Consider the following 72,089-nt stretch of genomic DNA (forward strand, 5'->3'; position numbering starts at 1 on the left):
TAAGAGTACTAGCTCTAGGCAACCATCAAACATAGAGCATTTAGTAAACACCTCTTTTATTAATTTCAAGTTTTTTTAATATCATGTAACGTAGTTGTGCTACTGGCCCAATTTGCCATATTGGTTCAAGGTAATAAGAATAACTTAAAATAAATAAAATAATTTTGATATTTTGAAATGCCTTGAAACATTGAATTTTGATAAAACCCTTTTATTCGTACTAAACACACAAAAAAAAAAAAACTTCAATTGAAAAATGTTTCATAACACCAAAACCATAAAACAGTGAAATTGAAAAGTGTTTTACACTTCAAAAAAAATAAACTTCAATTGAAAAATGTTTCATGACACCAAAACCATAAAACAGTGAAATTGAAAAGTGTTTTACACTTAAAAAATATCTTGAGGACATAGCATTCAAAAGCAATGTTAAAAGAAATTGAACAGCGTTCTCAAGGTCGTTAAATGCCATGCGTAAGACACAAGAAAGGCCCCTCATCCTCATTAGAAATTTAGAGACCAGAATCATCACGTATTCAAATTGATTAGTACAACTCCGAGCAGTAAATCGTGCTCTCTTAAGATAAAAAGAGTAAAAAGAGAATTTAAGGAAAAGAAAATCGATAAGTTTTCAAAAACGAGTGAAAAGATTTTCCTGCACTATAAATTTAAAGTAAAATGGGGCGGAGAAATGGATCAGAAATGTGTGGAACTAAAGTCTTAAACCAAAAGAATCTTGATATGCATATCACAGTAAATGGAGATCAATCCCTACATTCAGTTCAAACATCAACTTTAAGTGAAGAAGAGGACCGTCGCTGTTGAATCCTATGCTATGGTGTTGGTTTAGATTTAAAAATGGACGCATATATAAATTCAAAAGGAGGTCATTTCGGACAAAAAGGTTGAGGGGTTAAGAAAACAGTAGAATTTTCTAAGCTTCAGGATCAGATCCTTACTTCTGGAATCTTGAATGAAAGATCTGGATAGAGAGAGGATGACTCGAGACCATGATTTCTGAATCAACGATAGCACAACAGGGAACAACTTCTACTTCGCATCTAGATGAATTGGCTAGATTAATTCAATTGAAGTTTCAGCTCAGATTTTTGACAGTGACTAAAACAAGGACTTGGCTTGGATACGGAGATGAGAGGAATTGTCCATGGGCATGCAATGTCATAATATTAGTTACTTGATGTACATGTTTACATTGGAAAGCAGACTCAGCATGTTGATGAAATTCAAGTTTCCTGGGCCAAGGAACTTTTCATAAAATGCTGACCCATCAGGGGATTTGGGCAGACAGGCCTGGAAGGAAATACCGGAAATGATGAGTCAACTCTAAAATAAGTGACATAACTATCGTTAGCTCGGTTTGCGCTTGTCCCAAGGGGTGTTCAGGCTTGAACAAGCCTCACACAATCCTGATGATAGCATCTCACTATGAGTTGATCATTCTTTTTCAATCCAGTAAACAGGCTGGCCCCGGCCTAGGCTCAGCCTAGTAAAAAAAATATCAGTTTTTGCTTTTGTGATTACTGTAATCAATCGCTAGGATTTGATGTTGATGTTAGCCATGGAATTCTACTGTTGCAATTGTAATCTCTGGTAGATGTTCAGACTCCAATATTTTAGTTTTAAATAGATCCCATCTTTTTATATATAAATAACTCTCCTTGGGTTCTCCAAAGAACTGTTGAATCTTTAGTTTCTTTAAATGCAATAAGACTGGAATTTCATCAAAGCCAATAAAAACAGAGAGCGGATGTAGTTATAATAAAATTTGAGCCTGATTGGAGACTCGAACCGTATTGAAATAGATTGCAATACATTGGCTTGTATGTTGCCATTCTTTTAATACTCCCCTAGTCATTAATCTTATTGATTACCTTGAAGCTTGCGAGTCCAAACAGCGTGATTGTTCTTTAATAATTCACTATATTATAAAGCAAATCAAGATTAGTTTGAAGAGAGGAGCCAAGCATCAAATCTCAGAATATCTTCAAAATATCTGTTAACCATCCTGAGAAGAGAGAGTCATGGCTAGAAATATATAAGATGTACAAAAGTGCACCAACATCAAATTTAAATTATTAATTATTTGATAATATATTTATACATGCCTAACAAGCCATTCCGACAACACTGCCGATATTATTTTATTAATGGATAATTAGCAGTTGCAAGGCAGAAAGACTTGTACAATTTGACACAGTGGTGCAGGTAACCGTATATTCCTCCACCCATCTTGGTCAAGTGCAACTCTTGACAGTCACTGCCAGTACATAGCTGTGTCCCCAATGTTTTATGGTTCCTACAGGTTCGCATTTTCCTTTTGATAGGCCAAACGTTTTTGCACTCCCTTCCTGGGGAACATATTTTTTATATGCCATCTAAACTTGATACTCGCTTGCTCGCCTTCACGATGACATGGACTCCTCTATATCACAGTGCCATCTTTAATTCTGGAGTTCTTCAATATTACAGTAACACCTGAACGGATATAAAATCCTTCTGATGGTCTCTCTGCTTCTTCCACATTCTGCATGACAACAGAAGCAAATTTATCAGTTGAATGGATAAAAGAATATCATGAAATTGATATCAGTGGCTGCTTTAACGCTGAGCTACATACCCTTTTCATAACAGTCACCCTTACCAGTTATCTAAAGGTGTGAATTATTACCTCCAACACAAATAATTATAAGGTGCTGCATAAGGTAAAAGGGTATTTTATTATATATCTTATCTTGTTATGTTTGGAGAACTCACATTATTCCCATGTATTTTATTTTAATCCAGATATTTTATTTCATAGTAACTCAACGTGGCATATCATCCCTGGCCCTAAGTGACCTTCCCATAGCATGGAGGGGCAAATGCACCACCAAAACCAGACAACCTTTCAATGCATCATTGGGATGAGGCAGAAACACATGCATAAGCGAAATTGTGTGCACTAAAAAATATGCCTTTGAGAATACATGTCCGAGAGAGAGGAAAAGTGGAATGGTCAACATACATCTGAGTTCACAATCATGACATTCTTTCCAATCCTTGCATTTTTGTCAATAATACAATTCCTGCCAAAGAAATAAAAAACATCAGAAATGTCCAGTTCTTTGATCAGATATTAAATGATTAAAAACATTTTTGACAGTGGGCAGAGTGAAGTATGTAACCTTATTTTTGTATTCTCCCCCACACCTATAGGCACTTTTCCTTCAGCTAATAGGGATGCAATTTCAGCTTCAGTTTCATAATAGTCAGCCCCCATCATCATTGTTTCCTGAATGAAAATAATAAACACCATGATATTTGAAATTTTTTTCTTCCCTCCCGAGGAGATGCATCTTTGACAGTATATCCAAAACCCATTAGCACTTTGTGTATGGTAAAATATAAATTACCTTCAACTCAGCACCATACTCCAACCGCGAACGAATGCCTATGACAGAATGCTCTACACTGCATTCTCGGAGAAAGCATCCATGTGAAATTATGGAATCCAATACCTGGACCAATTTGTTTCAAAAACTCCAGATCAGGTTGGGTATATTAGCATTAATACTATACTGGTAAGTATGGGAAAGAGTACAAACTAAATCATCATAAGAAAAAACGATAATGTGAATGATGGCCTTGCTTACCTGACATTTTTCTATTTTTGTTGGTGGCAGAAATTGAGGTGAAGTAAAGATAGGTTTCTTGGGATCATAAAAGTGGAACTTTGGAGGCTGCACATAGAAAAGGAGATTGAAAAGCTTCAGTCATATATAGATGCATCATAGGGTAAAATAAACTTAAACTTTCTCATCTCACAAGAATGATCAAGATAAGATGAATATATAATTTCATACATATATCTTCAGTTGTTCAACTAGCTATTAAATCTTATCTATATGATTGTCACTGCTAGAAGGAGGCCCATGACTTTATTCTTCATTTGCAAACAACATAATGGCATAAGCATTTGTAAAAGAGAGGTAGACCTGAGTTGCAAGAGCTAAATTTGCATCAAAGAAGGATTTGATTGTTCCTATATCCTCCCAGTAATCATTAAAAAGATATGCCTGCCAAAGTAAGAACATTACTAATCAGAATCCACTCAAAATTGATTCAAGTTAAGGACAAGAACGAAACTTGAACCATTTTGAAATTTTATTGATGTTGGAGGTAGTTTCCAGATTCAGTCCAGCCAACTGATAGCACTGGAAACTGGAATATAGAAAATAGTATCTTGGGCTGAAATGGTGTATGAAGCAACAATGCTTTAAAACCCACATGTTTTCATAACTTGTGAAATGTGTGCACATATTTTCAAGCCTATTTCAACATTAAATATCTGCAACCCAAATGATCTCCTTACTCCTGAAATGCATGCACTTATTTCCAAGCCTACTTTTACATACCTGCACATTGTATTCCTTTGTACACGCAGGAATAATCTCTGAGCCAAAATCATTTGCAGTTGGATATCTCCACCTAAAAATAGGTCAGACAGGGGATGAGTGAATCTAACCTTCCATCATGCAACCAACATCTAGCTAACAACCCAAACGAATTAAGCATAGTCATCCTTTTCAAGGGAGCTGCATAATGCCTGGCTGTATAGTATAGCAAAGTGAAAAATTTAAGACAAAATAAGAAATCGATACTTGAGAAGCTTGAGAAGAACGTCTGTCCTGAAGACATAAATGCCCATTGAAGCAATGTAAGGCATCTTTTCAGCCTCTTGGGGTGACAGGCCAAGGATGGTTGTGTCCACTTCCTATATCACAACGTTGTATTAATGAAGGAAGAATGTCCATGAAGAGTAAATCATTTATAACATTACAAGTGAACAGTGCAAATTTCTATCTTCCTTGCTTAAAAATTAAATCTGAAAAGTACATTAGATCATAATGCAATCCATCTCTCTCTCACACACCTATATTACAGTAATAAGAGAAGACTGCTACATTACCATTGCTTTCAAGTCTGCTCCCTTGGGTTTTTCACTAAAATATTGCACTCGACCTCGGTCATTGATTTTCATCAATCCATAATCAGATGCACGGCTGCAAAAACATCATAATTCATCTAAATGTAAGTTGTAATACAATGCAATCAGGTAGAGCACCTCTGCTACAGCCCCAATTGTTACCCACATCATTTCTGCTATATCAGTAAGAGGTAAATAATAGAATATTTTCATTATAATACTTGGAATAACATTCAATTAAATTTTCCCACAGGGGAAGCTCAATTGGCAATCTCCGTATTATGAAGTATTATGTAAACCATGTGATTCAAGGTTCAATTCCCCCATGGGTCAAGCCAACAACAAAAAAACATTCAATTAAATTTCAATTCAAGAGCTAGGTGCAGAGTGAAAGCAAAGATAATTCATAAAGCTGTGAAAGAAATTTCAGAGAAGTGCTCTTAGCAGTCGATTTATCATATTGCTCGCTTCATAAACAAACATGATTCTAAGCAGAGATTCCAAGTTAGAGCTGTCTATTATAAAAATTCTTAACAACCCTTGTAAATGAATGGCATCAGATTAGTGTAGGTACCAATAATGGAAAAAATGATGAGAGCGAAATGGATGAATATATTGTTGGGCCTAAGATGTCCTCTTCATAATTGCAAAGTTAATTCTTCTCAAGAACTTATACAAGTTCTGACATTGCTTGCCAAAAGAAAATAGAGGATAAGGTTAAACACCATGGTATCTTTGTATTTATGAGAAACTATGAATGGATTATTTAAACACGTTTCCAAGCAGCGGTATAATTAAAGCAATCTGGTCTAAAATGTGTGATTATTTCCCTGATTAACCATTATATTGAAGAACATGAAGTCACACGCATTGTTACCTTCTTTTTCATTCTTATGTTGCTTAATGATTCCTTCTTACTTCCCAAGCCAGCAGGATTTAGGAAGAGATATGTTATGCCCTATCCTCAGAGGGCAGAAAAAGGAAATTATGGTGGCACACCATAGCATGTCAATACCTGTTAAAAATGGTAGCGAGAGAAGGTCTTCTCTAGCTTGTGCCTTAGCCAGAGAGAGACCACAATCAGTTTTCTTTTTATCATGGACGAGTTCGTGGACTGAGTAAATTCATGCGCAAAGTTGGAGGGTTAGTTAAGTAGATCTCCAAGTGCCAGTTCGAGTTTGGAAGAGAATGAAATTGGGATTTTCAGTCTTGATTGAACCAAGGACAAGTTTAACTAGCAGTTTGACTTAGCTAACAAATCAATCTCAACTCGTGTTCTAAATTTGTATTAGCCAGATATACCATTGATCGAATTGATAAAAGGAGGATGAAGGCACCATTGTAAATTATTGTTGTTGCACAAGCATGTGTGGGAGAGCTTCTTGTTGAGAGTGCGTACTTTAGAGGAGCCAATACGCTGTGATAGCAAGACTTTCTTGCTTCCAGACTGCACTAGGATTTAGGAAGTTTTTCCTAAATAATAGGGGCCAAGATTGCACTAGGAAATAGGAGATCTCCTGCGCAAAGAAATAGGGCTAGGCAAGTTGCAAGCAAGGAGGAGCGGGGTCAAGGTTTTTGCAGCGTGTTTCTAGCTTGTGTAGCAGTGAGACCGAGTGAGTTTTCAAGTGAAACAGTTTGCCTTGTAAGAGATCTAATTACTCAAACTCTATCAATAAAATTCTACAGCAAGGAGTGGGTTTTCCCATTTGGGTTTCCCAAGAAAAATTATTGTGTTATTGTTAAGAAAATTCTGTGTCTTGGTGAAAGAATGTTTAGTTTCAGATTATTCATCTAAGCAGTTGCTGGATTTTCATGGAAAATTGACATGGTATCAGAGCAGAGATCAACTTAAATACCAGCACACACAGATCAATTTGTGAAGAACAGAGATTAGTCTGTGAGTTTTTGAAGAGAAGTTTTTTGGACAAAGAGGATGGAATTGCAAGGACTAAGAGCAGACCACTATTTAGAGGGAGCCCCTAACTTTAGCTTGTGGAAGGAAAGGATCACAATAGTGTTGGAAGATAATGGGGTGGGAAAGTTTATCAAAAACACTATACAACCACCTTAAGATCCCCAACAGTTGGCCCAACATACTAAGAATGACATCATGGCAAAGAGGATTATTCTAGAGGGAGTCAAAGATTCTCTATGAAAAGAAGACAACATATTAGATGTTCAAAGCCATCATAGATCTGTTTCAGGGTACTAGTGATGCTAGGAAGCTAGCTCCCAAGGAGAAGCTAAGGAGCATCAGGATGAGCAAAGGAGAGCCCATTATCGCATATCTTTCAAGGTTCACTTAGGTTCGAGATGAGCTAGGTGGTGTGGGCGAGATGGTAGCAGAAAAAGACCTTGTGAGTCTTGCTATTCTAGGACTCCATAAGTCTTGGTATGGCTTCCAGGCTAAGTCACCGGATTCGCCGTTTTTTATGCATAAAATTCGAAATTCGGCGAATTTGAAGGTCAAACGAATATGTTCGTTCGAGTTCGCCATTAAATTCGGCGAACTCGAATTTCATGCCGAATTCGAATTTTAGTCGAATAAAATCGCCATTAAATTCGTTTCGATGCGTTGAAATTCGCCGGCAGCAGATTAAATTCGTTTTTTTTCGCGCCCGCGGGTATGAGTGTTCCTGTTTTAGGTTTCATTGGTTTCAACTTTCATTGACTCGGGTTTCGTTGTTTCAAGTTTTCATTGCCGCCGCTGGTCATTGCAGACGCCATAGACTACACCTTGACGGGCTCGGGTTTTTCCAGAAACAAAGACTCGTATCTCCTGAACAGGCATTGATATCTCCCAAATCAGTGTAAGAGAAGTTTGTTGGAAGACAAGGCGTGAAAGAAATGGCGTAAAATCTCAATTTTGTTACACATTGAATAACTAGATAAATGACTTTATTACGCATATGAAATAATTACATAAATAAATTTATTGAAGAAAAATTAAATTATACATAACAAAAAATAATCGTATAATTTGAATCGGTTTATATATATATATGATGGAAGAATAAAACCATCCTTCACCCCTAGAGAAATATCTTACATCAATTTGATTTTTAATTCGCTCACACAACAAGATATCTTACATCAATTTCATTTTTAATTGGCTCATACAATTAATAGACTTGCGAGGATATTATTGTGCTCTGCACTATTAGGGATTAGACTTATATTACATATACTAGAAGTTAGAACAACTTGCTCACACTTGCGAGATATTAGGCATTAGACTTATAGTGTAATATATTTTAGATCCTCAAAATCGACCATCTTTATTCCTTTTGATAATGTGTCGAGTAATGTTATATTTCTTCACTCTCAAAGTTGAAAGCAATATTTTGCGTTTATGTCGCTTACGAGATACCGCTAAGTATATTAATTAAATTAAGAATGTATATTAAATATAGATATGCATATGGTATATTAATTAAGTATATTAATTAAATTATATAATTTAATTAAATTAATTTCTCATATGCATATCTATCTTTAATATACATTTTCTTTTTCGAATTTCTATATGTCGAATTTTATGTCGAATTTTATCGACAAAATTTTAGTTGCCGAATTTTATTCGAATTTCATGGGCGCCGAACTCGAACTCGAACTCGAACCTGGTGACTTAGCTTCCAGGATATAGTGACTGGAAGAGAAAATTGTCCCAGTTGGGAAAGGTTTTGGAATGATTGCATTCAGGAAGAAATCTAGAGAGGGACTAAGTATGGTAGATCAACAAAGACAAAGGACAAGAAGAAATTTTCCTTGGTACGCAAAGCCAAGGGCAAGAAAGGAAAAGGGAAGGTCGAGTCCAGTTAGAAGGGCAAGAAGAAGAAGAAGGATCCAAGGAAGATCAAGTGCTTCCATTGCCATGAGTTTGGGCACTATGCCACTAAGTGTCCTAACAAGAAGAAGAGATCCAACAAGGATCATGTGGTTGCATCAACTGAGGTAGATGGGTTTGCTTCTTAGTTTGAGAGATATTTCTCATTGATAGCTTTCATGGCAAGCTTAGTAGGAAGAAGCACATGGTATATTGATTCTGGAGCATCTTTTCATTTGACGGGGAACAAGGAGTATTTCAGCTGACTGAAGGAGAAGGACATGCAGTTTCAGATCGACCTAGGAGATGATGGCAAGTACACATCTAAGGGAGTTGGTACTGTCAGCTTTGGGAGGGAGTCTGGGATCCCTCTTCATCTCAACAATGTCCTCTATGTTCCAGGCTTGAAGAAGAACCTTGTTTCAGTGGCTACCCTGAAGGACAAGGGCTATGATGTCATCTTCAGCAGAGGTAAGGCATACCTCAAGCACTTAGCTTCTGGATTAGCGAAGAAGATAGGTGTGAGGATGAAGAACCTTTATAGGTTGCAGGTTGAGACATGTGCAGCCTTGAGTAGCAAGGCAGGTGGTGAGCAAAGTAGAGATGTTAAAGAACTTTGGCATAGGTGCATGGAGAACTTTGGCACAGGTGCATGGGGAACTTGCATCATGAGGCGCTGAAAATTTTTCAGTAGATAGCCACAGGATTACCAGCATGTAGTTTTGATTAGCATGATGTGTGCAAGGGGTGCACACTTGGCAAGTATGCCAAGACTTCTTTTCAAGTTCAAAAGAGCAAAGCCAAATGGATTTTGGAGTTGGTGCACTCAGGTGTATGTGGGCCCCTCTCTTCTCTGCCTCTTATGAGACACGGGTATTATGTTACTTTCATTGATGATTATTCTCAGAAAACTTGGATATTTTTTATGAAGAAGAAAGATGATGTCTTAACCAAGTTCATGGAGTTTAAGGCCTTGGTAGAAAACCAGACCGAGAAAAAGATCAAGGCAGTGAAGAGTGACAATGGCAGGGAATATGTCTCTAATGCCTTCAAGGACTTATGTGCCAAGGAGGACATTAGGAGAGAGTTAATAGCACCCCATAACCCTCAGCAGAATGGGGTGGCCGAAATAAAGAACCGCAATATAGTTGGAGCGACCAAGGCCATGTTGCATGATCAGGGATTGCCTATGTTCTTGTGGGCAGAGGCATGCAAAACTACAGTATATTTGCAGAACAAGAGTCCACATAGGGTGCTTGGACGAGTTACACTAGAGGAGGGCTTTCACAAGCAAGAATCTTGATGTTTCACACTTCCGTATCTTTGGCACAAAAGTTTATTGCCATGTATCCAAAGATAGCAAGAAGAAGTCGGAGCCCACAAAAAAGGGAATTTTTGTGGGATACTGTGAGACAAATCAGGCATATAAAGTGTATCTACTAGGACGCAAGAAGATGGTTATCAAGCAGGATGCGAGGTTCCAAGAGGACAAGGCTCTGAGAGATTCCTTAAAGTGAGTAGAAGTTGGAGTACCTGAGATGGAGGAGTTACTCACTCCCAAGGAGGAGCCTTAGCGAATATTATAGATTGAGTCTTAGCTAGGTGGCAAGAGGGCCGCATAGTAGGATGTCGAGCAAGATGATAAGGAGGAGAGACTAGGACAAGAGTAGACAACTACTCAATTAGAGAATCCTAGCACAGGGTGGAAGAGAACCAAGTAGGTTGGTAGGTTGATTCAGAAGGCCCAGGAGCATGTTGAGGCTCCTAGCACCATGTTCAGGTAGAGCAAGCAGTTATAGAGGTACACAGGATATATGGCACTGATGACAGGGTTGGTGAACATTGAGCCTTCTTGTTATAAGGAGGCAACTTCTCAACAGGTTTGGAAGGATACCATGGTGGAGGAATATTCCTCCATCATGAAGAATGATGCTTGGGAGATTGTGCCACGACCATAGGGAAAATCAGCAGTAGGCTCACGATGGGTGTACAAGGTGAAGCACGGAGCAGATGGAGCATGGAGAAGTACAAGGCCAGGTTTGTTGGCAAGGGCTTATCACAGATTAAGGGCATAGACTATGATGAGACCTTTGCCCCAGTAGCACGATAATCATCCATCAAGACAATTCTAGCACTGGAAACACAAATGGGGTGGAAGATCCACCAGATGGACGTGAAGACCGCACTCCTAATTGAGGGGTTTGTTGGAAATACTGAGAGGAGGATGAATCGGTATTTCTTACTTCAATTAGTAATTTTAACTTTTCAAAGCATTAAACATTATTAGCATTAGTTAAACATAAACAATCATTAACACCATTCAATAATAAAATCAAAGAAATTAGGTAGAAACCCTTCCGAGAGAAAGACTACCGAATGCTTCTTAATATTTATCTTCAATAAGTATATCAATAGGAAGCTCCAATTTCCATCATTTTTAGCTACAACTGAGGGAGGATCCAACCCCCTGGTTTATAGGCTACAACATGATGGATGCTCCAACAACCTGTTTACTAGCTGCTACTAGAAGGACGCTCCAACGCCCAGGTTTACAGGCCCCGACCTAAAGGATGCTCCAACACTGTGTTTTCCAGCTACCACTGGATGGACGCTCCAATGCTCAGGTTTACAGGCTTCAACCTGAAGGATGCTCCAACACCCTGTTTACCAGTTGCCACTAAATGGACGCTCCAATGCCCTACACAGGCTCCAACCTGCCCTAGCACCACCCTGCCACCCTGAAGTGTTATCAGGCTCCAACCTGAAGGAAACTCCACTCTCCTGCCTTGCACCAACCTGCTCAACAAACTGCCATTTTCCCTTAAGGATCCAGCCTTCAACTTACCACGACGAAGCACATTTCACAATTTTTAGACTGGATCCACTTGTGTTCAAATATTAATACACACAATAAACTAGGATACAAGAAATTGCTATACAATCACTTTCAATTAATTCTTCCTCTACTCTATCTGCATATCAAACCCTCGCTATACAAAACCAAGTCAAACTTCTGCTCACCAAAACTTTGATCATCATCACTAAACTAAAACATATACTCATCGAAACATGCCAAACTCTATGCAGAGACATTCATATCTTTGCCACATAATCATCAATAACTCAATGCATCTCAAAGGTATATGTAACCAACATTGTCCCTATAATATAATCCCTACAACATTTTACTCATTTGTCATGCACCTAGTCAACAAGGTTTCAATAGACCAATCACTATCAATCAGATAAATATAAACCATAGGCATCATCCATAATCTCAATAGTTCAACAGTATGTCAATCAATGCTCAAAGTCAGGTATACAAGTCTTCTACCGTATGCAACCTCCTCGAGCTCAGCTAGACAAAATTTGTTCATCAATACAAGAGAGTCACACACGTCTTAAACTTGACATATTTAGATCTCAAGATAGCTCAACAATGTTACTGTCTCATGATGTCACAATTATGAGATCAAAGCATACTCAAAAAAATTACTACAGCCGAGAGCCTAAGCATCATTCAAGTGTTTCCAACTATTTGATTATCAGTACTGCAAACCCTACTTGTTCAGGTACAATAATTTACTGCAACATCCCTCTCTGCAAACAATGTAAGTCACATTGCAATCCATTTATCAACAACGTGTGTATGTTCTTCATAGACAAATGATCCTCAACATCTTCGACAATACAAGGCTGGGAATTTGGATTATCAATACAATCTTCAGATATCAATATTGAAGTATGTTGAAGTAGATATTTTCTTACCAGTGTCTCTGAATATGTCCTGCCATATCAATATTGAAGTATGTTGAATTAGATATTTTCTTACCAGTGTATCTGAATATGTCCTGCCATTGGTTTGAGCTTGATGATATGTTTCTTAAAGTCTCAACAAAGATTGTAGCTGGTCACTAATCATGGGACCACCGTAACCCAAAGCAGAATTTAGAAGACTACCTCCACGCTGATCCAATACAGAAAATGGCGCAAAGAAACTCTTGCTCAATTCATATTCAATAGTAATCAAGGTGAGTAGCCTTAGCACAATGATTTATCAATACTTGCATTGTGGTCTCTCAACCCTTCTATTCAGTTAGATAATTATCACTATTGTAGGATGCTTTAGACCTTATTCTTATTCTTTCTTTAACCCTAGCCAGTGACTATAGACTTTTAAATGGAATTCTTGTCATGTGTTAGTCTTATAGAATAGGTGGTAGGGTTAACATTCACACATTTGTTTTGCTCACAGAAGTCAGCTCTAAGAGTTGCACATACAATATACATATGCTCCAAAGGACTGCTCAAATTAGGTCACTTCTTTGCTTCAGAATTTAGGTCTTTTCGAGGAATCACAAGCCTTTTCTTCTTTATGATGCATAACCAGTCACCAAAACATTCCACTGAATTGGACCGAGTGCTTCAGAGATGATACAACAGTTGAAGGAATGTGCCTTCTCAGGACTGCCTTACTTCGTTGCACAAAAAACTTGCTACTGTGCCTTATGATTAGATTAACATGAGGTCTCAAAAGCTACAAATATATATTTTTAGAAGTAGAAAATCAGAACTCTTGATAACCCTCAAATGCAATCAATTTTTGTTAAAAAAAAAACACTTCTTAAGATGGTTCAAACTTGCAGAGGTAAGGTGTCTCCTTCGCTGGATCAAGTGATTAGATCATTTTGTATAGAATGACTGCTACAGGCCTTCGTTCTCCACATAAAAAAGACAACCTCTTATGCTCAGAATTCAGACTTCCAGGAGCCGCAGTCATTCAATAATATACACTCATAAATGATCAATAGAGGTTTCGACTGCAACAACTCCAGGTAGCCACATGCAAAGGTGATATGCAGTTTATAGATCCTTTCTGCTCAGAGCACAATCCTAAAATGAGATTTCAAGTGTCTACAAACATTGCCGCAAAAATGATGATTTCCAACACTTATTAGAGTCGCAGACCAGTCTTCAAAACAGTATCGAAACTTCTCAACAGAGAGTTGCAAGAGAAAGTGCCAATGAATACCATAGAGAAAAATATCCCAACAAATCCCACAAGAAACTTGAATTGGCTGGCCATAAATCTCGCATTCCTCGGAGAGAATATTCACAAGAAAAAAACTCGCATTAACTCATACAAATGTCTCCATGAAACTCACATACTGCCTCAGGGAAACTCACATAAGCCTCAGAAAATCATCATAGAAAGATCAACAAACTTCTTGTTTGAATGGAGAGTATAGGTGCCAATTTATAATCGTTTCATCAAGCAAATGGTCATGACCCTTGGGGTGAGCAGACTTGAATTTTTTTGGAGAGAACCGACTTGGAGGGAAAATATTTAAAATTGAAATTTTAAATATAGTTCAAAACCCTAGTTGACTTAGGGTTGGAAATTAGATTCTTCTTGAAATAATTTGAATAATAATCTGTTGTAAGTAATAATTGTTTTGATCACCTTTCAATGCTTCTTAGGTCATTATTTTAACCATGGGGCTTTGATCATTTACAAATATTTAGTGAACTAATGAGACCATGCCACATCATCAACCCATGGGGTTTTTGCCCACCTAATGGGGTTTCCAACTTTAAACAAACATGTCTCAAACCGGGAGGACCCACATGACAATCCACATACTATTGGAAATGGTATAACAAGGAGAATCCAGTAAGGATGGTTGTGCGAGCAAATAAACTGACCTCATCCTCAAAAACATTAATAAGTGCAAGGCTACAAGGGTTTTCTTAGTTCTAGAGGCCTTGACCATTGGGGCTTCCAACCAATGACGAATATTAAGAGCGTTCAATACCATATGTTGCCATTGTTGCCCACCATTTTGTGTGTGATATCCCTAGGAGAATTTTTTTCTTCGAGATGGTCCTCAGCCGGCAGCCAGCAGCTAGCTCATTGTGTCATTTCTTTGCCACTTGAGCCAGCCAGGTGGTCCCTCGCCCATCTGCAATGATCGTATATTTGAAAATGGGCCTCCTAAACCTAAAGGCATGCCTTGTCATTTGGTAATTGAGTATTGTAGTTTGTTTATCATGGACACTTCTGGGCATGGATTAATGGGGGGATTCGATGGAAAGAATGGGTTAGGTATGTGCTTTTGTCCCCTAGATCCCTTTTGGATATTAACCTTGCATTCTAGTCTCGTGGGATCTCTTTTACTGACCATTTGGCTTTAGGGATGGTATTTCATGAGAAACCCCAATTTTGGTTGCATGGTCCTGCTCCCTTATCCGTTTATATTACCCTCTTTCCACTCATTATTACCCCATTCATCATCTATCCCACCTGGGTCCACATAGGGTAGGGTTAGCTCACCCTTCCCCTTGCCCACACCTTGGGTCATGGCTTGGAATGATGCTCAGAGGTTGATGCAGCTAAAATGAAAGATAAAAGCATATTCGGCCACATTCAATAGGAAAATGTATCACAAAATGCAAAATATGGTCGGGACAAACACATTTAGCACGTGGGCAAAAGCCAATACATGAGCTCTACCCCATCATCATGGCCATCACCTTGGTTCCTACAAGTTCTATGAACCTCCTTCATCATAAAGGAACCCATGATTGTCCCAACCCCTAGTGGGCAATGAACTGCCCTACCTTAAAAGGGGATATTCACTACTATATCTTATACATCATGCTCTTAACCCTTGAGCCCTGAGCAGTTAATCAAAGAAAGTCATAAAAAGGCAAAAGGCATATAAAGAAGGGCGAACAAATCCCGGTCAGGGAACCTTATGTACCACGATTGCTCCCTCCTATACATTATAAACCCAAGTGTGGGCTTTTCTCTTATTAGCTACACTTGTACCCCGGAATGTGGCCCAAGGCATTCCCTTCTCATCCCCTACTTCATTCACCTATATGTCACATGCCACCACCTTTTGAAGGATGTACCTTGAATATATTATCCCCTTTAGAAGTAGAACCCACCTAATAGGATTCTTGGTTAACCCCATTTAGAGATTAGCAGACATTAGCACATCCTGAAGCCCATTATGGAAGGGCAAAACATTATGAAGTCCCCACCTGTGGTCCATTACTAGTACGCTCATTTACTCAATTTCTCTAATGACTTGTTGTACTGGAAGGCTAGGGGACGCATTGGATCTTATGCAGGATTGCAGATGGTCTCCATATTGGGTTTGGTCTCCCTATACGAGGTGCTAATCCTCCAGAGGGTTACATTAGAGCATGTAAGGTGCACGTTGAGAGCCATGGGCCTCCACAGCGACAGAAAACACTCCATGGATCCCCACAACCACTCATAAATAACTCGTGGTTCACTTATTGGACGAGGAAGATGCACCTAATCCATCACGCCCAGCTGGCCCCAGATTTGCACCATACACTTGGCAGATGATCCAAGACTTACACGATGATGTGGCATCACCTACACCATCATCTTAGCCCTTGCAGGCGATCCACAGGCATCTTCGATCTACTGGAAGGCTAGGGGACACATTGGATCTTATGTAGGATTGCAAATGGTCTTCATCTTGGGTTAGGTCTCCCTATGTAGGGTCCTAATCCTCCAGAGGGTTACATTAGCGCATGTTCGGTGTGCGTTGAGAGCCATGGGCCTCCACAGTAGCAGACTGTTGCAAAATGTAACTAGGTTCGGTCTTCATAATGACATGTAATTATGATATTTGTAAGTGATGAAAATAAGCGAATAAAAAATATTTTTGTAATGCCTTGCTTCATGGGTTTCATGAGCAAGAGTTTTTATCTGATTGGCTCCCATTGAGAGCATTAGGATTAATCATTAGATTCAAAGAGTCAATGTCATGTATGAAGATCCCTTCTTGGGCATGTATTAATTGTATATAAGTCTATATAGCCCTCCAATGACAAGCACATAGTCCTCTCTTCATGTCGGCTTCAAGATAAGGTGACAAACTCATGTCAGCTTCTTATTATGGAGACACACCTATTCATAAGTTTATGTCGGCTTAATATGACGAACATACCACTATAAATAGGCACCTCAGCCTATTCCCCAAACACAGAATTTCAATCATCTCTCTCTGAAGTTTTCGGATGGGCAAAACAGAAGATGGGTTCAGATCTCCAATACAGAAACAAGCTCGGATGATGTAGACAACAAGGATATGTTTAAAGGATGATCACAATAAAAGATGAAGCTCGGATCTCTCCTAGAATTTGGATCACAGAACAAAAGACACGTTAGATGTATCTCTGAAGTTCGTGTGTATGATTACAGTGACATGAAGTTTGGATCTCTGTCTCGGTGCTAGGAAGAAGTCTTATATCAGTAATATAATGAAGCTACAGAGATTCAGTGCTATATTTGATGACATGACAGTGAGATTCAATGTTGCTACAATGATCACAGTTTGGTGACATGACAGTGATGAGTTTCTGTGGTGACAATGACATGATAGTTCGTTGCTATGATAGGAGATGATCTCAATTTGTGTTAGTGCTATGTATCAAAGAAGGTCGAGGTGGAAGAGGATTCAAGAAGGAGGCTAGTTGTCAAGAGAGCTTGTGTCTTGGTCTTGGAGTGGCTAATAGGTCAAGGGTTTTGGTCTTGGTATTCGTCAATTGGAATCTCTATAAGAAGAATTTGTGCAGGTTTTCCTCTCAAAGAGTGAGAGGTTTTGGCCTTGGATCATAGCCTACATTCTGTGTCTCTTGTCTATTTATGTTCATGCATTGGTAGTTGTTTGATGAAGAAGAACACTACAAAGATAAGATCCTAAGTTAATGAAGTAAAAACTCTCACAAGCAGTTACTAATAAAGAGAAATCACCTAATTCATGATGCCCTAGATTTCTCAACATGGTATCAGAGCTAAGGTGTCAAAGTCAAGAAAAGGGCATGCAATCAAAGAGACACTCATGGATCAAGTTTCAAGAATGGAATCAAAACAAGTTGAAGGATATCAAAGAGAAAGTTCAAAGATCTACATTGAATAATCAAACCCTAGACCAAATAGGAAGGTCTACTTCAGAAGAAGTCTTGGGATCATCAATCAAAATAATCAAGGCCAAAGCCTTATTTCTACCCAAGACAAATAGATCTACAAATCAAAGCAACTAGAAGTCTACACCAACAAAAGTATTGGATCCCATAGTCATCATCAAAAGACCACAAAGACCCTCATCAAGTTATCTACAAAGCAAGGTAGCTTGAAGTACTTTAAAAACGAAGATCACATCATCTTGGAGAAAGTCGAAACCCTAGAAGCATTTCTGATCTGCACTCATTCACTACCAAAGAAGTCGAAGTATCTTAAAGGCGAGAAGGCATTATTATCATCTTCAAAAGCTATAAGGCAAGCTCCCTATCATTGCAGCAAGGATCCCCTCCTTATCCTTGAAAAAGATCATCCGAGGAAGCATCAAAACATCCTCATCAATCACCATCAACAAAAGAAGCTAGATATAAAGGCGTTGACATCATAAAAGGAGCAATCTCCTTTATTGAAGAAGGTATTTTCATTTGGAAGAAGATCATCCAAAAGGAGCACTAATACATCTTCTTCAACCACCATCAAAGTGATCAAGTTGAAGATTTCATCTTCACTTGTCAAGTAAGTATCTTTCATTCTATAATCAAATTTGGTAAAATGACTTCGTTTTGTAAGGAGATCTATAAACTGGTTGGGTCATCGAAATTCCTTGCATGGAAAAAGGAGAATAGACATAGTCCTCAAAGAAAGTGAAGTCATTGAACATATCAATGAAAAGGTCTCCTTTGAATACATGGAAAGAGATTCTTATGAAAGGTATTGGAGATATCGAAGAGATAGTATATGATAAGGTGGTAGAACTATTCTCTGAAGTTGCCATAAAGACGATCACATCAATTAGATCTTATTTGCACAAATTGAAGGTATCAAAGGATAAAGGGTTATCTTCATAAGATCTCAATTGCAAGATCTAGGAGAGATAATCCTCATTGTTCTAAATGCACTAACTGATGAACAAGGTAACAAATGTCTATGAGGATAAGAAAGCTATTCAACAACGTGTAATCTCTATGCAAGATAGAAGAAGACAGGTTGAGGGAAAAAAGTATTCAGACATTTGCTGAAAGAAAAGAAGAACATAGCTAAGATTCAATGCTGTGAACATTACAGGAAAGATTGTCCTAAGCTTAAGAAGGTCAATAACAAGAACGATAGAGAAGAAGTCCATTTCACCAAAGAAGTGGAGAAAGCTGAAAGAAGGAAGTCCAATAAAGAGGAAATTAATTAAAAGTAAGAGCTCGTGACATCACCATAGGAAACATGAAGGATGTAGCCCTTAAGAACCTCATTGGAAACTAAAGGAAAGGGAAGAAGTCATCCAGGATAAGTCTCATCATACATCAAGTCAAAAGGAAATATCTGTTGGATAGGGATATGCAAGATCCCTAAGATTCTCTAATGGAATCCTCATCAGAGGAATCACCGATCTAGAGTGGAAGCAAGTGTTTCATCGAGAACTCCAACTTGTGGAATTCATGGGATGATGGTATAATGACATAAGAGATGAAGCAAATCAAGGGGTTGAAGATCTTTTCAATCAAGGAAGTCGCTGAAAGAAGCCTAGATGACCTAAAGGTAAATGAGGTATGTATGCCTGTATTAAATATTATAAAGCCATGTTGTATGGTTGCAGGTAACATGGATCATTGCTCTATCTTGAGAAGCATGATCAAAGGAAAAGGATCTCCTCCTCTGAAAGGATGCAGGAAGGCATAGGTCACACTAGATGAAATCAACATAATATGTCCTCATATGAAAATGAGGTGGTTGACAGCAACTAGAGGAACTCTGATTGGAAGTTCCTAGGAATATCATGTGTGAGGAAAGGAAGGAAGAGATCATGGACTATGCAACCATGGAAAAGGCAATCAACATCTGAGGACTAGAAGATTTGACTAGGAAAGATATGAAGACTCTGATAAAAGTCTGAAAAAGATGGAGACCCTTGACAATGGATATCTTTGGGAGATATGTCAACATGTATGCAGGATGTTTATGCAAACTAGAAGATGTCATGATGAAAGACTATCACAAAGGTAATTTTAATTTAAGTGTTCATTTCTTATTTTTGATTCTTGAACAAATATCTGGATGGGCTTATGCAGGACTGCGAAAGGGAAGAACTGTGGATGACTTCCAAGAGGACCATATAGAAGGATGTAAGATCCTTCCGAAAATATGGCATGAAGAAGGCAATTGAGTCATTGACATGAAGCAAAGTCAGATGAAGACTGACGGATCACTTTCTGGTGAAAGGAATAATGACATGGTTGACCCATGGATGAAAGTGATGGATGGTCTGTGCCCTATGAAGAAGCCAGAAAATATGAACACTCCTTGACAAAGAAAATTCTCGACATCGAAGGAAGGAGCTCTTCAAGCAGCTGGTTGAGGCGCTGTTGTAGGTCCCTAACTAAGAGGGAGACTGAAAACAAGTCTCTTACTTCGAAGAAATTTGGAAATTCCTAAGCCAAGAGGGAGCTTAGGTACATTCCTTCCGTAGGAATGAGTACATTCCATTATTGGAATTGATATGTCCTCCCTAATTGAGAGGGAGAGATAGACACATCATTCTGGTCTTCACCTGGGAAGACAGAATGGAGGATTGGGTAATCATCTAGCATTTGATACTCTTTGAGGATGAGATAGGGCGTCCAAGATAAGAGTAGTCATGGACCGATATTATTTGAGGATTGGTTATCCAAGATAAGAATAGTCCAAAGTAGGTCATACTTTGTGAACACTGGGTGGAGTACCAAAGATTATAGTGACTATGAATCATTGGTCTCACCAGCATTGTGCTCTAATCATGTGGAAAGAGTTGTTAGTCAAGGTCTTGCTATGTGACAATGCTGGTTGATATGATGCTATACAGATGGGTTACTGTTAAATTTGGACAACTAGGTCCAAACTCCATGTTCTGATGCTCAGATTAAGAGGCTAATATTTTTGTTGGATTCCTCTTTCTGAGAGGTGTAAAATCCATATAAAAATAGTCTTAATCCGATGAGCAGAACTTATATTTTGAATTTATTATTCTTAATAAATTATATGTGCAAAGGTCAACCAGTTTTGTAATGTAGGCTCACATGCCCAACAGATGTGTCACACACCCTCATTGATGGATATATATATACAGGAAAAGTTGGAGAGAATTTGATCACAACACAACTCACATCTTCCTCTCTCATCCTAAAAAGTACGAGCTACCTGGAGGACGAATTTCAGCCACACGTGGGAAGGACGAAGAGGATTTTTCTGCTGCTAGGGTTTCGCAGAAGTTTGACCAGCGTTGACTTTGGTCAACGCTTGGTCCAAACAAGCTGAAAACTTGTGGGAGGTTCGATTTTTGAAGGCCATACTACCTGGCACAAAAATCGAGGTCAAAGGGTTGACCGTTTTGCTGCTGCGTTGACTTTTAGCTTGCTGCCCCTGCGTTGACTTTTCAGGACAACGTTGACTTTTGTAGAACTGACTTGGGTTGACTCATCTACTGGTTGGAGGGTTGTTGTGACACATGCTAGGCTGGCTGACCAAAGGAGACTTTGCTGGTTGAAGCATCCTGTTGACCGCCGAAACAAACACATACATTTTTCTTGTTTCTGATTTGTCTTCTGTAAGATCTGCTTATATGTTCTATCTGCATTTTGCTTATCTACTTGTATGATTGCTGTGAGAAAAGTGAAATTGCTCTTAGCATAGAACATCTACAAAACTTTACATGGTATCAGAGCTGAGGTGAAGACAAACTCTATCTATAGCAATCATCATCGAAGGAAATGGATTCCTCTAAGCTTGAATTCAGGGAGAATGACAAGCTGACTGGAAGTGTGATGACTTCCATGCCTAGAAGATGTTATTAGATCTCAAATTAGAAGATCATGATCTCCTAGATCATGTGACAGGGAAGATTCAAGAACCTCCATCAAATGCCTCTGCTGCTGTTAAACACAAGTATAAGAAGGGAGAAATCAGAGCAAAACTGCTGATCAGGGAATCCATAAATAAGAGTCTGGTTGCCTACATATCTGAACTAGGCACATCCAAGGAGATGTATGACAAACTGATACTTATGTTCCGAGTAAACAATGTGAACCAAGTGCTATTCCTCAAGAATAAGTTGAAGAATATGAAGAAGGGCCGAGACGAGTCTATTCAAACTTTCTTTATGAAGTTGACCGAAACCAGGAACAATCTGCTAGCTATTGGGGAGACAATAGCTGATCGTGAGATGGTTCTCACCGCACTTGGAGGACTTCCATATGAATGGCAAGTATTCACAACTACCATTCTCAACAATAATACCATCCCTAACTTTGATGAGCTTCTGTCTAGATGTATGCAAGAAGAAACAAAGATGAAGGAATTTGATAATGAAAGAAATACTGCCTATGTTGCTCATTCCCGAAAGAAGAACTCTGGTAGTTCCAAGGACAAAGGAAGGACTAAGACTCAAAAGAAGAAGGGTAAATGTTTCACCTGCCATAGGACTGGACACTATGCTAGAGAATGCCCCTTCCAGAAGAATTCTCCCGATAGTGACGACAACAACAACAACCGAAGGAATGGGAATCAAAGAAATGACAAATCCAAAGGAAAGAGGAAGGCTCACTTTGAAGGAAACCATCCACCTTCTAAAAGGACCAGAAATACCAGGTATGAGGAGTCTAATGTTGTTGATAAAAGAAATGAGTATATTCTAATATCTGCTCTCTCAGCTGCATCTCCGCCCGACACTATGGATGTCTGGCTAATCGATAGTGGTGCCTCAAGACACATCACCGGATTCAAGGAAGCACTTTCTGACATGGTTGAAAGGGATACTAATCTAGAAATTACCCTTGGGGATAATGCCACTTATCCTGTGAAAGGGACCGGGACTGTGACCCTCCACTTGTCTCAAGGACAAGTCCTCCATCTACAAGATGTACTCTATGTACCCAAATTGAAGAAGAACCTTGTGTCTGTATCTGCCATGGAAGACAAAGGATTCAATGTAACTTTCTTTGATGGAAAGGTACTCATGTGGAAGAAGAGCTTCAAGGAAGCTATCTCAATTGGTTTTAGAGTTGGTACACTATACCAGGTTGGAGGGAGTCCGTTGGGAGCTATGATTTGTGATACTATCCGTCAAACCGAACTATGGCACCGAAGATTTGGACACCTTCATTACAAGGCTCTTCCCGAAGCAAGGAAGGTGGTGACAGGGATGCCTGATTTTGGAAATAATCATAAAGGTGTATGTAAGGGCTGTGCTGAAGGAAAACATACAAGGGGACCTTTCCCCTCAAGTGTCACAAAGACATCTGAGATATTGCAACTGGTCCATTCTGATCTTTCCGGTATGTTGCCTGTAACATCCCTGGGGGGATGTTCTTACTATATGACATTTACTGATGACTTCTCTCGCAAAACCTGGATATACTTCTTGAAGAAGAAGGATGAGGCTTTCATGTGGTTCCGTACCTTCAAAGCCTTGGTGGAAAATATGACCGGAAAGAAGATCAAGATTTTGAGGACTGACAATGGCACTGAATATGAGTCAAATGAGTTCAAAGACTTTTGCAGAGAAGCTGGCATTAAGAGGGAGACTACCACTGCATATACTCCTGAGCAGAATGGTGTTGCTGAACGCAAGAATAGGACTATTGTGGAAGCTGCCCGTGCCATGCTATGTGTCCAGGGTCTTCCAAAGTTTCTGTGGGGAGAAGCTGCAAATACTGCTGTGTACATTCAAAACCGATGCCCTCATTCCGCTTTGGACTCCAAAACTCCCGAAGAGGTTTTCTCTGGTAAGAAAGCTGATGTCTCACATTTTAGAATTTTTGGATGTCCTGTCTATTTTCATGTGCCGAAAGAAAAGAGAAGTAAGCTGGATGCTACTGGGAAGAAAGGAATGTTTGTGGGCTACAGTGAGACTTCTAAGGCATATAGAGTCTATGTACCTGGTCAAAGGGAAGTAGAGATAAGCCATGATGTCACTTTTGACGAAGATGCTTCCCTGAAGAAAGTAGTAGATCTTCCTAGATCTGAAGAAAGACCTGGAAATCTGAAAGAACCCCAGGATGAGACTATGCCTGATGTTGAAGAGCCAATGGACCCTATTGATCCTTCCCCTTCTCTAGGAAAGAGGCCATCATGGCTCAGGGACACCCTCGAGGATGCTGAGGGTCATGCTGCCCCAAGGGGAACATTCCGAGAAAGCAAGAAGCCGTGTAGATACCAAGGGTATCTAGCTGCCATGAGTACTATTATACAATCTGAACCTGGATCTTTTGAAGAAGCCATCAAGCATCAAGTCTGGAAGGATGCTATGCATGAAGAATATGAGGCTATTATGAAGAATGATGTCTGGGATGTGGTCCCGAGACCGAAGGACAAATCTGTTGTCACCGCTAAATGGCTCTACAAGATTAAACATGGATCTGATGGGAGTGCTGAAAAGTTTAAGGCAAGATTTGTTGCCCGTGGCTTCTCTCAAAAGGAAGGAATTGACTATGACGATATATTTGCACCTGTGGCTCGATATACCACCATCCGATCCATCATAGCCCTTGCTGCTACGCAAGGATGGAGTCTTCATCAGATGGATGTCAAGACTGCTTTTCTGCATGATGCAATAAAGGAAGAGGTGTATGTAGAACAACCTCTGGGATTTGAAGTTCAAGATCGAGACACGTATGTCTGCAGGTTGAAGAAAGCCCTCTATGGGTTAAAGCAAGCACCCAGAGCTTGGTATGAGAGGATGGATAGTTACTTGATGAAGCTGGGCTTCACTCGAAGCAATGCTGATCCAAACCTTTACTTTAAGGTTGAGGAAGGAAAGCCTCTCATTCTAGTGCTGTATGTGGACGACCTCTTCCTGACAGGTGATGACCCTCTCATTCATCAATGTAAGAGGGAGCTTGCTGCTGAGTTCGAGATGAAAGACCTAGGACTGATGCACTATTTCCTAGGCCTGGAGGTCTGGCAGAGACCTGGAGAGATTTTCCTTTCTCAAGGAAAGTATATTGTGAAGCTTCTGGAAAGATTTGGGATGGTGGACTGTAAGTCCGTGTCGACACCAATGGAACTCAACTTTAAGAAGTTGAGTGGCAGCGCTGCAGGGCCTATCTTGGCCAATCCTACTGAGTATCGTCAACTCATAGGAGCTTTGATGTTCTTAGTGAACACCCGTCCGGACATATGTTTTGCAGTGAATACTTTGAGTCAACAGATGGTTGAGCCTCATCATTTTCACTGGGTTGGTGCCAAGAATCTTTTGAGATATCTTCGGGGCACGATAAACCATGGGCTGAGATACACTGCCGGGAGTGTGATACTCCGGGGATATACTGATGTCGATTGGGCTGGCAGTGTGGTGGATCGTAAGAGCACATCTGGATGCTGTTTCAATCTTGGTTCTGCTTCGATCTCATGGATGAGCAGGAAGCAGAAGTCGGTGGCTTTGAGCACCGCGGAGGCCGAATACATTGCTGCTAGTATGGCCTGTTGTGAAGCAGTTTGGTTGAGGAAGCTCTTTAGTGAGCTGTTCCAACATGTGCTAGATACCACTGTAATACTCTGTGATAATCAGAGTGGGATTCGTATGACTGAGAATCCTGTGTTCCACGACCGATCCAAGCATATTGATATCAGGTACCACTTTATCCGGGATATGGTACAGCGAGGCGCCGTAAGGCTCGATCATATAGGAACTGATGAGCAGGTCGCGGATATTCTCACTAAGCCCCTGGGGAAGGTCAAGTTCCTAACCTTCCGTGAGAGTCTTGGTGTCGTGGAAAGACCCTATGGTGTGGGTCCTGTTGGACGATGAGCTCTGGGAGCTCTGGGGGGCTTTGGGGATAGCTTCTCGGAGCTATAAGCACTCATAATGCTTCTGCCCCACCCTTGTGATTATTGAGCTGGTTCGCCACTCATTTAATCTGTGCCCCGTATGCATCCTACCCATTGAGTTCAGGGCTCATGGGAAGTACCTCTCATTTGGCCAATGAGGTGTGGAAAAGCTAGAGACTATTAGCAAAGACTGATGGACGCATCAGAGATTGCCGTACTCTCTATCTAGGATGGCATGGTCCAACCACTTGATCTGGGATCAAGATTTGTGAGGTCTGGGACCTCTGGACTGATTATGTCAGTCAGGGAATGATGTCTTTGTGACTGATCCACTTCTGTTCTGAAATAAAGAAGCCAGCAAAGCAAATTTCGGCGGGATGACTCACGATGTTAATTGCACTAATAGATGGATTTCTCCCTAGTTGAGAGGGAGTGTTAAATTTGGACAACTAGGTCCAAACTCCATGTTCTGATGCTCAGATTAAGAGGCTAATATTTTTGTTGGATTCCTCTTTCTGAGAGGTGTAAAATCCATATAAAAATAGTCTTAATCCGATGAGCAGAACTTATATTTTGAATTTATTATTCTTAATAAATTATATGTGCAAAGGTCAGCCAGTTTTGTAATGTAGGCTCACATGCCCAACAGATGTGTCACACACCCTCATTGATGGATATATATATACAGGAAAAGTTGGAGAGAATTTGATCACAACACAACTCACATCTTCCTCTCTCATCCTAAAAAGTACGAGCTACCTGGAGGACGAATTTCAGCCACACGTGGGAAGGACGAAGAGGATTTTTCTGCTGCTAGGGTTTCGCAGAAGTTTGACCAGCGTTGACTTTGGTCAACGCTTGGTCCAAACAAGCTGAAAACTTGTGGGAGGTTCGATTTTTGAAGGCCATACTACCTGGCACAAAAATCGAGGTCAAAGGGTTGACCGTTTTGCTGCTGCGTTGACTTTTAGCTTGCTGCCCCTGCGTTGACTTTTCAGGACAGCGTTGACTTTTGTAGAACTGACTTGGGTTGACTCATCTACTGGTTGGAGGGTTGTTGTGACACATGCTAGGCTGGCTGACCAAAGGAGACTTTGCTGGTTGAAGCATCCTGTTGACCGCCGAAACAAACACATACATTTTTCTTGTTTCTGATTTGTCTTCTGTAAGATCTGCTTATATGTTCTATCTGCATTTTGCTTATCTACTTGTATGATTGCTGTGAGAAAAGTGAAATTGCTCTTAGCATAGAACATCTACAAAACTTTACAGTTACCAATCCGACTCTTCTTATGAGAAATTCTTCAGAATGAGAATGACCACGTACCATTATGAATACCTCCCTAATTAAAAGGGAGTGTTGTAAAACGTAACTAAGTTCGGTCTTCATAATGACATGTAATTATGATATTTGTAAATTATGAAAAGAAGAGAATAAAAATTATTTTTGTAATGCCTTGCTTCATGGGTTTCTTGAGCAAGAGTTTTTATCTAGTTAGCTCCCATTGAGAGCATTAGGATTTATCATTAGATTCAAAGAGTCAATGTCATGTATGAAGAGCCCTTCTTGGGCATGTATCAATTGTATATAAGTCTATATAGCCCTCCAACGACAAGCACACAGTCCTCTCTTCATGTTGGCTTCAAGATAAGGTGACAAACTCATGTCGGCTTCTTATTATGGAGACACACCTATTCATAAGTTTATGTCAGCTTAATATGACAGACATACCACTATAAATAGGCACCTTAGCCTATTCCCCAAACACAAAATTTCGGTCATCTCTCTCTGAAGTTTTTGAATGGGAAAAACAGAAGATGGGTTCGGATCTTTGGTATAGAAACAAGCTCGGATGATGTAGACAGCAAGGATATGTTTAAAGGGTGATCACAGTAAAAGATGAAGCTCGAATCTCTCCCAGAATTTGGATCACAGAACAGAAGACACATTAGATGTATCTCTGAAGTTCGTGTGTATGATTACAGTGACATGAAGTTCAAATCTCTGTCTCGGTGCTAGGAAGAAGTCTTATATCAGTAATATAATGAAGCTACAGAGATTTAGTGCTATCTTTGATGACATGACAGTGAGATTCAGTGTTGCTACAATGATCACAGTTTGGTGACATGACAGTGATGAGTTTCTATGGTGACAGTGACATGACAGTTTGTTGCTATGATAGGACATGATCTCAATTTGTGTTAGTGCTATGTATCAAAGAAGGTCGAGGTGGAAGAGGAGTCAAGAAGAAGGTTGGGTGTCAAGAGAGCAACTGTCTTGGTCTTGGAGTGGCTAATAATTCAAGGGTTTTGGTCTTAGTATTCATTAATTGGAATCTCTATAAGAAGAATTTGTGTTGGTTTTCCTCTCAAAGAGTAAGAGGTTTTGGCCCTGGCTCATAGCCTACATTCTGTGTCTCTTGTCTATTTATGTTCATGCATTGGTAGTTGTTTGATGAAGAAGAACACTAATAACTTAACAAAAGATAAGATCATAAGTTAATGAAGTAAAAACTCTCACAAGCAGTTACTAATAAAGAGAAATCACCTAATTCATGATGCCCTAGATTTCTCAACACAGACAACACTCCATGGATCCCCACAACCATTCATAGATTGCTTGTGGTTCACTTATTGGACAAGGAAGATGCACCTAATCCATCACGCTTAGCTAGCCCCAGATTTGGGCAGATGATCCAAGACTTGCACGATGATGTGGCATCACCTACACCATCATCCTAGCCCTTGCAGGTGATATACAGGCATCTTCGATTTGTTTGGAGACCCATGAGGACACTTGTGTGCTCCACATGTCATTTGGGGCACCAAAGGTTATTACAAGGGTCCAACCCCTTGTCCACTGCTTTTGAGGGTCATACTCTTCATTATGGTACCCATGGACCTCATTAAGCCTCTTAGAGGGCCCTACGACATGCATAAATTAGTATTTGACCTCTTGATGGGGCTTATTCTTTCATTTATGAGCTAGTTTGGTGGGCTCGTCACCAAAAGTTAGATTATTAGAACATTACTTTATTTTTGGGGCTTATGTAGGCCAACGAGGCTAATTCGAACTCCTCATTAGTGTATAAATACAAGTGAAATGAGTTCATTATCTCATCATCACTTTAGATTGGATCTTTTCTCTCTCTTGAGAATTTCACACTTTTTCTAGAGGATGAATTGAAGCTTTATGGATGAATTTTGATGTGTGGATATTGGTCTATTTTATCTTGGAGCTTCTCTTTTGTAAATTGTGGATAGTTGGATATATTATGTTACATGTAAGTATATGCTTCTAATGTTATTCTTGTTTTACTTTGTCGTATACATTGGACTGGGATTTTCGCTATTTTTAGGGCTAATTGCTGCATGCATTTACTGCTTTAAATTGTAGAATTTTGTCTTTATTATAGCATCTCTCAATGTATGGGCCATAATGTGAAAGAAATCTCCAAGGGGTAATTCTAACAGTGAATTGACCTTGATAAGCCATCTCCTTTGTGAATCGAAGTATAAAAGTTGCAAGATTGCTTCTCATTGACCTACAAGGCTAGTGAAGTATTCTTAAGGCCTCCTTGACCAAAAACGAAAGGTCCTCACTCATGTTCATCATAGACTCCATTCTCCCAAGACTAAGGCACTGATCTACCAAGTTGTGGTCACCTAAAATCACATCTTTTTCACCCTTTCCCAGGTCTAGCCAAGTTGGGTCACCTAGGGCATCATTTTCTCAACAAACTATCCATCCAAAAAGTTCGATCTCCTAGGGTCTCCTGTGTTGGTGTCTCCTCAAGGCCTCCTCCAATTTTGAAGCCATTCTGACAGTGGAGTTGGGAGAAAAGACACGCCCTAGCTCTGCGATCAAAATTTGCCCTAGTAACCCCAAGGCTAGTACCTCATAGGATCAATTCAATACCTTCAAGTGAAAACTCTTTCTTTGATCCTTTCCCTCACCTTGTTTAGGGTAATAACATCATTGGTTGCCATACTCTTTCCCCCAACCCTAGACTGGGTCTGCTTGGTCTCATGTGGTCTCGTTCCTTTGAAAAGACAATTCTACAAGAACCACCCAAGCTACCAATTTTAACAAGGATTTTAGAGATCAAGAAACTCCTTCACAAGTCATATCCCATAAACCTAACCCTCAAATCCTCCCTTCCTTTCCCTAGAATACATTGTACCTTTGCTTAGAAAGCAAGCAAACTACATCCTTCAAGCTCTTCTGGGAAAGGGATTATTTGGGTCACTCTTGAGTCCCTATCCATTCATTGATTTATCCCTCATTGGTGACACCACATATACCGGGTCTCCTCCCATCGGTGAAAGTCCGTAAATAGAAGGGAGCCTTAGCTGAGGTGATGATGGGCTAAGTCTCCATTTGTTGCCCTTGGTCTAGCATTTTCCCTTCAAGGATCCCCTTTAGGTCCCCTGCTAGTTTGAGTAGTAACATGCATAAAGACAACACCATTCAACATGGTTGAGGAGGAGCTTTATATGAAGTAGCCAGAGGGGTTTGAGCATTTCAACAAAGATGCATGTGTGCAGGCTGAAGAGAGCTCTTTATGGGCTCAAGCAGGCTCCAAGAGCATGGAACATTTGAATCGATAGCTACTTTTGAGGATTGGGCTTCACTAAGAGTGAGGAAGATTCCAACTTGTACTACATCATGGTTGGAGAGCTTTCGCTCATTCTAGTGCTCTATGTTGATGACCTTATATTGACTGGAGTAGACAACTTGATCCAAGATTATAAGGAGGACCTTGCAAGGGAGTTTGAGATGAAGGATATGGGGATTATGCACTATCTCCTTGGATCAGAGGCTTGGCAGGGTGATGGTGAGATCTTCATGCGACAGGGGAAGTACACTACGAAAATTCTCTAAAGATTTCATATGCAGGATTGCAGGTCCATGGCCACACCTCTAGTCACAAACTGGAGCAAGGTGGATGCTAGCAGAGAAAAGCGAGTAGATTTTATAATATACAGGCAGCTCATTGGGTCGTTGATGTATTTGGTCAACACACGACCTGATATTTGTTTTGCAGTAAACCAATTGAGTCAGTTCATGATGGAACTGACTAGAGTTCACTGGGTTGCTGCAAAGCACATCTTGAGATATCTTAGAGGCATAATGGATTATGGATTATGGTATAGATAGGTTGATGGAGTGACGCTTGAGGGATTCACAAATGCAGATTGGGTGGGGAGCTCCACAGATTGGAAGAGTACTTCATGTGGCATCTTTAGCATTGGGTCAGCAATTGTTTCCTAGTACAACAAGAAGCAGAGATAAGTTGCACTCAATTTAGCAGAGGCCAAGTACATGGCTACCAGTTTGGTCCAGTTTGGTAGCATGCGAGGCTATATGGATGAGGAAGTTGCTTTTGGGACTTCTCAGACAGGGGATGGAGCCCACTGTGATACACTATGATAATCAGAGTTGCATTAAGCTCTCTAAGAACCCAGTGTTTCATGATCACTCAAAGAATATCGAGATCAGGTATCATCATCTTGAAGATTGTGTGCAGAAAGGGATAATGAAGCTACTGTACATTCCAATAGAGGAGTAGACAATAGATATCTTGACCAAGGCATTGGCAAGAAGCAGTTTTGTCTATTTCAAAGACAAGTTGGGAGTTGTACAAAATCCCTTCCTCACTAAGAGGGAGTGTTGAAAATGGTAGTGAGAGAAGGTCTTCTCTAGCTTGTGCCTTAGCCAGAGAAAGCCCATGATCAGTCTTCCTTTTACCATGGACGAGTTCGTGGAGTGAGTAAATTCATGCGCAAAGTTGGAGGCCCAGTTAAGTAGAGATGTCCAAGTGCTAGTTCAAGTTTGGCAGATAACGGAATTGGAAGCTTCAGTCTTGATTGAAGCAAGAACATGTTTAACTCGCAGTTTGACTTAGTTAACAAGTCAATCTCAACTCGTGTTCTAAATTTGTACTCGCCAAATATTTGTTTTGGTCAACGCTGACTTGGAATGGCTAAAGGTTGTAACAAACCCAGGGTCTTAATTCTCTCAACTTTATTTTGTTGGCAAACCAAACATTCCACCACAAACTTTTGAATATTAGATTTAAGGCCATCCCAAAAAAATTCCTTTTTGACCCTGTGGTAATTTTATAAAAATCCTGAATGCCTTCCTAAGAGAGAGGTGTGCAATTCCAAAAGAATCTTTTGTTTGAGTTGAGAATTCTTACAAAGATATAAGCGATCTTTGTACCATAATGAAGCATTTTTCCAGCTAAATGTATTAGATGCACTGGGATCTTAATGCAGCTTTTGAATGAGTGTCCACACTTATTCGTCATTCTTCCATTCATCCCTTGCTTCGATTATCCAATCTGGTTGGATAATAGAAATGGCACAAAACAATGCTTCCACATCCTCATCCTTTCTTGAAAGTGCATCTGCAACAACATTTTGCTTCTCTTTTTTGTAGATAATTTCAAAGTCATGACCCAACATCTTTGTGACCCAATTTTTTTGCTTTGGCACCAAATGTTATGCAACCAGCTCATAAAATAGAAGAAAAGATAGATCAACGACTTGAGAATTAGCCTCTTCGAGGGGGCAACCTCTTTACATCACATAAATAAACAGTTCTTGGATGCTACAAATGGCAAGGCCTCCTTTCTATATATAGGAGTCTAAGGGTTCACAATATAATCAGAGCCTACATAACAAAAATAATGTAAGGGCACAACAATAACAATAGTGGGCTTCTATGGGGCACAATAATAACAATATTGGGACTACATGAGCACAACAATAACAATAAGGGAGCTACACTAACAATAACAATAAGGGGCTACACTAGTATTATAGGGACCTAACATTCTCGCTGTCAGATTGTGCTAGGATTTAGGAGGTTTTTCCTAAATAGTAGGGGTCAAGACTATGTTAGGAAATAGGAGATCTCTTGTGCAAAGAAATAGGGTCAGGCAGGCCACAAGCAAAGAGGAGCTGGGTCAAGGATTTTGCAGGGTGTTTCTAGCTAGTGAGGCAGTGAGAACGAGTGGGTTTTCATGTGAAACAGTTTTCCTTGTAAGAGATCTAATTGCTCAAACTCTATCAATAAAATTCTACAGCAAGGAGTGGGCTTTCCCAGTTGGGTTTCCCAAGAAAAATTATTGTGTTATTGTGTGACTGTGTTTTTTATCTCTGTGATTATTCCGCTGCTTATCTATTGTTAAGAAAAATCTGTGTCTTGGTGAAAGAACATTTAGTTTCAGATTATTCGTCTAAACAGTTGCACGATTTTCATGGAAAATTAACAATATCTTGATGAGCATCCCATATAATTGAATTTTTTTTTCTATCCCAAGTATTTTAAACACCCATTCTATCCTTAGAAAATATCTTTGAAGAGCCAAAGATTAGAATTTAATGCCAAAATTTTAATACAGCAAGTAAAGGTTGGGGCCTAACAATGACTCATAGTACAGAGGAACATTGCCTCTTAAAATTTTCATAGGTTTCTATGCCATAGAAAAACCAACGGATCCCCTGTACAACTTTTGCAATCCATCTATTTATCACATTTCTCCAATGTGAAACTTCAATGTTATTAACCAAAGCATTAGTTGCCAAGGTTTGAACATAGAGCAAATAGTGAACTAATGAAAGAAACTAATCGCATCAGTGTGATCTTTGGTAAGAGTACACATCCTCATTATCTTTATGTTGCTAACCATTATCAATCTGATCATGCCCTGTTGTAAATGCATGATAGAACAGTCAGAGCACCTGTTAGAGATTGTATCATTCCGTGGAGCCTACACTATACAACTGCAAGAATTTTATACAATCTCCTCTTGTTCCAAATACAGGAAACTTAATGTTCTAGACTCCTAGCAATAGAAAACTGCCGAACGACTATAGCTAAAAGCTTCCTATGCAGTTGGAAAACCTGCCTATTTGATGTTCCAAATCTCCAAGTATTTATGGTCCATGTAACCTTCTAAGTTAAAATAATGTGTCGGCTGCCATCGATTATATCTAATAATTAACATCCAACGTCCTGCATTCCTAGCTTAGAAGGTAGACATGGCTCCTAATATCTGTTTGAATATGTAAGATTAAGTTACTTCACTGGTTTGAAGTGAGAATAGTTAACAACAAATGTTCTTCAGTTCATTGTGATTCACACCTGTAGTTAAATATTGCATGTTAATCCATTACACTTATAATCTTCAAGAAGAACAACTTCCCTGTCTACTGCACTCCATCCAGTTATTTATATGACAACGTAGCTCTATATATTTGACAAACTTCAACTACAAAATTAACAAAACAATTATTGATAGGCATTATATATGAGTATGGAAAAAGGATGAACACCATTCTAGTATATCTTTCTTTTTTAATTCCACTGCTTTAGTAGATTTTTGGGTATGTTTATAGAGGCATCACCAGTGGGCTTCTCAGTTCTGGATGTATCCATTCAATGATCTAAAGATAGGTTGATAGCAGGATACTTGGTACATGTTAAATGCACTGACAACAAATATTTTCATTCATTACAATACTCCCTTTGAAATTTTCAGACATAGAGTGATTTGTCAACTACAGCTTCAATATGCAGACAATATCTGTATGCTCATGATGCCAAAACTCTTACCTGTCATCCATCGGGACGCAGGAGATTGTTATATCAGCCCCAGTATCAATGTGCCTCTGCATGAAGAGGACACGCATAGGAAACTAATTAATTCCTGAAACCAACTTAGGGCAACTTTCAATACCAACAAATTTGAAAACATCCAAGGGGAATCATTCAGGTCATTCTGTAAAACAAGACAATTCATAACAGATAACTGAATGCAGAGATAAATTGTTGAACAGACAAAATAGTCATGCAATGCAGTTATATACAAACCTGTATAAAGTCCATGTAATCCATACGATATAGATGGTCACCAGACAAAATCAGGAAGTGCTCTATATGTTTGTTCTTGGCATCCTAGAAGAGCAGTTAGCAAACATAAGTAAGGTACCAACCCATAGAAAATTTAATGGGCATCCCACGAGTAGCCTACCTTGTAGTATTCTCAAATAATGCTGCCTTACCTCAAAAAGCCAAGTGAATTGTCTCACTGCATCTGCAGTGCCCTGAAACCATTTCATTCCATCTTCACCTGGCGTCTGAGTGGCTGCTAGGGGCTGTTTTGCAGAAGACATTAATAATGCATATAACTAGGTCAATAATCTGAAACATTCATAATTCATGAAGTTAAAAGCGAGCATTGAAAGAGTTTGAAATACAAAGGAGAAAATTTTCATATCCTGGAACGCATATCCATGCGTCAATGGTTTAAACCATTCCTAACCCATCGCAATAGTTGGATTTGTTAGTCAATTGTTTAAACCATTCCTAAACCCTGTTTGATTTGGATGTTTGATGCATATGTAAAACTTTAAAAAATTGCATCCCTAACTTCTTTTCTTATAGATGGATATATATTATTTTTCAACTTTATCTAATTACATATCTCTTTACGTTCACACTGTTAAAATGTTATATTATAATTATAAAAATGTTTTTCTTATAGATGGATATATATTATTTTTCAACTTTATCTAATTACATATCTCTTTACATTCACACTATTAAAATGTTGTGTCTTTATAAAAATGTTTTAATTAACGTTAATTTTAAATTTATCATATATTAAAAATATTAAATTTTTAAAAATATAATTATTGTTTTAAATTTTTCATTTTTAGAAAAGTTGCATTTTTAAATATTTTATCTTTTTCAATTTAAAATAGATTCAGAGTTAAAGAATATTTATATCTCTTTTAGGTATATGTGTTATTTATCTATTTCATATAAGGTATGAAAGGAATTAGATTAAAAAAATTTGCATATTAAGAAATTTGATCTTTCTGTCTATATGGTAGATCCGGAGCTAAGATGGATCTATGTTGATTTAATTTGTCCCTTTAAATAAGCTATATTCCACATGAATATCATGAATCACTAAAATGAACTATTTTTATTTTTACTTTTATTTATATTTTTATAGGGTTATTTTTTATTTAGTTATTATTATTTATTTTTTTTGACTAAATTAAAATGTTTACATTACATTAATCTTTGAATTGAGGCTTTTGTGATCCATATCTAATTTTTGAGTCACATCAAAAGTCATTTGTCTATGTGTTTCGAACCAAGTGTGTTCATCGTCAGGACAAGATGAAGACCCACATCCAGGCATAGGTTATAAAGAGAGACAGATCATTCAAATGGTTAGAAAGAAACAATTTTAATTGATCACACGTAATAGGTACAATTGACGGGGCAACAACTATATTTTACTGGTCCAAGAGTTAGTTAATTCATTAATTAATTTGTTAGATATATTTATTTTTAATTCATATGTACCTAAATAAATCTAATTGAATTTTTTTAACCTGGGAACTATAAGCTTAATAATTTAATTACCCTCTTTATCTTTACTAGTAATAAAATTAAATAGACTCATAATAATATAGAGAAAAAGATATTATATTTATTTGATAAATAATCAATTAGTTAACTTTATTACTAGGCTTATTTATATATAACCAAATCTGAATAATTTTTATGGGATTGTGGCCAAAAACATGTCTCAAAAATACATTAATCTTTTTATTTAATTTTATATTTTGATTTTTATGCAATATGACTTAGTCAAAATGTTAAACATGACATTACTAGACTCTCTCTGGAGAGGGCGTCTCTCCCATGAAAGGAATTAGATATCTTCATCATATACACATCATTGAAATATTTTAACAATAATAATATTTAAATATTTTATTTAAAAAAGACAATGAAATTTTATATTTATAATTGATATTAAAATATTTTCTTTAAATTTTATAATGAAATAATTTTAGTTTTTAATATATTTTTAAATATCATGTTTCAAATCTATATTAAACATGAAAGTAATTACACACCTTTTGAACATGAAAGTAATTACACATCTTTCCTCATATTGATATGTTTTAATCTATATCATTTTATTGTTGTTATTAATATTTTTTCTTAAATGTTAAATATCAGCTTTATCAACATAGAAAAAAATATTTTCTTTATTATAAATTATGAAAAATATCATTACATTAAATTAGTCTTAAAATATTTAATTATAATCCATATTAATTTTTTTGTTATTTTCTATTTATTGATAATTTTTTAAATTATTATATGTGAATTCCATATCAAATATTAGTAAAATTATCCATCATTTTTATTACACATTTCTCTCTCTCTATATATAATTGATTTTAAAATATTTTAAAAAACATATATATACTATTTATTTATTATTTTTTATTGTGGAAGGCTTCTTATTTCAATTTAAGGTGGATGAAGATCTGTTAACTTTTTTTTTAATTTTTTAATTGAAAGCCTAGATTGATTTTCAAGGGAATATGCTTAATATTTATCAATGGTTATAGTGTATTGAAGAGTTTGTTAGGTTGCATTGACTTTTAATAAATTTTTAACAATAGATTCATGCCCACCAATTTTCTAGGGATTTGAGATTATTCCAATCCTAATAAGTCCCTCCATGAAAATTTCTCATTATTATTTATAACATTCATTTATAATTATTTTTCTTTCTTACATTAAAGTTGATTCATAACCTTTTTATACATGAGTTAGTAAAAAATTTCATATTATAATATTTTTTTATTATATTTGATGATGATGGTTAACGTCCAGTAAGACCAAACTTTGGTCTATTGGACCTTAAAAAACGAATTATTTAGTTTGATTTAAGATTTTGTTTCTATGCTCAAAACGCTGGGGAGAAATCTCTCGAGCTCACTGTAATTTTGACATCATAAAAGGCTAGGAAAATCAATGTTGCAACAAAGATTTATGAAACATTCCACCATATTAATTACATTTTTAATATAATTATACTAATATAATATTATAATTCAATTTTATATTTCATATTAAAATATTAAAAGCCACTTGCAATTAAAAAAATTAAAGTAAAACTGCACTGCTAAAAACCAAAGATAAACTTTCACTGGATCGGAAAAATTATCTGATCCCCACACAACCCTGCGACCCATTCTTCTTGTCCCATCTAATATTTGCGGACATGGAAATAAAATAAATTGTATTGTAAACAAGCTAATTAAAACTGGTACTCATACCTCGACAAAGCCATCCCCAAAGTTTACACCATTCCCAAAACTGTACGTCCGGGCAATGTGGCGATTAAGTGATGCAGAGTTGAATTGAGTCAGGATAAAAATCTTGTTGATGCCACTATTAATACAATTGCTCATTGGCACATCAATTAACCTGTAACATCCCCCAATTGGTACCTGCAAGATAGATTAATCCCTGTCACACAGCATCACGAACAGAAGATATTGGAAAATCTTAAACTTGGACGAGAATGCCTTGCAAAGTGTTTTTGTGGCTAAATGCACGAGCAGCAGAAAACAGGTCTGTTACTTGATTCCATTCTGTTTAGAACCTTCACAGATTTGTTGTGAATATTTATTAGATATTACTGTTCAGGAACAGAAGCTTCATGTCTGGTCCCTTTAGAAGTTGTCATTATCTTATTAGTCCATAATAATGGGATTGAAGACGGAAACACTCTGAACCAGGAGAGACCTCAGTGGAAGACTTTAGTTTGAAGAAATAAGACAACATCGTAACATTCTCTCTGAAACGCCATCCAGTAAATAACATTTAATTGATAAGAGGAGCACTGGAGCAAAACATTTTAACATCCTTCAAGATCATATAGTGCAAATTTCAGAGACGCAACTACAGAGAGGTGAACTCCAGCAGAAAGTTTTGTGTTTCAATTCCACTGTGATGCCTTGAAACTGTATATAACCTCCAATTTTCCACAGATTAGTTGCTTCTCAACACGAATGTTTGGTAACATCTTGCCTAGACCGCAGAGATTAATCGTAATATTTAAGGGGTATCAATAAAATTTGTTCCTCATTTGCAATTTTATTTTGTATACAAGCTGTTCGTTTTTCTGTCAACATGCATAATCTTGAGTTTCGATCAATATCTTTAATTTCTACACGCTATTCTAAACCATCGTTCTACTTCATTGTTTTTCACCTTTTCCATCCTATTCGGGTTAATTTGAAAATCTTTGAAATTACCGACGGTCATGACGTTGTATGGTAGACCTAGTACCCTCCCATTCTTTATGTAACTAGTCCATTGCTTTTGTCATCCATATTGTTCAGAGTACTTGAGCATCTTCGAAATTGTGAACTATTTTATCCGATAATAATGTGTTATAACAGAACTAGGTACTCTGTTGCTTCTCAAATATTTATCTCTAGAATTTTGAATGAAAATGCAAGAGGGTTCAGGAGAGTTGCCCACTCTGGTCTTAATTAATGAACTGCAGGCTGAGGTTTACCTTCGACCCAAAATAATTTGTCTCCCGCTAGGGCATTATGACATAAATTATAAGCCGTATGATTCATTGCTCAGTGTAGAGAAACAATAAATATGTTATTTTAGAAAATTAAATTTTGATGTAGTAATAACTGCATTTCTTTTTTACTCGTTTAAAAAAATACTATTAGATTATTTTTATTTTCTTTATTATATATTTGTATTTAAATTTTCAAATTTAAAAAGCAATTCAGCTACCATTAACATTTATTCTTCTTTTTCGCTTTCATAACGCAAGATACTCTTCTTTTCCCATTTGAGCTAGAAAAACAAGAAAATAAGTGCGTGCTTTTGATTGTATTTTTATAATAAAGCAAAAAATGAGAAACTAGGCAAGATAGTGCTTACTGCTGGCTTGGCTCTTCTCCTTGTGAGTGGAAAAAGGCGTGTCCCGGCTCCCCCACCCAATATGACAGAACAAACTGATTTGGGGTCTGCAATGGGTTTTTCAAACTTGGGCACTTGCAAAGTCTGCAATCCAACATAAAATTTCCGAAAGATTATAGCATTTTTCAATACAAAATTCTTATAAATCAGAATCAATGGTGGATTTTAAACTCTAAACCTATGACAGTTTGATACTTCCAAATGGAGGAAAATAAAGAAAAACACTTCGTAATTCTAACAATATATGAATAATAACAGCATGCCAAAGCCAAAAAGAACTAAAGTTTCTGCATACATGCTCAGGAACATTGGGCATGTAAGGCGAGAAGCTATAAAGGCATTTGGAACGATCTCCCACACACAAGCTGGGGAACATTGGGAATGGAGGAACAGAAACCATCAGGGCATTACTTTATGAGCATTTATCAATGTCAAGTCATAGCTTAATAAACTTAGTTAACAGAGTACCCAGCTTCCATTCAATATGGATCAATCAGCCTCTAGTAGTCCACATCTTCGAGAATGAATTTACACATTAGACATTAATCTTAAGAACTATTCGGCAAACCGATCAATTTAATAGGAGATGAAACAGTAAGCCTTACAAACCAGGCTGATAAAATTTCCAGAACGTTGTATCCTCAATTGCCGGTGGTTTCTTCTGAAAAGATTGCGGGTGGTCTTCCCAGCCGGTTTCTACGATGGCGCGGCCCAGGACGATAGGTGTGGTTGTGAAGCATGGTTGAGGATTAATCTTATGATTCATTTCTTCTTAGCTGGTATGGTGATTGGGTTCCAACTTCAAAGCTAAACTATTAGCTCTTTGGGGTTTGCTGGTTTTTGCTAAGCTTTTTCAGTTGCAAAAGAGTTATGATTTAGGTTTATGGGGATTCTAGTTTTACTATTGATGTAGTGACTGGGCGATCCTCTCCCTCAGCTCCCTCCTTGGCTAGCTGGATAGAGTGCAATGAGTTCCTTAAACGGTCTTTTGTGAATATTACATTCATCCATGTGTACAGAGAACTTAACAAGATGGCTGATGGATTATCTAAGCCTGGTTTAGTTGCTGTAGCAGGCTCTAATCATTATAGGTTTTTAGTTGATGGCAAGGAGATGGCCAAAGGAAATATTGATTTATAATATTTCTGTTTTTAATGGTTGTTTAGGTGGATTATATTTTTTTGGATTGTTGATTTTTTATTTGCAAACGTTTATGTGGTATATCCAGGCTATGAGGATTGAATTATGACTCTTAGTTTCTTAGTTTTTTTGAAATATATTAGCTTTGAATGCACTGGATATATGGGAATCAATAATTTCTTTTTGTTTGATAAATAATATGTTGGGAAATTTCGGATAAGAGTCCACAATTTCATTTTGTTTGATGAATAATATGTTGGGAATTTTGGGATTTATGTACTGGGACTGTTTCTATTAATAGAAATCTTCAGCCCTTTTTTCTGCAAAGAAAAAAAAGCCAGCCTTGCAAGATTATGGAATTGTTCAGCCCGGAAAAGACGTGTTCTTCTCAGGCAGGCCGACGGGGTTTTGAAAGGAAAGTTAAAAAGTTAATTTTAATTGGCAGAGAACTTACCATCTAAGAGATGAATCAGTCCATCGAAAAGAAGTGACAATTTTATTTTATTTCCCTGGTTAGGAACTGCTGTGCATTGATTAATACAATTATCATCTTAATCTTAGGTCCCGAAAACCCCTACATTCACAGAAAACCCAAAGTTTGGTATTCAATTTATCCGCTCAAGGTCTCAAACCTAGGGCAACTTCTGTGAATTCTATACATATAAGGCTGTGATTTAGTGGCGAGGATGAGAAATTGTTATGCAAACAATCCAGGGTCAGGCTCTCGTAGGCATGGAAACCTTTACGTATATACGAGGAAAGATATTTGAGCTTTGGAGTGGATTCACTAAATTCATTTTTTTTCCCCTTTCCCGGATGTATGTATATTAAAGAAGAATTTCTAATAAAATTTTAATAAAAGGAAAATACTACTTTTAAATTTCATCGGATTAAATTTAAAAAATAATTCCTCCGAATTTATTTACTTGTAAATTTATTCCTCTTGTAATAATTTTACCCTGAACCCTTGCTATTGCTTCTATTCGCACCCGTGCCAGTCTCGAGACCGAGGTATCCGGAATGGAATTTGAATCCCAACTCTAACACGATTTCACCATAAAGGCCGTAAGAAAGTCCAAGGAATTGAAGCTCTGGTCAATTACAACTTTTAATAAAATTTTAATTAAAAGAAATTAGAATTTTTTTATCGAATTGAAAAAAAAGTGCATTTCCATATTTATTTACTTAATAATTTTCATAAAATTTCAATTAAATAAAATTATAATTAATTTACCAAAATTAATATAAATTTCAATATTGAGGTGAAAATATTTTTATTTTTTTTTCCAATTGTGGTTCGCGGCACTGAGTGGCCGCTACGTCCACAGTAGAGAAGCGGGGCAGTTCCACCCGAAGGGATCTGCCCGTCGGTCATTAACATACCTAACCCCGAGGGCCTCGAGGAGATTTAACCCCGTGACCTCCCAAACTGAGAAAGTACTTAACAACAGGAATTCGACCTTGGGGCTGAGATGAAAATATTTTATGAAATTAAACCAAACATAAAAAATTATAAAAAAAATCATAATTTAAAGTTTTTAAAAATTAAATTAAATTATATTATATTATATATATATATATATATACTTATTCTAATGGAAATTAGTTTACGCTGAACCCTCCCGGATTGCTACCATGCGCGCCAGTCTTGAGACTGAGGCAGTTGGAATGGAATCGAACCGAACTCAGTTGTCTCCGCTGTTATGTGTCCCTGGAGAAAGCATTTGCTTACGGTATAAAAGTAGAGATACTGAATTTAAATAATAACGATTTTTAAATAATTTTGTGGTTCAAGTGGTTATGTTTATGTTTATGTTAGGACTAAAGTAAGATAGTTACAGTGGGCAGTAGAGTGATATAATTATTATTATTATTACCGTTAAGTATTGATGTATAATTATTATTATTATTTGGTTTTAAGGTTATTGCCAAGCTAAACACTATATTGATGTATAAGATTCTTTTGTTTGTGGGATAAGGTACTCATCTCAGCACAGTGATTTCACTGTTAAATCTACAAAGGCATACATCTTTTACTCCTTTTAATTTTGACCCTGTAACCTCTTAAGGAGGACACACATACTCTTAACCATTGTGTAAGTTAATTGTTTTTCGAGTTGTCTTAAGGAGGACAGGCATATCTTAACCATTGTGTAAGTTCACTGTTTTTCGAGTTGTTTTGTTGTCTTAAGGAGGACACACATACTCTTAACCATTGTGTAAGTTCATTGGTTTTCCAGTTGTTTTACTGCGACTTTTTGGAATCTTTTCCAGTGGATTTTTTGGTCTAATTTCACTAAAATCCTCTAGGAATTCATTGAAATCACAAATTTGATGGGTAACCCCTGCACAATAGAAGTGCCCTTAGGATTTTTCAGGGTGCTGAATTCATATTTACAGTCAAAAAACTAGTTTAAATAACACAAATCAACATTTCAACACAAATTTTTTCAGCCGGATTCTCACTAGAAATTCCAAAAAATCCCACTAAAAACAACTCCATTATTTTTTCTATTTAAATTATTTCACAATAGAAGTGCCCTTAGGGTTTTTCAGGGTGCTGAATTCATATTTACAGTCAAAAAACTAGTTTAAATAACACAAATCAACATTTCAACACAAATTTTTTCAGCCGGACTCTCACTAGAAATTCCAAAAAATCCTACTAAAAACAACTCCATTATTTTTTTCTATTTAAATTATTTCAAATTAAAATTTGTAAATATAATTTTATTTTTAAAAAATATTTAAGCTTAGAAATAAAATTTTAATGTTTAATTTTGAAATATAATTTCATTGTTAATTTTTTTTAAAGTGTAGAAATAAAATTTTAATGTTTAATTTTGAAAATTGTTATTAAAAAAAAAAGTTGGGAATGCAAAGTTTCATAGGTTTACGGAGATTTCTATCGCCTTTTTTAAAAGATAAAAATTGATTAGGTCGGAGAAGAATTTTCCAAAAAAAAAAAAAAAAATTAATTGTCTAAAATTTTCACTAAAAATTAAAAAAAAAAAAATATTAAGAGTATAAGAAAAGAAACACTCATATTAGCCTTTACTCTGGAAAAATGAGGAACACTCATATCCGCCTTTATTTTGAAAAAGGAAACTGTAAAACTGTAAACAATAGAAAAAAGATTATGGTAAAGAGCTAGATTCTTAAAAAAAAATTGACAAGTCTGTGCAATTTATGATATTTGTATTAATCTATGATAGAGACAACTTCAGAAAGAGCTAGATTCCTTAAAAAAAATCGATAAGTCTGCAATTGATGATAAATTTAGTGTTAATCTATACTGGAAACAACTTGAGAAAATCTTAAAGCGGCAATTGATGATAAATTAATATTAATCTACTATAGAGACAACTTTAGAAAGAGCTAAATTCTTTAAAAACACGAGATAAGTCTGCAATTGATGATAAATTTAGTGTTAATCTATAATGGAGACAACTTGAGAAAATCTTAAAGCGGTAGAATGACTGTCAATAGGCTACTCTCTCAGCGTTTGAGGTAGAAATACGGCCAGATCGGTCTCCTATATGCAATCTGATCAGTATTATTTTAAAGAGGGGCCGAATGCTTAATTCTACAATGCAATATGATCAGTATTAATTTAAAAGTGGGACCGAATGCTTAATTCTACCATGCTACATCGATCTCTCTGATCACATCGATCTCGTTGATCACGGAGATTTTTCGCAACAGGCCACGGTTCAGAAGTTTCGATTCTTGAAATGGACTCGTTCTCCAATTCTTTACACTTTCCAACACTTAAATATTTAATTAATTCCCTGCTAGTGACTTGCGTCTCTAAACACACTAATATTTATTATCTAGGAAAAACTCTCTGCTGGGCCCTTCAAAGGAGGAAAAGTCAGCTCGAGTGCCGAGGAACGTAGAACTTCGAAACCTCCACTCCCGGCAATCGATCTTTAACGAAGAGACTCTTAGGAAAGGTACAGAGACCCGAGACCCACCGGTTACAGGGCAGCTTGAACAATTCAATTCAACCAGCTTCAACAGGCTCAAATCAAAATTCAAATATTCATTCAGATGACATGTTTTGATTAATGCATTTAACGAAAAATCTCTTAGGCAAGGTACAGAGACCCGAGAACCACTGGTTACAGGGCAGGCTGAACAATTCAATTCAACCAGCTTCAACAGACTCAAATCAAAATTCAACTACTCATTTAGATGACATGTGTTGATTAATGCATTTAAAAGCTTCATACACTTAAATTTTCCGTTGGAAAAAAAGCATCAGGGGTGAAACTTTACCAGGATTTCCTTCGGAACATCTGTGAGCACGGAGAACGCCTCTCCACTTCTTTTTCTTGTATCCGATCTCCTGCTGCCATGATCCCCGACAAATTTATCTGCAAGAAATCCCTTCTTCAGAGAAGGTGATACTCTGTCCCCAAATATGGCAGAGGGCGCGATCGTGATCGAGGCTCCTACTCCGCCTCGCTGATCAGCATTGGGATTCACGCGAAACCCCGGAATCGAACCAGCCATATGCAGAGTCGCTGCCATGGAATTCGAACTCGGGCCCTACGAAAAGATTCAGGCGAACGAATGCAAGAAGGATCTTACAATCCAAAGCACCGGACTGTAGACAAGATATAATGCAGAGATCAAGAAAAGAATAAGTTGAATGTGGCAAAATTCAAAACATTACAATCCACCTGGGGTCTCCTCACATGATAAATAGGCCTCACGCCCACGCAGATTTTCTTGGCATGCGAGGCCCCCCTTTCTTCTCCTCGATCGTCGTCACTGTCACGAGAAGGCCTGGCACTCCACTGCCTCCCGTATCGCCGTCACCATTGACACATCTGCGGCCCACCGCCATTGAGAAAGAAAGAGTAACAAGCACATGACACGTCAGGAGCACTTTACCCATATTCCGTTGTCAATGCACGCACTTGCAAACAAATACTCCCAACATCCCTTTTCTGTCGCATGCTACCGAGCTACCTGCTTTCACTGCCCACCGTTCGTTCACTGTACTGGAAATGCAGTGACTCGCCAAGCCCAGCTTGCCATCCATTTGACTTACCTGATACCACCGTGGTGAATGCCAAATAATATGCATTAGTTAGCCGTGTGCATTAAATGGCGTAGAGATTAGAATAAGCATATATATTGAGATAGCAGTTGTCTATAGCGACTTTTTGAAAGTTTTTTTGGTTGGTTTTTCCGGTCGAAATTCGGCAGGAATTTATTGGAATCACAAGTTTGATAGCTAGTTTCTGCACAATGAAAGCGTTTCAGGGGTTTTTCAGGGTGCTGAATCCAAATATACAGTTAAAAAACCATTTTAACTGCAACAAATCAAAATTTAATCTCAATTTCTTCCGCCGTATTCCGTCACCGAAATCTCCAAAAAATCACATTATAAACATTCATTCATTGCATTTTGCTAAATCATTATATTCAGATTGTCAGTAGTTTTGATTTTTGAGATTTTGGCAAATAGTTAAAGTTTACATCAATGTTGTATACAGACATATCATTATTAAATGGTACATAGATATTTTCGGCAAAAGAAATGGTGTAAATATATTTTTGGTAAAAGACAAAGTTGAGGTGTTGAGATTTTTTTGGCTTTTCAATATTTTCATTTATTAAATAGTTGACCAAGTAAATAAGGAAAAAATAAAATGATTTTACGTTTAAAATATATATATATATATATATATATATATATTTATATTTTTTGTTTGTTAAATAATGTAAGTGGTGAAAGTAACGGTAAGGCACCTAATACCCACAAAATAATACCTTTTTCAACCCAAAAAAATATATCAATTATTAACAATAATTAATTCATAACTATTATTAACTATTAATAATAATTTCTTTATATACAGTGTAATTAAACTTTTGTTTTAAATTTAAATAATTTTTAAAATTCATTTTATTTATATTTATATTATCTAATAATGATGATTAACTATAGTTATATTGATTTATGATCATTTGCTATTTAACATTAATTCTATATCTTTCTTCTTTAAAAAAAATAAATTTTAAATTTCACATGTTTTTGTTTGAAGTATGTTTTTTATATTTCAAGTTTTTATTTGATAATGATAATGATGATAATTAATGTCCATTAAGATCAATATGGTTTATTTTACTTTAAGAAGGTTACAAGAGATTAATTGAGATTTTTTAACATTTTATTTCTATGCTTGAAAGGAAGTGAGCAAGCATTCCCACAACACCATAGTTATGTTGATATAGCAAGTTAAGAAGGTTGGTAGTGTGATAAATCTTTGGAAATTTAGAACAAATGTGAATAAAAGTTAGACAATCCAAGAAAAAGTGTTTTAAGTTGGACAATCCAAGAGAAAGTGTTTTTCATCCTCAAGCTTCTTAGTAGAGCATAGGTGACAAACTCTTTCATCCCAATGCATTTTGGGAATTTACCAATGGGCAATTTCACTTTGAAGCCCATGACAATCAATTCTTATTTTGACAATGTTCATTTTCTTCTTGACACTATAAAAGCAAATAGATAATTTTGGTTTTCAAGATTAGGTTTGATCACTTCGTTATGTTATCTTAGTTTCATTTTTCCCTCTAACTCTTTATCCTCCACAACTTATCCTTAAATTTAGAACTAATGATCTTTTTAATATTATCCTTGTTCTTCAATATGATCTCCTCATTTATTCCCCAATGGTCCAACCAAGTTTGAGCATCCTTATGCCATTCTTGCTTGAGCCTAAAGTGGGGGTTTTGGCTAGAATTAGAAGTAATTTTAGGAAACCTCTTATAACATCCATCTTGAATAACTTCTTCTTGTACATGAGATACCTAGTAATATACATGCTTTCAATAAAGGAAAGACTAGATTCAATCAAGAAAATAAAGTAGAGAATATTTTCTTTAATCTTGAAATTATAAGTTATAAATTATTTTTGAATATAATTTTTTTATACTTATTTATCAAATTAAGAATCATATTTATTTGGGACAATCCATTGTTTTAATTTTATTTTTGAGTAAACAATGTATTGATTTTTTTTCAGTAAGAAAAAAAGCTGCATTATATTCATATAAGTTGTGAATATACATCATGTGGCAGATAGTATATGGAAATCCATATATCATAAAGAAACTTGTGATAAGACTTATAATATCCCTGTAGCATGACAATGGGATGAAAAGCTCCCAATAGGACAGTATATGACCGAGAACAGTCTCTAGACATTACAAAATATTTAAGGATTACTGCATATAAACATCAGAATCAGAGAAGATGATAGTAAAAAGATGGAAACATGAGGAAAATATATTTATAGGATCAGCTACATACCTAATATAGAGATTCATATTAATAGAACAAATAGGTGCATTCAAAACGTACCAGAATTGTGAAAAGAAATGTGAATGCTATGTACTAGGGAGACAAAACTCTACGATATTATGCTGAATTTCTCCAACAGTGATAAATACTTGCCAGGATTGATTTGAAGTGGAAAGACCTGCTTTTGACAGAGCATCTGCTTCCATGTTGAGAGACCTTCCAATGTGTTGAATAGAGTAATCATGGTGAGCATGCCAAATAGATGAAATTCTATCCAACCACCCCAAGAGATTGATGTTCTGAATGTGATGAACAGATTTCACATGATCAATGATCAGCTTGGAGTCACCAAATATATGCAGACCAGGAATACCAAGAAAGTCACAAAAATAAAGGAGGCCAACTAATGCCATAACTTCCGCTTTATTGTTCGATCCCTTGCCACCATTCCAAAAGATTTTGATACACTGATCCACACATGGAATAATGAAAACTCCACAGGCACAAAATCCATTCGAGGCAGCCCCATCAAAGTATGCATGGGGAAGAACAGAAAGGTCCATAGAGCGACCTAGATGTTCCTTTGTTGGATGGAGGATCTGTGTATCCTTACAAGAAGGAAGTAGAGATATAATAGAGTCTATAATAAGAGCAATAATCACCGTCCTATCTTGAAACAGGGCCCAATTTCTGCATTTCCAAATATACCAAATGGTGATCAAGGGAATAGGCCTCCCGTCTTGACTCATTTTGCTCCACCACTGATATGCCTCTCTTATAGATGAGAATGTTATCCTATTCAAACCAAAAAGATCAACCACAGTTTTCCATATCTTAAAGCAAGTGGACAGGCAAAAAATAAATGATAGTTTGATTTCTCATTAGCTTTGCATAAAGGACAAATGGCTAGCCCTTGCCAATTTCTTTTTTGCAAATTGTCCCACGTCAAATTTTTATTATTAAAGACCAACCATGAAAATATAATCACTTTAGTAGGGCAGCATGCTTTCCAGAAAACAATGGGGAAAATATTATCTAGATGAATAGGGGACTCCATCTATAACATGAGATATGCGTCTTTGACACAAACAGTTGATCTCCCTTTAGGACCATTCCATAAAAGATAATCTTCCATCGTTGTTTTGAAGAATCCCCTTTGTTGCATATATGATATTATCTTGTTCCAATGAGAAGACAGAGTTCCATAAAGACCAATCAATTCTGCCGATTTCCAAATGGGAATAGATCCCACCCATTTATCAATAACTTGATCCTAATAAAAGATACCCTTATTCTGAAGATGCAGAAGCAGCTAATGAGGAAAGTCAAAATCCGGAGGCTCACCCATCAATGGATCTACACCAATTAATATCTTCCTACATGAATGAAGATTCCATGTCAGATTCTTAAGAAAAAAGCCTTCTATCTTATGAAAACTACGCCAGATGGCAGAGCCTTTAGGGGGACCAAAAGTACCCAGTCTATACCAAAAAATAATATCTCTATTATGCAAATACTTGGCCTTGATAATGTTACTCCAAGTGTTGGACCCGAAGATAGCTTTCCATAGATATTTGCAAAGAAGAGTAGAATTGAATAAGCTAATGTTCATAATACCCCACCCCCCAAGGGCTTTTGGCCGAGTAAGGTTTACAATCTTAGACAAATGAAATTTCTATGTTGCCTGTTAGCACCCCAAATGAAATTAGCCATACTCTGATTCAAATTCTGGATGATCTTAGCAGGGATATAAAATAGATGCGCCCAATAAACTAATAACTGAACCAGGACCGATTGTGATAATATATATCTACCTGCCAGAGAGAGGCATTTGAATTCCCAGCCTGCAATACGCTTGATGAATCTTTCATGAATCCAAGTCCAATCTGTTGGGGAGTAACCGACAGGCTTGAGATGATAGCCAAGGTATTTCATACCCTCATGTAGGGGAGATACCTGAATATGAAAAAGATTTAAGAGATACATAGCCATCTCAGAATTTATGTCCTTCATGTAAAAAGATGACTTATCCTCATTAAAACAAAGACCTGTAGCTTTCTAAAATTTCACCATGATAGAGTGCAGACAGACCCAAGAAACTTTGCATAACATGGCCGCCAATAAGATATCATCTATGAAAAGATTATGAGAGAAAGAGAAGTTTCTGTAGATTACCGTCGGCTTATAAACCTTATCACTGATGGCCCTCCTAATGTGAAGATTGAGCGAATCCATTACTAAAATAAAAAGGAGTGGGGACAATGAACATCCCTGCCTTAGACCCCTAGCTGCCTGAAAAAATGTTGTAGGGATACCATTCACCAGAACAGCATAATTGACATCAATAACACAAGCCATGATCCAATTCAAACAATTAATATTAATGCCAATTTTGATGAGAAGGCATCTGAGGAAGCCCCAATCTATGCAATCATAAGCTTTCTTGAGATCAATTTTTAAAAAGGAAGCCTCCACTTTCCTCATGTGCATAGAGTGCAGACCCTCCTGAGTAATGGAAACAGCCTCAATAATGTTCCTATCCTTCAGAAAGCCATGTTGGTCAGGAGAAATGAACAGAGAGAGCATATTCCTCATCCAAACTGCAATGATTTTAGAAATTATCTTGTATATGGTATTACAGAGAGAGATGGGCCTATAATCCCTGAAAGAGAGTGTTGGCTTCTTTTTAGGAATTAAGGCAATATATGTAGATGTAATTGAATGAGGAATAGAGCCCTTTGTCCTGGATTCCTCCACCATGTTCAATATATCAGATTTCATAATATCAAAGAAATGGATGAAAAAATCAATGGTCCAACTGTTAGGATCCAGGCTCTCATCTTTTTGAAAAGATTTCATAATGACCAAGAGTTCCTCCTTAGTGACCAGGGCAAAGAGAAGATCATTCTGCTCCATATTAAACATAGTGGGATATGGGTCAATGCCCCATAATATATCTGGAAATTCACATCCCCCATTACTGCTATAAGCCTTTTGAAAATATTTAACAGCCTCTTTAGATATGTCTTCCTAAGAGAAAACTAAGTCGCCCTTCTCATCTTGAATCTCCCATATGGAATTAATATCTCTCCTCTTGTTTGCATATCTATGAAAAAATTTAGTATTTCTATCCCCTTCCGCGAGCCAAATGGCTCTGCTCTTGAGCTGCCAAGTAGCCTCCTCAATAGCCAACAATTGTTGCTTTTTTTTCTCAAGGTCCCTAATCTTAGCCCTCAAGTCAGCTGAAAAATTGAATGAAAAAAGCTGATCAGATAAAACTCCCATTTCTTCGATAATCTTCTTTGAGTTTTTTTTTTTGGTTGGAAATCACCCTATTCCGCTGCCAATGTTTGATACAGGATGTTAGGCCCTTCAAATGGTCAATAAATGATTCTGTCTTCCTGGAAAAATCAGAAAATGAGTGTGATGACCAAAAATCTTTAACGATCAAATTAAATTGCTTATGTTTACTCACTTTTCAAATTAAATACGTTTTTATACATGTTTACTCACTTTCAACTATTGTTATTTATTTTCGATACCATGTATATGCTTATTCTTATAATTTAAGTTTGAAATTTACACTAAACATGAATATACATTTTTTATACATGCTCACTAGTTGCTTTTGGCGGGAGTTATTGATTTTTGATACCATGCAGATGTCTTAAACTAGCATGCACCGGTGTACTTATGTCTAAAATAATTAATTTTATTGAAAATGGTCATGTATTTCGATGAGTAGGATTTAGTTATTTGAATTTAAGATTTTGGATATTTTTCTAAAAAAATATTTATCTATTTATTATTAAATTAAAAAAAAAAATTGTGTGTTTTATTTTTTATTTTATCTCATATTTTTCTATATTTTTAAAATTTAGTAAATAAATATTAAGTTTAAATGTTTTAATAAATTCAAACAAAAATAAAATATGAGTATTTCAAATTTTTATGTAGATTTTTCTAATTTGAATTTAAATATTCAAATTTCAAATAATAAATCATATTTAAAAGGTGAGTATACAATAATTAGTTTTCATTATTTAAATTATGTAATTTTTTTTTATCTATTCAATCAAATGAAAGTCTTCAGAGCTCAAACAATAACTTACTCTAGCTTAAATACTTAAAACCTTCGTTTGGTTAGAGCTTTTGGTATTTCATAGATTAACATGTAGAGCAATTGAATCTAAAGATCTTAATGGTTCTATAATGTTATTGAAATGTGAATTAATAAAGATTCATTTTGTATTGTTGAATTTTATTTGTAATCTGTTAAGTTGTATGGTTTTTTGTTGTGAGTTTTTAGTGTGAGATTCTAATAACTAGCATGTTAATTTCTTCTTTCATCCTTTCTCACAGGGTGGTTAAGTGGGCTTAAAGGTTAAGAACATGTATTTATCAGCAAGAGGTTTGTGCGGAGGTGGATCTCTTGTTCCACAAAAGGGGTATCATATACCAATTTGGTTATTCCACAAATAAGAGGTGGCACACACCAATTTCTTTTGTGACTTGGGCACAACCTTAAAATTAGATTATTTATTATTATTAAAAAACATTAACTATGGTCGCTGCAAGGAAAACACCACGTAACGAATGTTCGTAGTGCTACAAGAATAGGAAATATTATCCAAAAAAATATTCACTAAAACATTCTCCATTAATAATGGAGGTGTTAGTGGATGTTGATTGTAATTAAAAATTTGGATGATCAAAGGTTTTAACATAAGTTTTTCCTTGTAGTGTGCTTCAAATAGTTAGGTGCTTTGGTGCACAACTATATCATATACATTAGTGCATATTTACTTGAAAACATCTATGCATATTATATATTTTGAAAGCATCCATGTGTTATATATGATCTGCAAATCTGAAGCAAGGAATAAGTGCCCCCAAACCATAGAGCAAAGGCCAAAGCCAAGGCGGGGTGACCCAGGACAACCCACCGAAGTCGCAAGCAAAGAACAACACCACGAAGACAAAGAAGGACATGGAAAAATGGTGTGAGTTCCATAAGCGCTCAACTCACAACATAAGTGAGTTTCGGGCCAAGCAGTCATTGGTGGTCGAGTTGAAGTCTTCCGAATCAAACGCGTGTTTTGACTTTGAGCCTGAACCAGACAAGGGGAATGAAAAATGGAAGCATATCATTGACGCAGAGCCCAGTGCCACCATGACCACCACCAAGGTCCAGAAGAATGAGCCTAAAGATCTAGAGGAGGGGGAACGCCTCTTCCACTCACACATGTGGGTGAGAGGTTCTCCGTTGCAGTTCATTGTCGACGTCAGGAGCCAAAACAACCTCATTTCAGCATAGGTCATGAAGCGGATGAGCCTACCGATGACAACACATCTGCAGTCGTACACCATCGAGTGGCTTCACCAAGGACGAGATATCTGCATCAGCGATCAGTGTCACCTTCCCTACAACATCAAGCCCTTCACAGATGAGGTATTGTGTGATGTTGCTCCTCTTGAAGTTTGTGATGTATTATTAGGACAACCATACTTGTGGAAGTGGGATGTTGTATATGAGTCTTGACCTCGCTCTATGATTATTACTTTGGGAAATAAGTTGTACAAGATAACAAAGGTAGCCTCACTTACCACCATCTCTTTGATGACTGCAAAGAAATGCATTAATATCATTTCTCAGACTAGGAAAATTGTTTTCGTTATGATTCTCCCTCGGGGCAAGAAGAAATTTGTGGCCATGGCATCCAAACAGGGCTCCTCCACACAATAGAAATAGATGGACAAGGTTGTGGAGGAGTACAAGGACATTTTTTCCTCACCTACAGGGGTACCTCTGCACTATTAGGTCAAGAACTCCATTGATTTGACTTTGGGTGCGCCGCTACCCAATGGACCGATCTATTGATGGTATGTTCTAGAGAACAATGAGATCAAGAGGAAGATTCAGGAGCTATTGCAGAAAGGGCACATCAAGCCAAGGTCATCACCCTGTGGGATCCTAATTGTATTGGTACAGAAGAGAGACAGGACTTGGAGACTCTGTATTGATTCTCGGGTGTTGATCAAGATCACTTTCTAGAATAGGTACCCAATCCCATGGATTGATGACCTTATGGACTAGCTCAAGGGGGTAAAATATTTCAACAAGATTGACTTGAAGTCTGGTTATCACAAGGTTCCTATTAAACCCTACGATGTGTGGAAGATTTCCTTTGAATCCAAGGAGGGCCTTTTCGAATGGTTAGTCACGCCTTTCGGGTTGACGAATGCCTTTACAACCTTCATGCGATTGATAGATGACATCTTGCGACCCTTGACCAATGCATTCGTGGTGGTGTATTTAGATGACATTTTGATCTTCAACTAAATTTGGGAAGAACACCTCCACCATATTCGACAGGTCCTTCAAACCCTGTGACAACACAAGTTGTGTGCCAATTTGGAGAAATGCACTTTTGGCATGACCCAGTTTCAATATCTGGGGTACAGCATTGATGAACAAGGTGTGCATGTGGACCCAGCCAAGGTACAAGTCATTTGGGATTGTCCAGCCCAAACCACTCTAATAGAGCTCCACAACTTCCTGCGTCTTGCCAATTTCTATCGTAGGTTCATGTTGGGGTTCTCTCACATCACTTAACCTTTAAGTCAAGTCACCAAGGGCAGAGTGAAAGCAAAGTTTTTTTGGTCTGAAACCCAACAAAAGGAATTTTCCGAGTTGAATCATCGGCTCTGCTTTACACCAGTGCTCACAATACCAGACTTGCAGCAACCATTTGAGATTGAGATAGACACCTCTGCCTATACTATTGGTACAGTTCTTACTCAGTAGGGGCATCTAATGGCTTACCATAGTGAGACACTTTTAGACACAATATGAAAGTATCCCACTTTCGACAAAGAAATGTATTCCATTGTGTAGGCCTACCGTCAATGGAAGAATTACATTATGGGGAAGGAAACAATGATCCACACAAACCACCGACCCCTGTAGTTCATACAAACACAAGGGAAGTTGCAGAAAAATCGCCATCATAAATGGTCCACATACCTGCAACAATTCAATTTGAACATTAAGTACAATAATGGAAACACCAATAATGTTGTAGATTGCCTTAGCTAACCACCAATCATGGCACTGATCACTCTGCTCGACTCCTGTGGCACGAGACTTCGGGGTGGCCGCATCTTTACAAGAGCATTCCAAAATTTTGTAGCACATACCAAACACTCCTGGAAGGTAAGCAAGTTCCAAATTTTCACCTCCAGGTTGCATTGTTATGCCACTTGGGACACATCTGTGTTCCTTTAAGTGAGTGTGCCAAGATGATTTCAGAGGTGCACTACAGTTGGGTTGCTGGACATTTCAGAGTTGAGAAAACAGTGGTAGTACATTTCTAAGATATCCTTATGGTGGTGTGCAAGAAGAGTATCATAGCAGAGGCCACTGCTAAGCTCTTCTTTGAGCGAGTGTGGGTACACTTTGGGATCCCATAGTCCATTGTCTCTGATCGGGACAACAGATTCCTAAGTGAATTTTGGTCAAGTCTCTGGTCAATACTGGATACCAAACTCACGAAGCCCATGGATTTCTATCCCCAAATTGATGGCCAAATAGAATTCGTTAACAAGATGATCATACACATTCTACACATGTACAGCTCAAAGAATCCATGCACATGGGAAGAAAGCCTCCCCTATGTCTAGCATAACTACAACAGATCTCTCCACAGCGTAATGGGCCACAACCCCTTTCAAGTAGGGCTGGGATTTCAGCCATTATGTCCCATTGATGTGGCCATACCATTTGCAGCTACTCAGGTAGACTCGGCTCACGTCCAGTATGAATTTGACAGAGCTAACAACTTCATTGAGTGCATTCAACACATCTGCTAACAAGTCCATGATATATTGGATAGAGCCAATGCTAAGCAAAAGTAGCGCCATGGTTAGCATCGGGTGCCGCACAAGTTTGGCTACATTTGCAGAAGGAGCCCCTTGTTGGACCCCACCGCAAGCTTCACCCACTCTGATATGGGCCATACACCATCACCAAGGTTGTAGGGGACAATGCCTTCGAGCTCATCATTCCACCATTCCTTGATTCGCACCCAGTGTTCAATGTAGACTACCTCTGGCCATATTTTCCACCATTGTTGGACACATATGACATTGTAGAACAACTCACACCAACATAGCTAAACCCAAACTACATGGAATAGGCCACAACTGATCGGATAATGGAAACACAAGTTAAGAACACTCGCTAGGAGAAGATCCAACTATATCGGGTTGTCAAATCTGGCTAACTCCTGCACCAAGGCAAGTGGCTTACAAGGGACCAAGTTCAGCAAAAGTTTTCCCATCTCATGGAGGCACTTAACGTAATGGGGACCATTGCTTTCTAGGGGGGGCTGATCTCGGTGGATATTGTTGGCCACACGCCTATTCCACTTAGACCCCCAACATTGTCTCTTTCAGTCTTTTAGGGTCCTTAATTGTAGCATAGTTTACTATTTTGGTAGTTTTTTCGGGACCTGAACTTTCAGATCTGTTTTGAGGCCTTAAACGACATTTTTAGGGAAAACAGAAAGACTAGAAGTGTCCCAAATTGATTTACTTCAATTCTTTTTACCTCCTCTTTGAGATCTTCGAAACAAGGTATTAATATAGCGAAATGGAGATCGCATGCCAAAATTACGACCTTGGGAAGTTGATGTACCAATTTACCCAAATAGGGCCCACAATTTTGGCGCTTCATCTCCTAAGTTTAGGTTTTTGGATGTTTATGGTTTTTCATTGTTTCTCAACAATAAATAGGCCTTTCAGCCTCATTGTAACATTGTTCAAAGACATGTACCCGCCACATCTCTTCTCAGAGATAAGCTACCATCGCCTGAGCTAGTTTATTTCCTTTCTGTTTGTAAGCATATTTCAATATTTTAATATTAATGAAATGAAGTGTTATTTCTACTGCATTTCTATATTTATGGTTATATCTGTAATTTGATGTGTTCCTATTTCAGTTTGAATCATCTTGATTGTAGAAGATATACAATTGGGTATGTGTTTAACCTGTTTGGAGAAGCAATCAATTAGATGAGCAAAAGACAATCTATAGTGGCACTCTTAACTACAAAATCCAAACACATGGAAACAAGTCATGCAAGAAAGGAATAAATAATGTTACAAAGATTATGTTCAGATATTTGGTTGGTACAACAAGTTGTAAGGACAGATTATCAGAGCTAGAGAGCAATATTCTTGGCAAAGAAATGACTTGTAATTTGAAGACAAAGCATATTGATGTTCAATATCACTTCATGAGAGATATGGTTGAAGAGAAGGTGTTTTTGGATAAATTGGACACTTTGAAGAATATTGTAAATTCATTAAATATATCTGTGAGCATTGAGAAGTTCTCTTGGTACAAAGAAACAATGGGCATTATTTCCCTTGATTGTTGATCATGTACTCCTATGCCCCTTTGTGTACAAGGAAAACAATAAGTGGAGAATGTTGGGTATGTATTATATTCTTTGCACGACTATCCCCATGCATTGTGGAATGTGTGATGTGTAGTGGGGAGGTTAGAGGGCAACAGAAGGCCCCTTGCATGGAGGTATAGGGGTAGCACCCCTGAATATTTTTTGGTGGTTTTTTGCGTCCATTTATAGTGGTTTTCGACATATTATTTGGACGAAGTGGTTTTGTTCCCATGGTGGTTTTGTAGTTTTAGTTAAGGAACTAGGGTTCCATTCTAATCCATTGTAAATAGATTGGAGCTTAATGGATGCCATGGGATATATATTGTATTATAATATTGTACAAAAGAAGAAATTGGAAAATATTTCTAGTTTTCCCAGTTTTGGGTTTCGAGGATAAATTATCCATGTTTATGTGTGTGTTTTCCATTACATATTTTCTATTTTATTAAGAATTTGTTTGCAACAATTAATTGTACAAGGTTAAAATCTACACCTATGCTTACTGAGTCTCATCTTTTCGGCTTTGTAATGCACCAACTACCTTCCAACAAGTTGTGTTATCCTTTCATAACTAATTCATGGTTGTATTGAGATATACATGGATAAGTTTACGGTTTATGTAAATATTATTGAGAAAGCATTAGTAAATATAGAAAAAGTACTTAAGTGATGTAGATAAACTAATCTTTCTCTTAGCAATGGGAAATGTCAAATGCTACTTACAAAAGGTATAGTCCTTGGTCATCATATCTATATTGTAAGAATTAAAGTCAATCCGACAAAAAATGAGGTAATTTTAAATGTAATGAGTCAAAAAATAAAAAAGGAAATACATAGTCTCCTAGGACATGTTGGATACCATTGCAGATTTATTGAATATTTTAACAAGATATCATCTATTTTTTTCGTTACTTACTAACAACATGGTGTTTGTTTGGAGTAATAAGTGTGAATCTTCTATTAAAGATCTAAAGCAGTGTGTCTTTGAGGCCCCTATATTATGAGGACCTAAATGGTGCATTTCATTCCACATTTCTATAGATGCCTTAGATACAACAATTGGAGCTATACTTGGTCAATAAGAAGAAGGGAAGCCTTATGTTCTCTATTTTACCAACAAAAAATTGAACCCTTCAGAATTAAACCATATGGTAACAAAGAAGGAATTTCTTATTTTTATATATTTTATCAATAAATTTTAACATTATATAATTGGCTATCATGTTTTCAAATACATTGATCACTTTATCATTCAATGTTTAATGAATAAACCTATCACTAGTGGTAGGGTTACTAGGTAGTTATTGTTATTACAAGAATATAATATTGTTGTAATTGACAAGAGGAAAAGATAATGTCATTGCCAACTTCCTTTCCAGACTTTTAATGATGGATATGCTTTACCTATTTCTAATGGTCTTTCTCCTTAGTTTCCTTTCCCTCTCTTGTAATATGGCCTTTGGTGTCAAAATCAAATGCTCCTCATCATCTAATGGTGGTAACTTAGTGGCAGTCATCACTTGTTGTCTCAAGGCATTTTTTAGGCTAGAGACATGGAATACATTATGAACCCTGCTTCTTGGTGGAATATCCAACTCATAAGATACCTCTCCCACTCATCAGATCGCCCTGTATGGACCATAAAAACAAGGCTAAAGCTTTTCAACTCCCTTCTGCTTCATTGTAGATTTCTTGTATGGCCACAATCTCAGGAAAACCAAATCCCCCACCTCAAAATGTCACTGTACTCTGCCCCTATCTGTATATAAATTTGTTGGTTATGTGCCATCTGCAAGTTATCCTTGAGTTCTCTAAGAATATATTAGCTCTCCTATATCCAATCTTTGGCCCCTGGAGCTTTGTTATCTCCAAAAACCATATCAGCAAAAGTCAGTGCATCATAACCATATAAAGCATGAAAGGGTGTCATACCTATGGACATATGATATGTGGTGTTGTAGAAATACTCCCCAAGGTGCAACCACTTCACCCACGCTCTCTGCTATCCAGTCACATAGTTATGCATATATCCCTCCAGCCACTTATTTACTATCTTCGTCTAACCTTCTTTTTTAGGGTGGTAGCTAATGCTGGGAGTCATCTTAGTGCCACAAGACGAAATAAATCCTGCCAAAATTCTTCCATATTTATGGCATCCCTATCACTGACAATCATCTTAGGCACATCATGCAACCTAAACACCTCCAGAGAAAACAACTCGACCACCTGTGATGCTGAATATCGAGCTAGAATGGTGAAAAAGTGTAAAAAATATGTCAACCTGTAAACAACCGCATAGAAGTGATATCTTCCTTGTACTGTCGGTAATCCTGTAATAAATTCCATCAATATACTCTCCCACTTCCTCTCAGGAATAGGAAGAGGTTTTAGTAACCCAGTGGGATGTGTGTGCTCTCCCTTGTTCCTTTGACATGCATCACACTCCCTGACATGCCTCAAAACATCCTCCTTAAGACCCCACCAAGTGAAATGCTCCCTAATGGCCCTGTAAGTCTTGTAGAATCTCTAATGCCCTGCCAAAGGTGAGTCATGAACTGTGTGTAGGACCTTCTCCCACAATTGTGATCCTGGAACCAAATAATTCCCATCTTTGTAATAGATAACATTATCCATCACCCTGTACTTGTCATCCCCATGAGTACCATCCAAGATCTCACATGCCTGCCGATCCTTGGAGTACTCCACAAAATTTGTGCCTTCCAATCCTGTGTGATATCCATCAAAGAGAGTGTCACAAACCTCTGTGATAATGCATCAGATACTATGTTATGCTTTCCCTTAACATACTCAATCTCAAAATCATATGCTTGGATCTTTTTAACCTATTTCGGTTGTCTCTCCTACATGTTCTGCTGCTCCAAGAAAAATTAAAGCTTCTTGTGATCAGTATTAACCTTGAACATGTTCCCCAATAAGTATTTTCGAAACTTAGCCAACACATGCATGATTTCTAGCATCTCTTTATCATACATGGGATACGATCTCTCATGTGGATGAATTTTTCAGCTATCAAATGTTATGGGATGACCTCCCTATGACAAAACCGCTCCAATGCCCTCCCATGATGCATTTCACTCCAAGACAAATGGGTGTGAAATATCTGGAAGGGCCAAAATAGGGAAACTACTCATCACCCTCTTTAGGCGCTCAAAATCCCCCTGCGCCACATCAATCCACTCAAAATCCTCTTTCTTTGTCAAATCTATAAGGGGTGCTACTAACTGGGAAAACCCCTTCACAAACCTCCTGTAATATGTACAGATGCCCACGAATCCCCTCAACTCTGTCACATTCCTGGGCATAGGCCAATCCAAGATGGCCCTAATATTCTCCCAATGCACTCGTACTCCATCCTCCCTAATCACATGCCCAAGAAATCCATCTTTGTCAATCTGAACTCACAGTTGGACATTTTCGCATACAACTACTACTCCTCTAGTAGATGCAAGACCTCCTCCAAGTGTTGGAGGTGCTCCTCCCAAGTCCTGTTATATATCAATATATCATTAAAGAATACCAAGACACATCATTGCAACTTCTTGCGGAACAACATGGTTCATGCAAGAATGAAATATTGATGATGCGTTGGTTAGCCCAACCCAACGAAAAGCGGTCTTGGGGACATCGTACTCCCTCACTCATATCTAGTGGTACCTTGAGTGCAAGACTATATTAGAGAAATACTTGGCTCCTCTAATCTCATCCATTAACTCATCAATGCATGAAACAGGATACTTGTTCTTTAGTTTCTTCTTGTTGAGGGCCCTATAGTTTATGCACATGTGAAGGTTCCCATCCTTCTTCCTCACCAACACTACAGAAGAAGTGAAAGGACTCGAGTTAGGCCTTATATGCCCCAACCTCAATAACACTTGTATATCCCTCTCAATCTCATCTTGATATGCCTTGGTATGTTTGTAGGGAGTGGTGATGACTACATGTACCCCCTCCTTCAGCTCAATGGTGTGCTTGAATCCTCTATCGGGTGGCCTGCTTGGTGGAATCTCTCTAAATACTACTTGATGCCTCTCCAAGAGAGCCAATATGTTCATATGTGTATTCTACTTCGCCCCCCCAGTCTCTGACATCCTCAACTCTACATCCCACTCTATGTCACCGCACCTCAAATCAACCTCCATCTTGTGCATAGACATTGTCTGGATTAGATATGAATGCATACCCCTCAACACTACTAGCCTTCCATCCATCCCTATGAACTCCATCTCCAATTTCCTCCAATCAATAGGGACATGCACAAGAGAATACAACCACTGAACTCCCACCACCACATTGGTGTCCTAAACGTCTACCATGAATAAATTGTCTATCACCAAATAGTTCCCCCATGGTCACTGTCATGATGGGAATATACCAGTTACACTACATAGTCCTATCTCCTAGCACCAGTACTGAAAATCCCTCGAAATTCTTTGTCTGAATGAATTTATGCTCCACCAACTATGCATGAATAAAATTTAGGGTTGCCCCACTGTCCACCAACACAGATACACGATGTCCCTGAACTGTGCCTCTGATCCTTAGTTTTAAATACTCTAGAACTCCCTGAAGCAAAGAAATAACTCTACTAGTGGGCAAGAAATCTCCTCCACTAGGTGGGGGCAGTGGGCCACCTCCTCCCAAGCTCTGAGGTCCACCCTCACCTGCATCTACCTCCTGGTCTGCATCCTCCTCCTTTAGCTCACTATCTAAAAATACCTCTATGTAGTGGGCCTTTCCCTTGGTACATCGATGCCCTAGTGCCCATGGCTCCTGACAAGTAAAGCATAATTTCCTTTATTGGAGGTCCCTCCTAGTCTCATCATCTAGTTGTCCCTTCCATGTCCACTCCTTCTAAGAAGGTCTGATGTCTTTTCCCTTCTAAGGGAAAGAGGGTTTAGTAGGTGTTGGAACCCTCGTCTTTGGAACAACATCTAGCATGTCTCGCACTCGACTAATGGCATCCTACAATGATACGGCCTATAAGCTCATGCCCAACCCCGCAAAGGCTTGACCAAACCCTTAACAAACAACATGCTCAACCTTGCCTCAAAAATATCTGAAACCATCACCACAAGCCTTTGAAACTCTACTATGTAACCCTATGTGTTTCCTATCTGCTTCAGGTTAGCCAACTCCTTGAAGTGCAACTCTAGATCCTTCCTATCAAATCTCTCCACCAGCTTGCAAGTGAACTCACTATAGGATGTGATGGATGCATGCCCAAGTGTAACTAATCCGTGATACCACCACTCTTGCGCATCACCCTCCAAATGCAATGTAGAAAATTTGATGGCATCTGCCTCTCGGATTGGATTCAAACTAAGGTAAGTGTCTAGTTTCTAAACCCATGATCTTGCAGAACTCTTGGTTGACCCATAAAACCATGGAAATGTCACCTTTCCTGCTAGCTTCTGATCATCCCAATCCTGATTTTGTTTTGCTCCTCGGAATGAGGGCCCAAATCCCCTATATTTCTCCTTTAAATGGAAGTAATCTGCAAAGGAGATTTTCCTTCTAATCCTGGGATAAAGGGCCTCATACTCATCAATCTTGTCACTGAATTATCTAATTAACTCTGTGAATGCATCAACACCTCTCTCTTGCTCTGGTTCCTCTATGAAGTGAGGCACAATAGGCCTGGGAGTCTGACCATATGTGTGGGTTTTGTGTGGATGTACATGGCTAGCTTCCCCTATTTTGGAACCTCATCCTTCTTCATTGTTTCCTCCCCCACCACCTTGAGGTCCTCCCTGCATATTTTGCAATTGCAGAGCCAACATCTGCCTCATCATCTCCATCATTTACTAGTTTGATCTTGCCAACTCCTCCAGTAGTGGGTCACGCCCACCCTGCCTAGGTTGATCTTCACCATTGTCCCCCATGTAGTCTCTGGTGTTCTCAAACTCTATATCAGAAAAATGCTTAGGCTCATCCTCTCTACCATGACCTCTTCCTCTCCCTCGTCCTCTGCCTCTAGGACGATGAACAACTCCACTAAACGGTCCATTCATGACATTCCCTAGAGCCCACAACTGACCAAGAACATTATCTGATACCACTGTAATGTTCTAACTAGATAAATACAATGAAATATCAAAACATGAACTAGCTACAATAAACAAACATGCCATCTAAAAACTCCATAAGAACAACAAGTTTAGAACATTTTGAGAAAAAATAATAGAGCTAGGCCATTTTATTAAATACCCAATGAGAACCCGAGTACAAAATATAATGGAATATGTGCACCTGGGCTTGCTAAAGCAAGCACACAAAACCTAGGTGAGAGTGAAGAAAAAGCCACACTAAAATGTCTCACTAGTTGCACGCTCTATCCAGAAATTTATTGTTGTCGATGTTGGAGGCAATCTGATATTTGAGGCCTCAAATATGCTCCAAAAATTTTGAAAAATTAGGACATGATCTCTAACCCCAAAGCAACAAAACCCATAAATATTTTGGGCTAATTCCAACCACCCGAAATTACTCAAAAATCAAGTGAAATCACCCACTTCCCAGCTCTGCGTCCCACCCGAAAATATATAGCTACTCCACCAAAAATTCTCCATAAAAATAATTGAGAAATCACTAAAATATAGCAATGAAAATATGGAGTGAAACTCTAGTTATTTCTCGCCACAAGATTACAGCAAATGCTCTAGAAAAAACAGCCCAGAAAACCCCTACGCAAGCCCCAAGGAAGAATAATATGACCCTCACAAATGCAATAGTCTTGGGGCTTTGAAACTCCACAAGGAAATTCATCCTCCTCCAAGTGAAATTCTAGCAAATTTTCAAGACAAATCTCCCCGACAATCTCTTCCTCCAAGAAATTCTAATTTTTCTACTGCGTCCCACTGAAAAATTTGTCCTACATGTTGTAGATATGCAATGGCTCACAAAACGCAGGAAAATAAATATCCAATCAACTCCAAGTTTTCTCTCTGATGGTGACACTCTAAGTTCACTGAAATAGAGTTCGGATTCTCCGCTTGGAAATCCCCGTGCTGAACAACATTGGTTGACTTAGCTCAATAGCTTAAGAAAACCTCCAATTTAGAAATGAGATTCCAAAACCAAAATGATCAAAATGAGGCCCCCAACCTTCCTTTTAATTTTTCTATCACTTCCTCATACCATGGTTCGATTTTTCCCATACCATGGTTTTATTTCCATGCTTGGTAACTCCACAACTTTAATTTTTCTTCTTTTCCTAAGTCCCAACCATTTCCTTTTCTCCAAAATTGATTAAATATCTCCACAACATATTTCTCCTAATTTTATTTAGCTCTCTCTCTCTCTCTCTCTCTCTCTCTCTATATATATATATATATATATAATTGGGATTTTTCATGTCAAAATTTTAATTCGGGATATGACACTCACAAATGGGTTAGCCAATATAGTCCAATGAAATGCTATTGTAGCCTTATCTTGTTATTGAACTCTTTGAAAAATTGGCCTTAGACTTTCTGGGTCCAATCAATTCTCCATTAAATCTAAAGGTCCACACTTTGTTCTACATTTATTATGTCACAAAATGGCTATAAGCCAAACCATTTCTAGGGGCTATTGATCAAGATATGGAAAATTTCCTCCATGATATCTTTGTTCAATTTAAGATACAACAATAAATAATCACTAGTGGAGGAGCTCATTTTACTTCTCACCTGATCTAGGATCATACTACGAAGTATTAAATTTAGCACATGATCTCATTACCATACCATCCATAATGTGATGGATAGGTGGAGAGTACCCACAAAGTAATATAATCCATTCTCACAAATACTATAAAAAATCATTGTTGGGATTGGGAAAATAAGCTTCCATAAGCTCTTTGGGTGTATAAAACAACATGGCAGCCCCACTAATATCTATGTCGTGGTTACTTTTTAGGAGAAAAATCTAGCTTTGAAAACCCTTTGGGCGTAGTTAGATAAGCTCCATTCGAAAATTGACTTGTTGGTAATATATACTTGAAAAAAAGAACGAGGGTAATCATTAAAAAATTTTATTATCCTTGGCACTCTCTTTATTGTAGGTTTTTTGCTCTTGTAGATATAGATTAACACTACTATAAATCTCAGTTGCTGCAACTTTTAGATTGCCACAAATTCCCATCACTACAACTCCCTATCACTGCAACTATTATATTGTTGTATCCCCTCATTGTCACGACTATTAGATTTTTATAGCTCACAATTATTGCAGATGATCAAATGTGACCTCATTGTTTCTATAATTCTATGTTGACAGAACCCTCTAATGCTGAAAATTTGCTTGCACAACTCTTTTTCTTGGCACTTGACACAACTTCTAATAGACTACTACAACTATGCTATTTAATGCACCTCCTACCACATAAATCCACATGGACAACTAAGCCACACACTTGTGCCATCCACCATTGTGATCACCTCTTCACACGAACAAACATGAACACACATGCCTTTTCTCATTATAGTGGCACACATGTAAGTATGATTAGTCACGTTTGTCCACATACATGCATATTTAATTAAAATACATGATCTATGGGAAATATAATTATTCACTCACCCTATGCCAAATATTTTGGTCAACGACGATCCCTCCTTTCAGTTTGGGGGAGCTAATACTTAATGAACATGTTTGCCACCTAACCAACACCCATGTCAGTCATCACCAAAATGATAGCCACTGCCTTCTTATTTTTCAACACCATAATTGAAACATACATAATAACAAACTTAGTAATGCATTTATTTATGCTTTTAGTAATAAGAAATCCATAATTTTAGAATACACCCTTCGTCATCCAACCTTTCCATTCCTAATTTAGTAACTATAGACACTATTTCCCCTATACAACTCGAAGTCCCAAGTGACTCATACTACACCTATATTGATCAACCACTATTACAAAATCATCACGGGGGGCTCCATTATCAAGAATGAACCCCTGGCCATAACTCCATTACAAAAGAATGCATAGGTCTACCATTTTTTATGAGACACAAGGTGGGTGATATACTTTGATAAATTGTAATGATTTGATTTAGAAATTGGTATAGAATTTGCAAGGAAATTCCAAATGGTCTCAACCTAAGTCTGCAAGATCCACATAAGAGTAATTGAAGAATCACTATTTGCAGTTATAGAGTTACCTCATACTACTGATTGTTGGTTCAGAAGAAAAGTGATACTTCCAACAGTGAAGTGAGACTTCTTTAAGAAAGAGAAACTTTGGCTGAGAAAGGAAATTGTTTCAACCAAAAATCCATACCTCAGCCATGGTAGGACATTGCTTACTTTACTCACTCATGAAGGTAGGTATGAAATGATATTAGGGCATGATCTTAATTTTCTCACTCATCATTGACATTAGAGTCTAATCAACATCCCATAATTCTTGTTAAAATCCTTGCAACATATGATGAAGAATATCAAAACGACCAACAATCATATCACCTACATCTCTCATCAAGACCTAATCAATATCTTAGTAATCTATCGATTATCATGAAAACAATGGACATGGGAAGATATTTGGAGGCGCCTAGTCTAGAAAATTATGAATGGATGAGGAAAGTGGGCACCATAACATCCTTTGACAAGCCAAACATAGAAGGAAGCTTCCTCTCCTACTCTTTCTCCATGGGACAACGATGTAAAGATAATTGAGGAATCTCCTTTAAAGGATATAAAGAGGAATAAGAGGGTTGGAAAAGGACTAATTACAAAAGAAAAAATAAATAAATATGTCATTGACACAATCGACACAAAAATTCCCCAAACAACCACACAAGAACAAACAAAAAGTACAACTAGTAGGGAATTGAAGGATGCATTTACACAAGAACTTGTTGGACCAGTCACACACATAAGGAAAAAGTATTTTATTGCAATTATGAGTAAATTGCATTTAAATCCATCTCACTCTACACTTTTTGATGAATTCATCGGTTGAGGAAAGTAAACCATATATTAAAAATAATAAATGGGGAATTTGTTGGGTGTGTGCTATATTCTTTCCACGACTATTTGCATGGGCGGGGGGGCGATAGGCCCCCCTTGTTTGTGGCACTAGGCGCAGTAGGGGGGTCACAGGGGGGGCACAGCCCCCCCTACCAGGGGGTTTCAGAGCACGCCTACCTATGGTTTTGTGCATGGGTTTTGCACATGGTTTTGGGCATGATGGTTTTCTGCCCATGGTATTTTGTAGATCTGGTCAAGGGAACTATTGTTTTGTTCTAATCCAAGGTTAACGGATTGGGGTTTATGAATGCTTCAACATGTATATATATGTGTTGTAACATTGAAAGGAACATAATGAAAAATCAATCCGGTAGTCCCGATTTTGGGATCTAGGGGAAAAACTCTGTCCATTTGTTTTATATTCTTGTCATTGGTTATTTTTTTTTTTATAATTCATCTACAGGTAATTTATGCACAAGGTTAAAACCTACATAAACTTAAAAGGACATTACAATAATATCAACCCCAAGGATGAATATACATTTTGGCACATGACATTGACCAATGTGTGGATAATGAAAAGGAGGAATTGTTGCTACCTTGCCTATGTCTCTTAAAACAATTGTCAAGTCACTAACTAAATTTCTAAAGTTAATCCTGAGTCAGAAAACAATGGTGCTACTCCTCCCCTATCACTTAATATAATTGTTGAATCACAAGATAACTTTGTTGAATCCTTTCCTAAGGCTAGGCATGGGCTAATAGATGTTGCTACTTGGGAGAATAAAGAACTAGTCTACGATGAAGAAAATCAGCCCACAACCTTCCAAGAAGCTAGTCACATTTCCATAGAAATATGGATAAAGGAGCCTCCTATTAAGGAAAATGAAATATAAATAAAGGAATTGCCTATTAAAGACAAGGGGACCCAAACAAAGAAGGTCACACTTGATGTTCAAACAATTGGAACATATACAAACTTTACAGGATTGGATGATTACCTCTGGTTGAGAGCTAATATTTCCAAGTGGTATCAGATAACTGATAAATATGTCAAGGAGTGTTTCCCTTGGGAGAACACATGCATAATATTTATAGCCTAAAAGAATGATAGGATGAGCATATGAATAAGCATTGATCTAAATCATATAATTAGAGAGAGGGATAGGAAAAGGCTTCTTAATTGGAATCTCAAATGAAATGCTTAAAAGAAGAGAAATAATATACAATTTCCCTTGCCAACTCCATACTTAGTTGTAGAGAATCATCCCATATTTACTTTGTTATTCTACAAGAGAGGTATTTGCTATTTTGACTTTGTGATTTGGTTATTGATAAGACCCATAGTTTGAATTCTGTGAAATCCTTTTTAGAGACATTTTTAGAAGTAATAATGAAGACAACAATTTTTTGTCTAGGCTATATCAACACGAGATTCTTTTGTATCATTATTAGAAGTCAAACCCAAATCATTTTATTAGTAATATACATTTGAATGCCTTATCATCTTTTCTAAGTCACCAACTCTACTGGAGGTATGCATCATATGTCGTAATGAGATATCAATAAGATTGCAGCTTGTGGATAAGAGGTGAGCACCCCAATCCTCATGTTGCACAATGTAGTGCTTAAGGCATCTACATGAATCGATATTATTGGTACACATTAGCAATACGGGGTGTGCTGATTATTTAAAGGAAGATGTCCCAGAAACTTGTAAACATAAATATGATAGTTTGACTAAGGAAATGAAGAGAAAGGATTCCTTCCACCATTCTAATATCATTGTAACATTGAAACAAGTAGAGAGATATGTTGAGTGTATCAGAAGATGTGGTTCTACGTGGATTGGCTTGAAATTTCATTACCCCATAATATGGTTGCTTATATTGATATATCAATTTGAGTACAGTTTGGAGCTTATAAGCGAAGCCTACTATTGGAAGGAAGTTGAAATTAACACTAGTTACTACTCTGTGAGAAAACAAGGACAATTTTTCTTAAGCATCAATAATCTTCATCAAAGGAATTCATATGGTGACTTGATTGATCATACTAATTGTTTGAGGGCACATAACACGTTCAATTACAGGGAGATGGAAAGCCTCAAATGCCATCTTTTAATATGTTTTTACTTATATCTTCAACTTACCTTTTGCCACCATATACAACTATTTTGGGCCTATTATTTTTCAAAATGATGTTTTTTTGTGCAAGGTATGCTTTCCCCATATTTTTTATTTTATTGAATTATGTTTTTGTGTTGGGGAGAAATGGGCCTTTCACACTTATTTATGAAAAAGTTGCATGTCAGCTACTATTTCAGTCTCACATGTGTGCCACTACCCCTATATTAATAGTGTTTTGTTACTCCAATCACATAGAATTTCCAGTACTCTGACCGCTATTCTAAGTAAAGGACATGTTACAACTATGACCCCTTACATGAATCTTAAATTAACAATTGTATTCATTGCAAGTGGATCTAGTTGACTGAAATAATATATCCCTTATAATATTTTAAGTTTGATCATGACATCATTGTTAAACAATGACTATAAATAAGGCTTGGTTATAATTGATAATGTGGACAAGATGTAATAAGAAATAATGTTATATTATTTTAAGACGACTACTTGGAACCAATTACTCGTTTAAGTAATAGTTAGAATAACTTGATAGTTTTAGATTCTCAAGGTTGATCTTAACACATTTTCCAACAACAATGCTTCTTCATGTGGAGGAGGAGAGAATTTGAGAATCCTTAAAGTATACTTGGAATTGTCTTTTTGATTAATGCAAGTTTTGTCCTTGTATTATGAGTTGAAGCATATTGTGTTGTTACTTTTGTAGCTTCTAAAACTAGCTGCACACTCTTTTCCAAGGAAGCAGGGTCTAGTCCTCATACTAGATGCTAGATTAGTCAGCATAGGTAGTTATGTAATTGCATTTTATTATTTAATCATTGGTTTGATTTAATTTACAATGTGTTTCATAAATATAATATCTCTGATAAGTTTATGCAGGAAAATGTTTCTCGAGAGGGCTTAGCCTTCGAGCTCTTGATTTTCCATCACATATTATACACATGAGTTATGTTCTAATGGATTACACCTCATAATCTCTATTAATGTTTATTTTTGTTCAACAAATTTTACTAACACAACCATATAAATTAAAGGGTTGGTAAATGCCAATAGGCATCGATCCATGATAAACATCAAAATACTTACCCCAAGATACATCTCACATTGCCTAGATTAAATTATTATTATTATTATTTAGAAAAAAATTAATATATGAGTTAATCAATATTGGAGATTCACCCCCACTTTACAATGAAAATTCTTACCTTGTAAATAACTTTTGTTACAATACCATGGTTTATCAATACCACATACCCAATATGACATGTGCTAATATGACATTTTATTTAATTAATTACTTTGAGATAAATTAATTTAAAAAGTATAACTAGGAGATAAATCTTAACCATTGATCTTTGTATACTACTATGAATATTCTAGCATATTCCATGGAGATTAAATGTCTAATATCCACCTAATAACTATTGATAATACAACTGAAGTGAGCCTAATGGTTAAAAGCATGTGTTTCCTCCTAAGAGGTCATAGGTTCAAAAGGGGTAGAGTATGTATGCCTTCGTAGACTTAGCAGTCAAATTGTTGCTCAGAGGTGGGTCCCTTGTCCCCCCTTGTCTCAGAAACAAGGGGGTCCGTGACCTTAAAAATGGATAATAATAATAATAAATTAAAATTTTGGAATTTTGGAAGGCCTATTATGAAAAAGATATGCTTATGAGCATAATTATTGGTTATTAACGACTGTTTTCAATTCTATTTTTTACATTTGAGTGATGTTGCTTAATGAAGTAGATCATTGTTTTCAATTCTGCCCTTGTCCCAAAAACAAGGGGGTCCGTGACCTTAAAAATGGATGATGTTAATAATGATAATAATAATTTAAAATTCTAGAAGGTCTATTATGAAATAGACATGCTTATGAGCATAATTATTGGTTATTAGTGACTGTTTTCAATTCTATTTTTTACATTTGAGTGATGTTGCTTAATGAAGTAGATCATTGTTTTCAATTCTACCCTTGTCCCAAAAACAAGGGGGTCAGTGACCTTAAAAATAGATAATAATAATAATAATAAATTAGCATTCTAGAAAGCTTATTATGAAATAGACATACTTATGAGCATAATTATTGATTATTATTGATTGTTTTCAATTCTATTTTTTACATTTGATTAATATTGCTTAATAAAGTAGATCACTGTTTTCAATTCTATTATTTAAATTTAAATAATATTAATTAATGAAGTAGATCACTATTAAATCTTTACTATAATCCCACATTAGCTAAACCTGTAATTAATTAGCTTTTGCTGTTTACATATGTTTTGCATAGTAACTTGAAGAAGAGCATATAATAACTTGAAAAAGATATATGATCCTAGTTGATAATCAAACAACTTGTTACTAGTCTCATTAGACATAGACATATTTATCTAAAAATAAAGACTTTATGCTAACTTGTTAACTTGAAGAAGAGCATAGTAACGGTTATGCATAATAACTTGAAAAAGAAAAAGATATATGAAAAAGATATATGACCCTCGTTGATAATCAAACAACTT

At 37.2% G+C, this 72,089-nt stretch overlaps 1 protein-coding gene across 1 annotated transcript; it reads right to left on the reverse strand.

Moving 5' to 3' along the window:
• Nucleotides 1–2,072: 2,072 nt before the first annotated feature.
• On the reverse strand, nucleotides 2,073–45,386 carry LOC149248270 (glucose-1-phosphate adenylyltransferase large subunit 1-like). The gene is made up of 15 exons (XM_089458390.1): nucleotides 44,939–45,386; nucleotides 39,479–39,601; nucleotides 37,843–38,016; nucleotides 34,747–34,839; nucleotides 34,556–34,639; nucleotides 34,298–34,353; nucleotides 4,970–5,063; nucleotides 4,662–4,774; nucleotides 4,416–4,488; nucleotides 3,996–4,076; nucleotides 3,654–3,740; nucleotides 3,414–3,518; nucleotides 3,186–3,292; nucleotides 3,026–3,086; nucleotides 2,073–2,545 (listed from the first exon to the last, which is right to left on the reverse strand). Exons 1-15 carry the CDS (start codon nucleotides 45,191–45,193, stop codon nucleotides 2,444–2,446), a joined length of 1,608 nt encoding a protein of 535 aa, XP_089314516.1. The 5' UTR covers nucleotides 45,194–45,386; the 3' UTR covers nucleotides 2,073–2,443.
• Nucleotides 45,387–72,089: the final 26,703 nt, after the last annotated feature.

Source organism: Pinus tabuliformis, chromosome 7 (genome assembly GCF_031772625.1).
Source record: "Pinus tabuliformis cultivar Carrire ecotype Pingquan chromosome 7, CPIR1, whole genome shotgun sequence".
Classification (NCBI taxonomy): domain Eukaryota; kingdom Viridiplantae; phylum Streptophyta; class Pinopsida; order Pinales; family Pinaceae; genus Pinus; species Pinus tabuliformis.

Coding starts and splice junctions, on each gene's coding strand:
- LOC149248270 (XM_089458390.1), bottom strand. CDS start 45,193: ATGGCAGCGACTCTGCATATGGCTGGTTCGATTCCGGGGTTTCGCGTG. Junction 5,064..34,297: donor TGCGTCCCGATGGATGACAG/GTAAGAGTTTTG, acceptor ATGTTTTTGCAG/CCGTGCATCTGATTATGGAT. Junction 4,489..4,661: donor GTTCTTCTCAAGCTTCTCAA/GTATCGATTTCT, acceptor ACCTATTTTTAG/GTGGAGATATCCAACTGCAA.